Source organism: Cupressus sempervirens, chromosome 8, assembly GCF_028749045.1.
Source record: "Cupressus sempervirens isolate cs-2001-9-10 chromosome 8, ASM2874904v1, whole genome shotgun sequence".
Lineage (NCBI taxonomy): Eukaryota > Viridiplantae > Streptophyta > Pinopsida > Cupressales > Cupressaceae > Cupressus > Cupressus sempervirens.
The window spans coordinates 765,089,870-765,161,958 of record NC_143125.1 but is presented as its reverse complement, the minus strand read 5'-3'; the positions used below and the strand labels follow the sequence as shown (position 1 = coordinate 765,161,958).

At 33.6% G+C, this 72,089-nt stretch overlaps 1 protein-coding gene across 1 annotated transcript; it reads left to right on the top strand.

Annotated features, from left to right (window-relative positions):
- The first annotated feature begins 42,560 nt into the window (after window positions 1-42,560).
- On the top strand, window positions 42,561-69,945 carry LOC149544665 (uncharacterized). The gene is made up of 3 exons (XM_089796425.1): window positions 42,561-43,782; window positions 43,942-44,079; window positions 69,656-69,945. Exons 1-2 carry the CDS (start codon window positions 42,993-42,995, stop codon window positions 44,028-44,030), a joined length of 879 nt encoding a protein of 292 aa, XP_089652551.1. The 5' UTR covers window positions 42,561-42,992; the 3' UTR covers window positions 44,031-44,079; window positions 69,656-69,945.
- Window positions 69,946-72,089: the final 2,144 nt, after the last annotated feature.

The following is a 72,089-nucleotide window of genomic DNA, read 5'->3' as shown; positions in this document are numbered from 1 at the left end:
CCAAAAATAGTAGCCAAACTTCCGAGAGGCATAACTTTTGAACCGTAGCTCTTATTGACGAACCATTTACATTTTTGGAAAGCTCTCAAAGCGCTCTATAGCCCTATGGACCAGCTTTGCTCGTCCCCCATTTTTTGACCCTTTTCAAGGTCATTTAAAGCCCCAAACCTGACATTGAAGCATTCTTAGGAGGTCTCCAAAACTTGAAAAACTGTAATAACTTTCAAACCGTGGGGCCTATTGACCTGATTCTTTTTCTGGAATGCTCTAAATCATGATTACATTCATATGGCCAATTCACAACTTCTAGTTTACTGAAATGATGGCCCAAATACATGCTCCTATTTTTTTGGGATTTTCAAACACACTAATAGTGGAACTATGAGAGTTGGAACCTTTATTTGAGCCAAATGGGTATCCAAAAATGTAAAGACGTGAAATAGAAACTAAGTCTAAGTACATTTTTTGGGTGACACAGGATTGCCCTTATACCTCTAGATGCTCCTGCATCACATAACATCCCAAGTCACCAAAGAGATCATCGATATTATCACAATAGGAATGTCACTCCTAAAACATACTACATCATATGCAGAAAGAAATCTAACCATTCAAAATAAAACATAAGACAAGTAAATAACATCATCTATCATAGGCTAATCATCAATAAAAGGATATGTGTCCATCACCATAATTCAGGAATAGAATGAAGATAGATGCCAACAAGAATGCATTAGCCATGGTGTCTCAGACGGATCTCAAATGATAAGAGTGAAAAAGCACTACCACTCGACCACGAGGAACCTAAATGGTCCACTCCCACTACGCTGAGGAGATAATCTCAAGTCCCAAATAGGATATCAAATTGCATAACACAAGATAAAAAATAACATAACATAAGTACTCACTAAGTCTAGGAATCCTAAAAGTATGCTATCTCAAAGGTTCAAACACACAGATTGACATCTACACCCAGAGGCACACCAATGACATGTAGGAAACCTACTATGCAAGTGGGAAAGTGTCATCGCACGAATCACGCTAGAGTTACCCTGGCAGTCTCTCAATAGACCCCGACCCCCTAGTGATCCCTATGCGACCACTAGTATCCTCTCATATTGACGAGGCATATTATGGAATGCAAGGTCACAACCAAGCATTCTCTCTACTCCCATCCTAGTTTGTACTAGCACTCAAGGCATGGGAGAGAACATACAATTATCTTATTAGGTTCATTTAATCCCCATTTAGTGTAAATGTTTTCACTTATTAAATAACTTACAATGAGTTACCCTGGCAGCCACTTAGGGCCTCGGCCCCCATTGCAAGCCACTTCTTGAAACTACAAGTAGATAACCTACCCTAGGCTCATGGAATCATAAATCAAAAAATCACCACATTCCTATACAAGCGACTGGAAAAATAACAAAAGATAATCCACAATAATAACATCAAATATCCACAATATCAAAGATAATTCACAATATCCATCGGTCCTCATCGAGCAACTGTATAAATCTCAATATCCATATCAATGATAAATCACCATATCCATTGGTTCTCAACAAGCAACCAAAAAGACATCTCAAAGAAAATAATATTGATCAAAGACTCCAAAATGGTTGAGTCAAAACATGTCACAACATGAAAACATTAAGAAATAAATCAACACTTCAGTCCCATCATGGTGACTAGAAAGTAGTCCAAAGATAACTGATCGATGACTCAAAAATGGTTAAGTCAAGTGTCTCAAATACATACACCTCAGCTTCACACAAGAAGATTGGAAAGAAATAACAATCAGTAAATACAAACATCTCATAGAGAATGCCATCACATTACCATGGTTTGGTTTTAAAAGAATCGAGACCAAATAATATCAACATGCCATCACATTTGCATAATTCCCAAGCCTCTGGTAGACATCCTAACTGGTCAACACTCTAGGACCACCCAAACCCCAAAACACAAACAATATACATACAACAATGCAAGTTCCATGTATGAGTTTAGCTCTGAACACACAATGTCAGTTCACCACACAGTTCCAATTTCCATTTCAGTGTGACTTTTCAAATTTAAAGAGGTACATCTTATTTGATATAGTTTAACCCTTTCATTTCAACAAATAGAATACAAAATTACCCCAATCAAATTCTCAAAATAATAAAGATGCAAATATATGCTTTAGTTTTCTCTTGAAGTCACATGGTTATGCCAAGTATGAGGTTTTAGTTTTTGTTTCAAGTATATTTCAAATGTACAAGATTCTTCGTTAAACTTCCAAATCAATATAGGAAAAAAATGTTCTCAAATGATTTAGAAGATAATTGCTTACTTATCTAAATCATTAAACTAGTTCCTATTGACTTCTAATAAAATCATTTCACAAAAATCAATGTTACTAATGATTAAATAGAACTCCCTTAATATCAAGAAGCGTCTTCCATTGTTCAATTCATTAGAATAAGACTTATCAAATTTCACATAAATAATTTACAATTTCCTTAAAATGCTCTACAGATAATCATTCATCTAAAATAATCTTTATTGATTTTAAACAAGATATCTGTCATTCTCATTAAAATCAATTGCATTAATAATTCAATAATTTTATAATTCCATTAACTAATTAATCTTAATTAAAATTATATTTAATTAAGTTATTTAGCAATTATATAACTAATTCTTATCAATAACTTTACCAACTAGATTCATCATTACTAAATTTAATTAAACTAATCTTTAACTAAATTAACTAATGAATACTAACTAAATATTAATATCTCTTTTTGTTAATATTAATTAACAAAATATTACTAATTAATAATTTATATTTAACATTATTAATATAATAATAACAAAATATATCTTAACATTAACACTTAATATTAATAATTATATAGAATCTATTAAAAACTTTATAATATAACAACTTACTATATATATATATATATATATATATATATATATATATATATATATATATATATATATATATATATATATATATATATATATATATATATATATATATATATATATATATATATATATAAACATACATGGCATATCAATTAAATGTCGTTGGCTTCTTATATAACCGTGCACATATAAATAATCAGCCGTGCATATATAAACAAGATCAAGATCAAGCCAGCCTTCGCAAGGTAAGCCAAACAATCTCTTTTGAGATAGAGATGTGATACTATAAAATGGTTCTAATGAGGTTTAGGAATAATATCATTGCAATTTGATTGAAGATGAATACTTAAGGTGGATCTGGTTGCTTGGAATTTTATTATTTGATCAAGGCTAATGACCTGTATATGTCCTTGTAGTAAAACAATTATGATTTGATCCGTCTTCTTTGACTTATAAATGTTAGTATCCTGTCAAGATTTTGCAATAATAAAATCAACCAGCTCTTGTGGATTCATGCCTTAGAACCAAATAAAATAAATAGATGATAAGTAGCTCTCATAGATTAATGAGAACCAATAAAATGTACTCCCAAGAAATGAAGGATATAGGTACGAATGAGCCCTACTGCAGCTACCTTATCTTTAAAATCCAAACATTTTTTAATATATTCATGGATGAAGTCATTTGTTGCTTTCTACATAGTTTTAATTAAGCCTAATAACTCACCTCTATCTCGTGTGGAAGGTTGATTGAATTACTATTTGATAATCATTTTTTATATAATTTCCATTATTAGTGGTCCCTTCTCTATTGTCCACACTCAATTAAATCAATCACCTCTACTGCTTGTTCGTTGTACATATTGCATTTGTTAAATATTTTAATCAACTCAAATTTAATCCTTGTTGTTCCAATAAATATCACGAAGGATCTTAGTTTGGGAAAAGAGAGATGTTGTAATCACAGAAATCCTCTTTTTAATTGGAACTGAATGATAATCTTGTTGTACATTCCCTCTGTAACATTAACATTTTAAAACAAAGTTTTAAGTGATTATTAATCGCTGAAGCCCATACGGCTTGGTGTATAGCCAACCTTAACTGCACACTCCCCTACATCACAATACACTGTGATGTAACATTTATCCTTGGAGGTCAATTTGGATACTTTGAGACTAGATGTTTTGGTTATAAGTGTCTACCCTTACTCATTTATCATCTTTTCTTTCCTCTCTTATATTACTCTCTTGTTGTTATCCTTACTTCATATATCTATTAGATATCAAACCGACTCATGATTAATATCATAATGCATTCACATAATATATATTAATAATGATTAAAACTTAATAATATTTATACTTAATATATTATATAAAACAGAGGCAATTAAAGTTATGAGTGATTTAATATTGCTGGGGGTTTTAATGCAAATACTGCACCCTGCGATTTAAATCGCATACGGTTCTATGTAGATTCATATAGCAGTGTCATCTACCTGCTGACACAGGCCAGTACTACTGGCACTCGTGCCAAAACAAAAGGGGTGGGGGGTATGGGTCAAAGTTTAATTTTAATTGTTTTAATAAAATAAAACGTCTTCCCCAACAATGTTTACAGAATCATTATCATTTTTTTTTCTTTAAAACATTTTGTTCAATGATAATTTGATATAAACATTTTCAGAGAATATTTATTATTATTTTAACATCATTTTCCCAATATAACCGTGTAATCATTTTCATCTGATGATTGTTTTCTTGAGAGAATGTAAATTCTTTTATTCATAATTTGAGTTACAGATTTGCACAATCAAATTTATTCAAAAGGACTATATATATATATATATATATATATATATATATATATATATATATATATATATAGAATTTTCAGCGTTATCTATAAATTTTTTAATTGAATCCTCAAAATTAATTTGCAATTATCCTCTGAAAGACAAATTACTAGCAACTATATAAATTTCACCTTTTGTAATATCCTTTTAAATTATTTGACAAGAAAGTATGAATGACATTTTAATTCCTAGATGAAATTCTCCTTTCAAATCTCAGACCCTTCCCATTTTAAATTCTAATTTCTTCCATCTATGGAACGAGGGTTTACTTCTTGAGTTTTCTATTTGATTTCTTCATACATAGATAGCATTAATATGCATACCCAAATTCCAATTACAAGATTGAAGATTCATTCACAAAGAATTATTTAGAAACACATAATAGACACAATGAAGATAGGAGGGAAAAATGAGTGGAAATAGTGTATGTGAAAATCATAAGTGTCTACCTGGACACTGATGCTAATTTTCTTCTCCTCAGAATCTGTTGAGTAAATCCCCTTCCTTCCCCAACATTTGCAATTTCTCCATGAACTGAACCCCCAAGTGACTAGAAGTGCTTGTAGAAGCATATGAGGATGTTCATACATACTGGGAGAGCCTCTATATAAAGGCCTCTAAGATGAACCTAGAATGTGTCTAGAAAGAACCAAGAGATAAGCATGACAACCAAGCACATAACTTCCACAATAAGAAGATAAACATGATGAGGTGTCTAGAATGTTGTAGACACCATGTGCTTAATAATGCACTAACTCCTAAGTGTAGACAACACATGCATAATTAGAGTGCAAACTCTTGTGTTGTCAACATGATAACTCCCAAGAGTTCGCATACTCCTATGTGAATAAATATTAAAATAATGCACCTTACTTTCACTTTATTTATTTTTATTAATTTATTAATTTGAAATCTCATGCACTCGTCATGTGGTCATTAAATTTTAATAAATTAATTTATTTTCCATTTATAAATTTATTTTTTGAAACTTAATTGATAAAATATTTATTATAATATTATTTAGCATTTATTTTTAAAATGAACTCTAAATATATTATTATTATTATTAAATTAAATAAATATTATCACATTCCAAATTTATCTTATAAATTTTATCTCTAAATTAATCCTTTTATTTAATTAATTTTTCAATTAATTAAATAAAATAAATATTAAAATATCATATTAATTTTCCATTAAATTAAACCATTAATTAAATCTTTTAATTAGGCTTAATTAATAGAAAATTCATCGAGAAAGAGTTTGGCAATAATAACAAAAATGTGAGCTAGGGGTAGGCACTACATCTCCCATGCTTAGGTTGAAGAATCCATACATTCAACCACTCATATCAACTGTGCAATAGTTTGTCATCCCTAACCAAGTAGCTAGGACTTGCGGAGAGCATCACTGCTGATGCAGGAGCATCCAGAGGTATAAGGGCAATCCTGTGTCACCCAAAAAAAGTACTTAGACTTAGTTCCTGTTTCATGTCTTTACATTTTTGGATACCCATTTGGATCAAATAAAGGTTCCAACTCTCATAGTTCAACTATCAGTGCGTTTGAAAATCTCAAAAAAATAGGAGCATGTATTTGGGCCATCATTTCGGTAAACTAGAAGGTGTGAATTGGCTAGATGAATGTAATCATGATTTAGAGCATTCTAGAAAAAGAATCAGGTCAATAGGCCCCACAGTTTGAAAGTTATTGTAGTTTTTCGAGTTTTGGAAACCTCCTAAGAATGCTTCAAAGTCAGGTTTGGGGCATTAAATGACTTCGAAAAGGGTCAAAAAATGAGGGACGAGCAAAGCTCGTCCATAGGGCTATAGAGCGCTTCGAGAGCTTTTCAAAAATGTAAATGGTTCGTCAATAGGAGCTACAGTTCAAAAGTTATGCCTCCCGAAAGTTCGGCTACCATTTCTAGATTCTTCTAGAATCTGTACACATCCTCCACTCTCCATCCATCTTTGGTGCAAGTACTGCAGGTACTACACATGGACTCAGGCTCTCTCGAATCAAGCCCTTCCTCAACAGCTCCTAAACCTGTCTATTTAGCTCCTCTGTTTCAGTAGGAGTCATCCTGTGAGCAGCCTTGTTAGGCAAACTAGCTCCTGGAATCAGATCTATCTGATGACTGATTTACCTTACTGGTGGCAATCCATCTGGAACATTATCAGAAATAATATCTCCAAATTCCCCTAGTAAATTTGAAACTTCAAATGGTATTTCACTACTACCTTCTTTATCTTTCCTAGGAATCAAAGCATAGCACATACATTGATGTTTCATGCCATCTAAAAACTTCCTTCCATCAACAAGAGAAATCCTAGCACTGCTACATACCTTTTCACCTTCCTTTTTCATGGGCTTCAATTTGTGGCGAACTCCATCCTTTGTTAGAGAGTATGTGTTTGCATGTCCATCATGTATTGCATGTCTATCAAACTGCCATGGTCTACCCAACAATAGATGGCAAACATCCATCGAAATAACATCACAGAGAACTTCATCATGGTAACTCCCAATTTTGAATTTTACTAAACATTGTTCACTTACCAAGACCTTATGATCATCTTTTACCCAAGAAATCCGATAGGGCTGGGGATGTTTCTCCCTCTTGAGCTTCAGCTTAGAGACCATCTCTTCTGATACCAAGTTATCAGTGCTACCACCATCAATGATCACATCACAACATTTATCCTCACACTTGCATCTAGTATGGAACAAACTCCTCCGTTGTCCTGGTTCATTCTCACCACTTAGTAGGACTCTTTCATTTACCAAGGTCTCTCCTCTTTCTGCATCCTCTGAATGTGATGATTGTGCATCCTCATCCACATGAGCAACCCTAGCTTGGCCCTCAACTCTCCTATCTTTCCTTCCTTTTCGTTGAGGGCATTCAAAGGCACGATGACCTTCTTCATTGCAATGGAAACAGGTACCACGGAAGCCTCCTCTTCCTTGTCCACGTCCTCTACCTCTTCCTCTTTGATTTCCAAAGTCTTGATCATGGGAGCGGTTGAAACCCTCATTCCTCTGGTTCCTACTAGTACCCTCATCTTCATTTTTCTTTTGAGTTTCATTGCGGCCTCCAGATGATCTACCACTTCCCCTTCCTCCTTGACCGCGTCCTCTTTGTCTTCCTTTAAACCTTTTACTTAGCTTCTCTTCAACTCATAGGGTAAATAGGTATGCTTCTTCAACGCTGGTCATTCTTACCAGACTTAATTCCTCCTGGATGCTAGGTCGCAACCCACTGATATAACGAGCAACCTTCTCCTTATTTGCTTCTACATGCCCCACTCTAATTAGGAGTCGGTAAAACTCCTCTGTATATTCTTGGACTGATCTTCCTGCTTGCTTTAACTCATGCATCTTCTTAAACAGATCAAGCTCGTAGTCCACAGGAATGAACTGCTTCTTCAATTTGTCCACCATGCGATCCCATCTTGTGATCTTCTCCTTTCCTCTTCTAAGTCTTTCCAGTTGAATCTCTTGCCACCAGATTTTGGCATGGCCTTTCAGTTTGGCCTTTGCAAACTTAACCCTATCTGGGTCCCTTATATCCTCATACTCAAAGTATTCTTCCAGTTCATTGATCCAATCGATCAACTCATCTGGGTTCAAATTTCTCAAAAATATACCCACTTCAATTGTAGGTCTTTTCCCAAACTTAGTAAAGGCCCTAAAAAGCTTTTCCTCTACAGGATTCAGAACTTCCCCGTCAACTTCCATTACTTCCTCTTCATTGTCATCCTCACTATTGTCATCTGTGGCAACATTTTCTCCTCTACGAAGCTCCTCTTGCAATGCTTGTACCTGTCTCTCGAGGGCTCTAACCTCCTCAGGATCAATAGCTCTAGCCCTTCCGCCATGCTCTCTTCATGGAGGCATCTTCTAACTCAAACCCACAACCACACAGTCCTAGTGCAAATTGCCTCACAGTCGACGTTCTGTCTACACACTCAGGAAAACTCGCTCTGATACCACTTGATGGGCACATAACCCAACAACAGAATGGACACAATAGAAAAGGGAAATTATATTAACTGAGAAGATAAGCTAGTACAAATAGTGTAGAGAAAATAAACTTCAAAACATGCCCTACAGGCTTACATTAGCATAAATTTGGAGAATATTTCTCCTTTTAGCACCTCCTCTCAAGCTCTAATCCGAACTGCCTTTTACAATGCCAGAAATCTCCTTAAATAGACCCCGAAGGGTTAAGGACTAGGAGTACATTCTAGAAAGTGCTAGTAGGCATCCACCGACAAAATAGAAGGTTCCAGAAGCTGCATTAGAAGTCGGTGCAAATCTAGAAGAATCCAGAAACGGTAGCCAAACTTCCGAGAAGCATAACTTTTGAACCGTAGCTCCGATTGACGAACCGTTTACATTTTTGGAAAGCTCTCAAAGCACTCTATATGGACAAGCTTTGTTCATCCTCCATATTTCTCTAAGAATGGCACATTTCATTCCATGCCACAAAACTCATGATGTAGTCCATATTGCAGACTTGTTTTACAACGAGGTGGTAAGACTACATGGTCTTCCAAGGAGTATAGTTTCTGACCGAGATACTAAATTTGTGGGGTATTTTTGGAGGACATTGTGGAAGAAGTTGAGAACAGACTTGAAATTCAGTTCCACGCATCACCCACAAACTGATGGCCAGACAGAAGTGGTAAATAGAAGTCTGGGCAATTTACTGAGATGTTAGTTGGAGATAAGCCCAAGGGATGGGATTTGATTCTACCACAGGCAGAGTTTGCTTATAATAACTCTGTAAATAGGAGTACTGGAAAATCACCATTTCAAATTGTATATGGGAATAGCCCAAGGACTGCACCAGAATTGAGGAAGATAGAACAAGGGGAGAGGACAAGTGCTGAAGCTGAGGAATTTGTTGAACACATCAAGCATCTACATGAGGAGGTTCAAGCACACATTATCAAGATGAATCAAGAGTATAAAGCTAGGGCTGATCAAAGGAGAAGACATAAGGAATTCCAAGTAGAGAATCTAGTCATGGTGCACTTACGAAAAGAAAGATTTCCAGTTGGTACTTACAACAAGCTGAAAATGAAGAAATTTGGCCCCTACAAAGTTTTGAAGAAACATAACTTAGGAAATGCATATGAGGTGGAGCTGCCAGATGGTATTCACATTTCTACCATTTTCAACATTGCAGATTTAACAGAGTATCATGATGATGGTGCAGATGAGGAGCTGGTTTTAGAGCCATGTCCAATTCCTGCTTCTAAGAAGGAGGAGATAGAAGACATTCTAGATCATCGTGTGGGTAGGAGTACCAGAAACATGCAGTATGAAGAGTATTTGGTCAAATGGAAAGGACGGCCGATCGAGGACTCAACTTGGATTTCAGCAGCTGATGTTTCCCATTTGGGATTTCCTCTACCATCCATAAAGTGACAGGGTCACTTTTCAATCTACCCTGGGTGTCTGATGCAGGAGCATCCAGAGGTATAAGGGCAATCTTGTGTCACCCAAAAAACTGTACTTAGACTTAGTTCCTATTTCATGTCTTTACATTTTTGGATACCCATTTGGCTCAAATAAAGGTTCCAACTCTCATAGTTCAACTATCAGTGCGTTTGAAAATCTCAAAAAAATAGGAGCATGTATTTGGGATATCATTTCGGTAAACTAGAAGGTGTGAATTGGCCAGATGAATGTAATCATGATTTAGAGCATTCCAGAAAAAGAATCAGGTCAATAGGCCCCACGGTTTGAAAGTTATTGCAGTTTTTTGAGTTTTGGAGACCTCCTAAGAATGCTTCAAAGTCTGGTTTTGGGCATTAAATGACCTCAAAAAGGGTCAAAAAATGGAGGATGAGCAAAGCTCATCCATAGGGCTATAGAGCGCTTCGAGAGCTTTTCAAAAATGTAAACAGTTCGTCAATCGGAGCTACGGTTCAAAAGTTATGCCTCCCGAAAGTTCGGCTACCATTTTTGGATTCTTCTAGATTTGCACCGACTTCTAACGCAGCTTCTGGAACCTTCTATTTTTTCGGTGGATGCCTACTAGCACTTTCTAGAATGTACTCCTAGTCCTTAACCCTCCGGGGTCTATTTAAGGATATTTTTGGCATTGTAAAAGGCAGTTCGGATTGGAGCTTGAGAGGAGGTGCTAAAAGGAGAAATATTCTCCAGATTTATGCTAATGTAAGCCTGTAGGGCATGTTTTGAAGTTTATTTTCTCTGCACTGTTTTTACTAGCTTATCTTCTCAGTTAATATAATTTCCCTTTTCTATTGTGTCCATTCTGTTGTTGGGTTGTGTGCCCATCAACTGCAATAATAGCTCTTCAACATTCTAGGGCCCCATCTCTTTTGTATAGAATGTACATGGATTCATGTTCCAAATCCCAAGAGATTGTACTATACCTATGGTATGAAATGGCACTATGACTCCATTTGTGCATACAGTTTGTCTTAGGACAATAGACTGATGGAAAACAAAGCAATTATTCTAAACACACCAAAATCTATAAAATAACAAACCAAATATGTACACAACCTTAAATCAATTACTACTATCATTTCCAACACAAAAAAGTACTTAAACTAATCCATACACATGCCAAGAACACTCAAAACACAAAATTGTTATTTCAATCATGCTTTCTCAGTCTGTACAATATCAAAACCACTTGTTATTTCAACCCCTTGGATAGGTTGAGAATGGACTTATAAAGGCTTCCCAAGAGTGCTCCCAATGATTTCACACAATTAAAAATTTCTAACCAAATAATTGCTCCATTGCAAGAAAAATTGTGAAAAAGTTGTCAATGACAAATTTTGCAAGTTTGAGCATTTGTAGTGCCTGCTCTCATTTACATTTTTTTTCTAGTTACATTGTTTCTATCATGGACGAACTCTATTAGACTAGTTTTGTGTTGATAGTTAGTAGCATTATTTTGAGACTATCAGATATTGTGTTATGGATTCAGTTGATATGTGATGAGATTACTTAGACTCTACATTTCATAAATGCATGATGATTATTACATTATTTCTAGTTATTGATGATGATTAGTTAGATGGTTTATTATCACATGTGTTTTCTTATGGATACTTACCCCATACTTGCATGTGTATGGTGTGTGTGTTTGTTCTCTTATTGTATGGCATTTCTGATGTGGTTAAGGAAGGGAGTTGTAGTCACCTGCTAGTTAGGATCTACACGATGCACCACTTCCTACCATTGCATGTTTAGCTTAGCATATATATATTGTATGTACATGCATGGATCTTATGCAGGTTGCAGGTACCGGGTATCGACTTCCCTGAATTGCCAAGATGAGTGTACCTTGTCGCACTGTCTCAATGGTAAGAGAGGGGAGATAAATTCTCAAGTCCAAATCCTAAACCCCTAAACCATTTGTCCTAGAAAGGTAGGACAAGTATCTGAGATATTTTACCTTCCAAATGTGTTGGATGACATAATTCGTGATTTTAACTCTCTTGACTGATTTTGTATGGATTGTCCTATGATGGGTTTTCATATTTTATCTTGGAGGTCTATGGTGAATTTTCTATTAATTAAGTCTAAAATTAAAAGATTTAATTAATAATTAAATTATTTTGGAAGAATTAATATAATGTCATGATATTTTGATATTTTGATTTTAATTAATTAATTGGAGAATTAATTAAGAAAAAGAATTAAATAAAAGAAATTAAAATTAATAATAATAATAATAATAATAACAAAATAATAAATAAATAATAATAATAGAAATAATAAAAGAATTAAAATAAAAGTTATAAGTCTACCTAGGAGTAAATGCACCTCTTGATTTCACATATGTCAACAACATAGGAGTTAGCGCACAAATTAAGCACATGGTGTCTACAACCTTGTGACTCATCTAGAAGGTTGGAAAAGACTCGTGCTTAGTTGTCAACACCTTCTGGTTGTTTCTACAGACATTCTAGGTGCTTTCTGAGAGTTCTTTATATTCAAGCACTCCTAGAAGCTCAAAGAGCATGTTTGGAGGACTCGGGAATGTTGGAGAAGGAAGGAGCTTGCTTTCTAGATTTTGAGGAGAAGTGATTTAGCATCAGTGTCCAGCTAGACACTCATGATTTTTGCATATGTTATTTTCACTTCTTGCACTTCCTGTCTTCTTCGTGTCTTGTGAATGCTTTCTGAGGATTTTCATATCTTGGTTGTATGCATTTTGTCATGGGTAGTTAAATTCTATATAAGAAATTTTCATATGCATAGATCTGAGGAAATTATGGGGCTAGGGTTTTCAGATGCATATGGACAAACCTATTTTAAAAAATTAATGGGTAAATTTAGAGAACAATTACTTTTAGGAGAAATTCCTAATTCATCAAATTGGAAAGCCCTTTTTGTTTAAAGCTAGGTATATGTTCTCTTTTAATATATATAAAATTTGCATATATATATATAAATTAGGCATGACTGCATTATTTAATAAACATATATATATATATATATATATATATATATATATATATATATATATATATATATATATATATATATATATATATACGTATACACACACACACATATATATACATATATACATATATATATACATATGTTTATTTAAAAACACTACTTATAATATTCGGATATATATTAAAAAAATTCGGATTGCATATGATAGAAATGTTTTATAAAAAATGTTATTTGAAATCATATTAAAAAAAATTATATAAATATATGAGAGGGGTGAATTACACCCCCCCCCCCCCCCCCCCCCAATACCCCAGTGCCTTTAATAGTCGCAGGGTACCTGTGACAGAGCATTGTTTAATGCATAAGTACCCTGTGTATGCAAAGTACCCGCGATGGAATGTCACATTGTAACAGTCACATAAATCAACAACGAAGTCCTTTTTAATTTGATGACATTTTTTTTATAAAAACGTTTATGTTATATATGTGTGTGTGTGTGTTATCGACTTTTAATATATCCATTATCATAAATAATAATATTAATATTAATATTATATATTATGTATATATATATTATATTAATAATTGTTAATTATTATATTAATAATAAATGAAATTTTATTATTAGTTTTCCTTTCAATGAAATTAATTATTTTATAATATTTTAGTTTATTAACATAAATTTAATCCAAATGTAATTTGGAGGAAATTTGTCATTGCTTTTATTGAGTTTTCAATTGATCTATTAAATTTTCTATGTGTTCTATTGGAACACGATGGAGATCTTTTTCAAATATTGTATATATAATATACTCTTAGAAACATCTTAAAATATTGATTTAATGGGTTATGGGGAAAGTAATTTTATCTATCAAATGAATACTAGGTTAGGTAAAATGCACAAATTTCTCCACTCAATATCTAAATTTGAAAACGAAAATTAAGACCTCCACACTTTATTCAACTATGTAATTTTAGCAAACCAAAACATGTACTTGCATTTGTGTTTTCTCTAAGCTATCTATTTTGGGTTTTTGGGTTGACTAGTTTGCTGACCAGTTATACGACGTCTACCAAAGGCTTAGGGGTTATGATTGTGATGTCATCTTTTGATCTTCATCTTTTAAACTCAACCATGGTGATGTGATGGCATGCTGATTGATATTGTCTTCAATCTTCATTGTGTAAGCTGTGATATATGTAACCTTTTTATGAGTTATCAATCAAGTTGTATTTGGATTGCTTTCCAGTTACTTTGATGCAATTGAATTTTTTATCTGATCTTGTTGATGTCATGTCGTGACATTTTTTGACTCGACCATTTTGGAGTCTTCGATCAGTATTCCTTTGAGATACTTTTTGGTTTCTTGTTGAGGACCAATGAATATTGTGATTATCAGTGATACCTTCAATTACCAATAGAGAATTGTTGTGGTCATGATTATCTATGGATGCTTTTTAGTTGCTCATGGAAATTTGATGCTCTTATTGTGGATTATCTTTTGGTACTTTTTTGGTTGCTTGTATAGGACTGTGGTGATTTCGTGATTTATGATTCCATGAGCCTAGGGTAGGTAATCTACTTGTAGTGTCAAGAAGTGGCTTGCAATGGGGGTCAGGACTCTAAGAGGCTGCCAGGGTAACTCATTGTAAGTTGTTTTAATAAGTGAAAATAGTACACCTAATACTGACTTAATGAACCTAATAAGATAATTGTTTGTTCTTTCCCGTGCCTCGAGTGCTAGTACAGACTAGGATGGGAGTAGAGAGAATTCTTGGTTGCGACCTTGCATTTCGTAGTATGCCTTGTCAGTATGAGAGGATACTAGTGGCCGCATAGGGATCACTAGGGGGCCAGGGTCTATTGGGAGACTACTAGGGTAACTCTAGCGTGATCTGTGCGATGACACTTTCTTGCTTCCATAGTAGGTTTCCTACATGTCTTTGTTGTGCCTCTAGGATTAGATATTGATTTGTGATTGGAACCTTTGAGTTAGTATACTTTTAGGATTCTTGGACTTAGAGAGTATTTGTGCTATGTGATTTGATAACCTGTTTGGGACTTGAGATTATCTCCTCAGCATGGTGGTAGTGAGCCATATAGGTTCCATGCAGTTGGGTGGTAGTGTTTTTTCACTCTTACCATTTGAGATCTATCTGAGACACTGTGGCTAATGCATTCTTGATTATGATGGTGGACACATATCCCTATATTGATGATTAGCATATGATAGATGATGTTTATTTATTTATATTATGCTCTACTTTACATGATTAGATTTCTTATGCATATGTTGTAGCATGTTAGATTTCTTTCTGCATATGATGTAGTATATTTTAGGAGTGACATTCCTACTATGATAATATTGATGATCTCTTCGGTGATTTTGAATGTTATGCACAGAGGGATGGCTAGGGCCCACGATGGTCTAATGATGTTATTTATGGTTGGGAGAAACTGTGCACTTAGTTAGTTATGTTTGTGTTATATGGATATCTTTTATGATAGATGTTTTTATCTTCAATGATGATGTATCATGTATGGTATTTGGTTTCATTTACTTTACAGCATTTGTAACATGGATTAGTATAGGATGATGATGTACTCTATTTACACATATGTATATTCTTGTAAGCCTTCCATACCCTGTGTCATGTACAATGGATGATTGAGCATTCTGAAATGTAAGTTATTAAGGGACACTTGGAACAAAGTATATTATTTTAAGAATGTTGGATTTATCATTATTATTTCATGTGGATGTAGTACTAGATGGTATTAATATTAGTTAATTTAAACGTGATTCAACGTTAAGGGATCCTTGAAGAATGTAACCTGATATGTATGTTTATGTTTACTTTCAGTTGAATGATGTTATTGCTTTCACTACTATGTTGTGAATGGTTTACTTTCATGTTTCAAAAAAATAAAAATGCTACCAAACTTAGAGAAACTTTAGGTTAATTCTTTGGATCCCTTGGCGGGGCATTACATTTGGTATCAGAGCCCAAGTTTCTACATTGGGAGCTCTAGGTATTTTGGAACAAACTAGGATTTTGAACCATTATGTGTATCTCTTCAAACTTGAAAACTAGGTGAATTGAAACAGAATCTAAAACTGTTACTTGCACATGTTTCACACTTCAACACTTAGCTTTCAAAACTGAAAATCCTACTTAAACCTAAACATAGGCAAAACTAGATTTGAACTGAGTCTTTTTGCAAGCATGTGCCTTTTATGTTATACAGTAGCATGCCTTATGGTTGTAATAGTACTTTCTATCTTGGAAATGTTTGTAGGATGGTATTTGGGACAGGGTCCAATCGGACCCGCACAGTGAGTTCTTAGCTTTACTTTTCTTGTAGGCTTCCAGGAGTAAGCCTAAGTCTAGGGGGGGTGGATGTAGTCCCTGCCATTGTTTACATTTTTTTCTAGTTACATTGTTGCTATCATGAATGAACTTTGTTATACTAGTTTTGTGTTGATAGTTAGTAGCATTTTTTTGAGGCTATCAGATATTGTGCTATGGATTTAGTTGATATGTGATGAGATTACTTAGACTCTGCATTTCATATATGCATGATGATTATTACATTATTTTCAGTTATTGATGATGATTAGTTAGATGGTTTATTATCACATGTGTTTTCTTATGGATACTTACCCCATACTTGCATGTGTATGGTGTGCATTTTTTTTCTCTTATTGTATGGCATTTCTGATGTGGTTAAGGAAGGGAGTCGTAGTCACTTGCTAGTCAAGATCTACACGATGCACCACTTCCTGCCATTGTTTGTTTAGCTTAGCATACATATATATATAGTATGTACATGCATGGATTTTATGTAGGTTGTAGGTACCAAGTATCGACTTCCCTGAATTGCCAGGATGAGCGTACCCTATCGCACTGTCTCAATGGTAAGGGAGGGGAGATAAATTCTAATGTCCAAATCCTAAACCCTTAAACCATTTTTCCTAGAAAGGTAGGACAATTATCCAAGATATTTTACCTTCTGAATATGTTGGATGACATAATTCATGATTTTAACTCTTTTGACTAATTTTGTATGGATTGTCCTATGATGGGTTTTCATATTTTATCTTGGAGGTCTATGGTGAATTTTCTATTAATTAAGTCTAAAATTAAAAGATTTAATTAATAATTAAATTATTTTGGAAGAATTAATATAATGTCATGATATTTTGATATTTTGATTTTAATTACTTAAATGGGGAATTAATTGAGAAAAAGAATTAAATAAAAGAAATTAAAATTAATAATAATAATAATAATAACAAAATAATAAATAAATAATAATAGAAATAATAAAAGAATTAAAATAAAAGTTATAAGTCTACCTAGGAGTAAATGCACCTCTTGATTTCACATATGTCAATAACATAGGAGTTAGTGCACAAATTAAGCACATGGTGTCTACAACCTTGTGACTCATCTAGAAGGTTGGAAAAGACTCATGCTTAGTTGTCAACACCTTCTGGTTGTTTCTAGAGACATTCTAGGTGCTTCCTAAGAGTTTTTTATATTCAGGCACTCCTAGAAGCTTGAAGAGTGTGTTTGGAGGACCCGAGAACGTTGGAGAAAGAAGGAGCTTGCTTTGCAGATTTTGAGGAGAAGTGATTTAGCATTAGTATCCAGGTCGACACGTGATTTTTGCATATGTTATTTTCACTTCTTGCACTTCCTATCTTCTTCATGTCTTTTGAATGCTTTCTAAGGATTTTCATATCTTGGTTGTATGCATTTTGTCATGGGTAGTAAAATTCTATATAAGAAATTTTCATATGCATAGATCTGAGGAAATTATGGGGCTAGGGTTTTTAGATGCATATGGGAAAACCTATTTAAAAGAATTAATGGGTAAATTTAGAGAACAATTACTTTGAGGAGAAATTCCTAATTCATCGAATTGGAAAGCCCTTTCAGTGATACCTTCAGTTGCCAGTAGAGAACTGTTGTGGTCATGATTATCTATGGATGCTTTTCAATTGCTCATGGAGATTTGATGCTCTTATTGTGGATTATCTTTTGGTACCTTTCCAGTCGCTTGGATAGGACTGTGGTGATTTTGTGATTTATGATTCCATGAGCCTAGGGTAGGTAATCTACTTGTAGTGTTGGGAAGTGGCTTGCAATGGGGGCTGGGGCCCTAAGATGTTGCCAGGGTAACTCATTGTAAGTTGTTTTAATAAGTGAAAACATTACACCTAATACTGACTTAATGAACCTAATAAGATAATTGTTTGTTCTCACCCATGCCTCGAGTGCTAGTACATATTAGGATGGGAGTAGAGAGAACACTTGGTTGCGATCTTGCATTCTGTAGTATGCCTCATTTGTATGAGAGGATACTAGTGGTTGCATAGGGATCACTAGGGGGGCAGGGTCTATTGGGAGACTACCAGGGTAACTGTAGCATGATTTGTGCGATGACACTTTCTCGCTTGCATAGTAGGTTTCCTACATGTCTTTTTTGTGCCTCTAGGATTAGATGTCGGTTTGTGATTGGAACCTTTGAGTTAATATACTTTTAGGATTCCTAGACTTAGAGATTCTTTGTGCTATGTGATTTGATAACTTGTTTGGGACTTGAGATTATCTCCTCAGTACAATGGGAGTGAGCCATATAGGTTCCACACGATCGGGTGGTAGTGTTTTTTCACTCTTACCATTTGAGATCCATCTGAGACACTGTGGCTGATGCATTCTTGATTATGATGGTGGACATGTATCCTTATATTGATGATTGCATATGATAGATGATTTTTTTAAATTTATCTTATGCTCTACTTTACATAATTAGATTTCTTATGCATATGTTGTAGCATGTTAGATTTCTTTCTGCATATGATGTAGTATATTTTAGGAGTGACATTCCTACTATGATAATACTGATGATCTCTTTGGTGATTTGGAATGTTACACATGGAGGGATGGTTAGAGCCCATGATGGTCTAATGATGCTATTTACGGTTGGGAGGAACTGTGCACTTAGTTAGTTATGTTTGTGTTATATGAATATCTTTTATGATAGTTGTTTTTATCTTCAATGACGATGTATCATGTATGGTATTTGGTTTCATTTACTTTATAGCATTTTTAACATGGATTAGTATAGGATGATGATGTACTCTATTTACACATATGTATATTCTTTTAAGCCTTTCATACCCTGTGGCGTGTACAGTGGATGATTAAGCATTCTAAAATGTAATTTATTAAGGGACACTTGGAACAAAGTATATTATTTTAAGAATGTTGGATTTATCATTATTATTTCATGTAGATGTAGTACTAGATGGTATTAATATTAGTTAATTTAAACGTGATTCAACATTAAGGGATTCTTGAAGAATGTAACTTGATATGTATGTTTATGTTTACTTTCAGTTGAATGATCTTATTGCTTTTGCTACTATGTTGTGAATGGTTTACTTTCATGTTTCAAAAAAAAAAATGCTACCAAACTTAGAGAAACTTTAGGTTAATTCTTTGGATCCCTTTGGCAGGGCATTACAACATTTTTGCAATTTTGAGCATCCTCTTCTTAAACTTTCTCCAACTAATACCAAACCAAGCCAAAGGCATTAAATGGTTAATAAACGCCTAATAAATCCATTCAAACACTTACTTGACCTTTTTAGCCCTGAAAACCCAAAAATGCTTCATATAGCCATATTGAGCAACATTTAGCAACTAAGAACAATCTAGCCTAACCACCCTCACTTAAGGACTAGAATAACTCTATTATTCACCTAGTGGTGTAAATAGCACCATTACAAGCCTAAACCTCTAAGGTAACCCTAGGTTTTCCTTAGCCTACCTAGGTCCCCTTGCACCATACCCCCCTAGAGAGAAAAAGTCATGTCACTCCTCTGGACAATATGTCTTTACTAATGCCCAGTCTCTTAAAGTCTTCCTCAATAATCCATGTGGCTTTAGAATTTAGTCTGGTCCTCTACTTGAGAAGGTGCTTCATGTACACTCTATTTCTAGTAGTCTTCTTGACTCTAGAATATAGCACCATGTCAACCTCTAACTTGGTAGTTGAAGGAACTACTGTAGGGTCTAAATCATGTTGAACTCATTAACTACTAGTAGCATTAGTAGGCAAGCCTCCTCTAAACTACAAAAAATCTTGCACATTAAATACTAGAGATATGCCCAAATCTAATGGAAAATCTACCTTGTATGCATTTTATCCAAACTTTTCTAAGATCTTGCAATGTCCCCCTCTCTTCATCTGGAACTTAGTAGGTAGAACTTTATGCAATATTGCCTTTTTTAAGTGCACCATGACATAATATCCAATGTAAAAGTATATGTCCTTTCTCGTTTCATCTACTTTGGCTTTTAGCTTTTGGGTATTGCCTTGAATAGTCTTCTTGAAATGTTCATGTATCTCTTTCATGGTTTGGGAAAAATCTTCATCATATCCACTTCTATGATCCATTCCTCCAGGTTCTCTCAACTCACATACACCACGAGGATGCATTCCATAGAAAATTTCAAAGGTACTTTTACCTATTGTTCTATCCCTACTATCATTGTAGGCATACTCTCCTTGTGGAGTGATGACATCCCAAGTTTGTCCATTCTTCTTAGTTAGACATATTAAGAGATTACCTAGGACTCTATTGACCACCTCAGTCTAACCATCAGTTTGAGGATTATATGTTGATTCAAATGAAAAATTTGTGCCAACTCTACCCCATAAAGTCTTCCAAAAATTACTCATAAATTTTACATCCCCATCTAAAACTATGCTTAATGGAAGGCCATGAATCCTTACCACTTCATTGAAGAACAAATAAGCAATGTGGCTTGCATCATTCGTTGTTTCATATGGGATGAAATATCCCATCTTGTTGAACCTATCAACAACCACATAGATACTATCATAGCCGTGTTTTGTCTTGGGAAATCCTACTATGAAATCCATGGTCACACATTCCCATGGTCTATTAGGGATTGGTAAGGACTAGTAGAGGCTTGCATTTAGTTTTCATGCACACCATGCACTATTCCACATACTCAGTCACATCTTTAACTAGTTTAGGCCAATAATAAAACCTTTGGACTAGTTCTAATGTCTTGCTAACCCCAAAGTGTCCACCTAGACTAAAATTGCATTTCTCTTGGATAAGGTTCTCTCTTATGGATTCCCTTGGTACATGCAACTAGTTATCTTTAAAGAGAAATCCATTTTGTAAGGTAAATTCATAATATTTTCTATGAAAATGATTCTCAAAATTAGAACATACCTTGTATGCTTCCCCAACGTCTTCATCTTCCTTTTAGAGACTCTTAGAACTTTCTATTCCAATGCTACGCAACTATACCTCTTGCACTATCAACACTCTCCTACTTAATGCATTTGCCACTTTATTCATTTTCCCTTTCTTGTGCTTAATTGTGAAAGTGGGAGCCTGCAAATACTCCATCCACTTCAAGTATCTATTGCTCAACTTTCCTCATGTGATGATGTAGCATTGGGCTTGATTATCAGTGAACACCATAAATTATTTGGGCAATTGATGGTGCCTCTACTTCCTAAGGGATAAATTTCAAGGTCATAAGAGGAATATTTCTTTTTGACCTCATTAAGTTTTTCACTAAAGAAGACTACTAGCCCACTTTCTTTGCTCAACACTCCCCCTACTACTAGGCCATTAACATCACATTCTAAGGTGAATATTTTTTCAAAACTAGGTAATTACAAAACTGGTTGGGTAGCTACTTGCTTCTTGAGCATTTCAAATTATTTTTCAGCTTCTAACATCCATCTAAAGTTGGACTTGACCCCACCCTTTATGATCTCTAACAAAGGTGCACATATACCACTAAAGTTTCTAATAAAGTTCCTTTAGAATTGAGCAAGACCATTAAAAATTCTCTCCTCAATTGAAGTAGTAGGTGGTGACCAGTTGAGGATTGCAGTAACGTTCTCTTGATCCATTTGCAATGTTCTTTGGGACACCATAAAGCATCGATACACAAGCTCTTGCTTGAAGAAGTCTCACTTCTCAAGATTGATGGCAAGCTTCTCTTCATGTAACCTTTACAACATTGCTTCCACATCTTTGAATTACTCCTCCTTAGTCTTGTTGAAGATGAGTATATCATCTAGATATACATCTAAAGATCTACCTATGAAGTCTTTAAGAACTTCATTCATGAGCCTCATGAATGTTCTAGGAGCATTGGAGAGACCAAATCGCATCAATAGACACTCATACAATCCATCTGTAATCTTAAAGGTTGTCTTCCATTCATCTCCCTTCTTAATCCTGATTTGGTGGTATCTACTCTTCAAATATAACTTTTTGAAGTACTTAGCTCCTCCAAGACAATCCATCAAATCCTCAATCCTAGGTATGGGAAACCAATACCTGATTTTGATCCTATTTATGGCTCTTGAGTATGTACATAATCTCCATTTCCCTCCTTTTTTGAATGTTAATACCATAGGGATTGCACATAGGCTTATGCTCTTTATTATTAGGCCTTGGTCCATTAATTCTTGTGTTGGAAATATACATGATAGACTAAGTTACTAAGAGGGGAGGGGTGAATCAGTAACTAATAAAACTTAATCTTTTTTTACTAATTAATCCTTCATGTGATTTTTGATCATGCATAAGAAACTAAAAGCAATAAAACATTCATAACACTTTGACAAACAATATGGTGACCTAGAAACCTTCCAAATAGAAATTATTGGTCCATTAATTCTTGTGTTGGAAATATACATGATAGACTAAGTTACTAAGAGGGGAGGGGTGAATCAGTAACTAATAAAACTTAATCTTTTTTTACTAATTAATCCTTCATGTGATTTTTGATCATGCATAAGAAACTAAAAGCAATAAAACATTCATAACACTTTGACAAACAATATGGTGACCTAGAAACCTTCCAAATAGAAATTATTGGTCCATTAATTCTTGTGTTGGAAATATACATGATAGACTAAGTTACTAAGAGGGGAGGGGTGAATCAGTAACTAATAAAACTTAATCTTTTTTTACTAATTAATCCTTCATGTGATTTTTGATCATGCATAAGAAACTAAAAGCAATAAAACATTCATAACACTTTGACAAACAATATGGTGACCTAGAAACCTTCCAAATAGAAATTAAAATTGGGTTAGGGATGATACCCACAAGCTTTAGTATTACAATATAAAATTGGCCTGTTAAGGATTAAAATGATCACTTCTAATAATCTGCCCTATTAGAAGCAATAAGGACTATTAGGTACATCTTGCAAAAAGATTTACAAACATACAATGAAGTATGCACTCAGTAAAGAGATTTCCAAAAGAATGTTAGGTCTACCTTGTGAAATGATTTGACTGATCCACCTATTAGGATGAAATAGTGGTTGATCTATAATCTTCAACTTGGTTTGTTGAATGAGATTCCTTTGAGTGTAATCACTTGGTTAACAATGAGTGGCTCTAATAAGATTTATGCTTCTGGGTAAGATTGTGTGAGAGTTTTTTTGCATCAACGTTTCAGATCATACTCAATGATCCATCATCGGGATGAGAGTGCTAAGAATGAGTGGCTCGATCAACACTAGATTCACATCATTGTAACTGCGAACTCAGTAAGCACTACACAACTCATTTTGCACTGAGGAACTTGATAAACACTAAGAGACTCAGTTTACACTACTGATCACCTTCATGGTAGAAATTTCTCAACGCAAATTGAATATTGTTCTTTGAACTCGGTAGCAACTGTAGAACTCAGTAAAGCTTGACATGCTTGGTTAACTCTATTAACTGTACAATAAGCTTGGTAGATACTACCTGTCTAAATAAGTCTGTGTCAAACATGATTGTAATGTCAACATATTGTACTTGTCTTGCCACTTCCAAGTTTTGATCTAGAGTAAGCTTGTATGTTGCTTCATTAGGAAAGGATGCAGTTGGAAAAAAGTAAATTTGGTCACTTATAACCCTTCTAGGAGGTAGTATAGTAGGAGCCCCATCACTTACTATGTCTTTATATTTCTCAAACAATTCTTGCACTTCTTTAGGTAATAGTTCTTTGACTGCATTTTCTTCTCCTTTAGACTTCAACACTACTACATAACTCTAACTTTCCTCATCCTTGAGATCCTTAACAAATTCTTTTCCACTACAAAACAATACACTAGGTACCTTGGTTTGTGGCTCTTCACCATCTAACAAAGATTGGATTTTGAATGTCCTAATTTCCTTCTTAAATGTGATGAAGTTTTCCTTCCTATCATATACTACTTCCCTATGAAATTTCCAAGGTTTGCCTAACAACAAATGACAAGCATCCCTAGCCAGATGTCACACAATAATCTATCCTTATAATCTACAATAGAAAAATCCACCCCATGCCTACTCATTTACTAGTATACTGTGTCCTTTATTGAGCCAAGCTACCTTGTAGGGATTCACATGTGGCACTTTAGATAGTTTAAGATTTTCTATTGCCTCCTCTAATGGTATATTATCAATAGATCTAGAGTCTACTACTACTTTGCATTATTTTCCTAGGATCTTACATTTGATCCTAAATAGATCTCTTCTATGTTTAGGCTCATCAAGAGCAGGTTGTTTAATCAACACCCTTCTAAACATGAGATTATCTCCCTTTTCAAACTCAATATGATCCACTTTAGAGTCCTCGCTAGAGTTTCCCTCTTGAACATATGTTATCCTCTTATCTTCATTAGAAGAAGAGGGTTTTTTAGGTGAACTATAGTCAAGATGACCTGGTTCACCACAATTATAATATTTCATGGTGGAAAAGTAAGAGAAAGTAAGAGCTATTTTGGCTTGATCCTCTACCTCTACTTGAGCCTCCTTGGTTACCTCTACCTCTACCAAAATCTCCCCTAGAAGTTTCTTCATTGGTTTGCTTAGTGAGCGTTTTCTCACCTTGATTCTTCTGTTGATTACCTCTACCTTGGTAACCTCCTCTTTGTCCTCTCTGATTTTTTCCCTTGCTCCTATCTTTGAAGTTGGATTTCCCTTTCTTCTTGTTCTTTTCTTCCACCTTCAAAGCTAGTTGATGACACCTTTGGACTATGATAGGTGCCCACAAACTAAGTTCCTCCTATATGTTCTACTTCAAACCACTTAAATATATAGCCACCTTGATTGGCTCCTATTCTTTCTTTTTAGATCTCATACATAGCTATTGCAATTCCTTAGTATAAGAGGTCACATTTAAATCTTTTTGCTTCAGTCCTTGTCTTCTTTTGTGGAGTTGGATCTCAAAGTCCTCTGGTAGAAAGTTCTCCTTTAAAATGTCTAATTCTATTTCACCATCAATATTATCTAACTCCAATGCAATTTCTAATTCTATTTCGCCATCAATATTATCTCTCATGACTCTATCAAGTAAGATAAGAAGCTTAGTGATAAAGTAATTAAGAATAAAAAGATATTTTTTAATTTCATCTTCTTTTTTTTCTTATTTTATGATTATTCTAGTTTATTTTTAAGATGTGATTTAAAAATTCAAATCAAGAAGAAAAACATCTAAATAATAAAACTCGTGTAATAAAGAAAATCATATCTAAAAAATGTACAATTAGTAATAGAAAAAAATGTAATTGTAGTTAATCACAATAATGAAGTAAGGAACATGAAAAAAAAAAAATTGTAAATGGATATTTAAAAAGATAAAGTACTAAAATAGTTTTATGAGTGAAAGGATTGAACAAGATTAAGTTAAACTATACGCTATAACTCTAGATAGAGTGATTATTGATTATGACATTTTAAATCAATAAGGTCTTTTGTATGAACTCAAGCAAACACAAAAGTCATGATACATTAACATAAGCTTGGTCTTTATGGAATGATTTTAGTAATATCAACAATAAATCTATAGAATAAAAATGAACATGTAGATACTTAATTTTATTAATGATAACAAATTTCTACAATCTACAACAATTATTTTGAGATTTATTTATGTGAACTTTATTTCTACTTTGAAGAAATTTCAAGATAAAATATAATTTTACTAGTTTCTTTACATATAAATTCTTTTATTTTTTTATGAGAAATGATAATTCATTGAATAAAACAGCCACATCGAGAATAAAGAAAGAATTTGAGATAAAGTTTTAATTTTATAAATTATATTTGTAAAAATTTAAATGAATTTTTTAAAAATGAAATTGTTTGATATCAAATGAACATTATAAGAATTAATATCTTAGATGAATTGGTAATATATTACTAAAAATTGTAAAAAATGATAAGGTCAGTTGATCTCAATAAATTGATTTATTAGCTTTAGCTCCTTGTTTGGAAACTAGTCGCAAAAAATTTTCTCATTTTTTCTTGGTTTTCCTCTTCAGATGAGCTACATTCATACAAAAATGTATGTTATTGCATGAGTGGTAAAAATACTAGTAACATGGTTTATTTTTCCTTGACTAAAACTACACCAACGAGTCTGCCTTTTTTCAAAAATTGCAAACTTGAGGACTAGAAATGTCGAGAGAATTTTCAAGGAAGGCTTTGTCAGTCTCTCATTCAAAAAGGTACCATATCTTGCACACCGTCATCTATATTTATATACAACAAGCTTCAAGTATTTCCCATACATAAATCACAAGGATGCTCCTCGTCCACAAACTCAGGAGGTGCCTCTTTGACTGTTTCATCAAGAAAGAAGTAAAAGTATGACAATGACACGTGTTGGGATTTATAAATTATCCACATCAATTTTGGATTGTGGAAAATTCATATTTATGTTATTAAATTCTATAGATTTATATTTCATTTCTTAATTCTAATAATAAATCCTAGGATATGGGATAAAAATAGGAAAACAATTCATATGAACTAGAAAAATAATTCCTCTACCCAAGCTAGAACCATTAGTAATGAAAATTAGATTGTGAAAGGTACTATATTAGCAATGAAAGAAACCCACATACCAAATTTTAGGGTTTTGTTGAGGCCACATGTCTTGGGAATTTTTTTTTATTATGTTGAGATCGAGGTTGCCATTGATAGGGAGAATCTTTAGGAAATAGTGTGTAAGCATTGAGGGAATGTACCTAAATTCTCCTTCATACGAGAACTGGTGGCTTCTAAAACCCATATGAGATAAATTAAGGGCATGGAAAAAGTGAGTAGAGGGATCACAAATAACACCAAACTAGCTGCATAATGGCTAAAGGGAAGATCAATCAGCCAAAGAAGTGTCCTTGATGGAAATGATGACCTTGTATAAGGAAGGATCAAGTTAAAGTGCAATGCTTAGATCATAGCCAAAAACTATCATAAGGCCATAGGGAATAACTCAAAATTTCTTGGATGTATACAAACAATAAATAAAATTATGAACAATTGAAATTAAATTTTGAAGATCATTTAAAGATTAATGTTACTCATACCTTCAATCTAGGATCATTTTAAATAAGTGCCGAGAGTTGTGAAATAAGGAATGATCACAAAGTTGATAGAAAACAAACCAAAGAATGCATCCTCTTCACAAGATAATGAATGGTGACTCTTAATTTCATAACATGAATTGGCCCCAATCTTAGGCAGTTAGAGACACATTTGAAAGGCATTTTTATCTATCATGACCTATTTGCCAAGTAGAATTTGTATTTTCCAAGTGGACATTGCTATGCATTACCTGTTGGAAATGTAGATGGAGTAACTGCGAAGGGGGTGAATCAGTTATCACAAAATTATTTCCACAAATTCCTTAGATGTATGATAAAACTAATTACTGTTGTCACTTGGTAATCATACTAAAAAATGTTGTAACTCAGTAAATGTAGAGTATGTCTTACTTTAGCAGATCTAACATCAATAGTAATAACTTGCAAACATGAGAGAAAAGAAATGAACACAAGAGACACTAGATTTAATGTGGAAACCCAATATGGGAAAAACCACCAATGTAACTAGTTTCTATTTTTCACTCTTCTAAAGTGAGCCCTGTTAGGAGCCAACCTAGTTAAAGGTTACAAAGCACACTATTAGGTGTGACCTTATTAGAGGATTTGATCACCTTGTAAGGAGTGGCCTTGTAAGAGGTCTTTAAAAAAATTCAATGGAACTATCACCCTGTTAGAGGATTTACAAATAGCTATTAAACCAACCTTGTTAAAAAAATTTGAATCACTACTATGATGTTTGGAGAGTAACAATGAAATGACTTGAATATGATGCAACTAAATTGTAGATTACAAATCTTTGTTCTGCTTCACACTAGATCCTTCCTAATCGAATATTACTTTGCTGCTCCACAAGGATATCTAACCATCCTTCAAGTTCACTCACACTCTTCCCTTCTCAATTAGTTAATACACTTGCATACATCTAAAAATCACAACTTGACCTTATATTTATATAGTTTAGATTGTCAAGTCAGCTCAATACAAATTACAATGACCAATAATCATCACCATAGTTGGATGGAATCAATACTTAAAATAATTAAACTTCATATCCCAAATCAACAAAATCCTTCATTAGTTGACCTAGCTTGGTAAACACTAGTTATGAAATGATTACTTGTGTTAACCAACAGAGGCTCAATTAACACTATGAACTTGCAAAATCCTTTGGCAACTGAGTGAACTCGGTTAACACTAACTCTTACCAACTTCCCTCTATTAACCATGAGAACTTGGTTAACACTATTTCCTCTTAGAATTTCCTTTGACACCTGAGTGAGCTCGATAGACATAGTCTTTGCAGAGTAATCTCTAGGAATGCTCCGTAGACAATAAAAATTGTCTTGATGACCAAGTGAGCTTGGTAAGAACTAACTAACAACTAATATGACATTTGTGTAACATCAAAGACAACACACAATTAGACAATTGTTTCCAAAAATCTCCCTCTTTGGCATTGATGGAAACACAACATGTCATAACAAAATGAAATTTGAGAACAAGACTTTCTTTGTCAGAAAGTTTCTCCCTCTTTGATTTTATACAACAAGCTTCTCTTATATGTAGTAATCTCCCTCTGTGAAGGAATTATAGCTTCTCTCTTCAAACAAATTTCATAAAGATATGACAATAAACTCTCCCTCTTTGAAAACACATGCCGAAGACAACACATACCAAATGAGTATCAATGCACTTTGAGTACTAATTCATATGCAATATTCTCTTGATTATGCTACATCAACTAATAGATCTTCAACTAGATTCCTATTGATGCATCACTAAAACTTTATCTAGTGAGCTTTAGATAGGAGAATAACCCCTAACTTACCTCTTAGATACAAGAATGCATCTTTAGATAATGGCTTGATAAATGTGTCTGCAATCTATTCTTTTGTATGGACATATTCCAATCTGATTTCTTTGTCCTACACTAGTTTTCTAACAATTTTATAGCAATATGCTTGGTTTGGAATGCATCACTATATTCTTTGATATGTTGATTGCGCTTGTGTTATCACAAAACATGACAATTGGTTCCTTGATTTCAACCTTTATACCTTGTAACAACTATTTAAACCAAACAATATTAGAACAATTCACTGCTACTATAGCATATTATGCTTCTGCTATGGATTGGGATGTGCAATTTTTTATTTTGCTTGTCCAAGATACCAACCTTTTACCAAGAAAGAATTCTTCACCACTTGTGCTCTTTTTGTCATCAAGATTTCCTACCCAGTCAACAACATTAAACACTTATAACTTCATATTTCCTCCAAGTTTATACCATGAACCATAGTCTTCAGTACCTTTCAAATATCTCAATATTTTTTTGATTTCCATCATATGATTTTCTCTAGGTTTTGCCAAGAATCTTGCCACTATACCAACTGCTGAAGCAATATTAGGCCTTGTATAACCTACATACTTTAATTTTCCAATCATTGATCTATATAAGGTCTAATCTACCTCTTTAGAATCATCATCTTTGCTAAGCTTTAGTTCAATACACATAGGGGTTCCAACTGGTTTAGAATCTTCCATTCCAAATTTCTTGAGTAACTCTTTTATATACTTAGATTAAGTGATGTAAATACCATTCCTGCTTTGCTATATTTGCAATCCACCAAAGAACTTAATCTCACCAAACATAGACATTTCAAATTCTTTATTCATTTGCTCTGAAAATTCTTTGCATAGATCATGATTCCCTGTAAATAGAGTGTCATCCACAAATATCTCTACTAATATAATCTTGTTATCTGGTCCTTCTTTTATGTACAAACTACTATTATCATTAGTTCTCTGGAAACCAATTTGTATAAGATAGTTGTGCAACCTCTCATACCATACTATAGGAGCTTGGTTTAGACCATTTAAAGCTCTATGCAGCTTACAAACCATGTCCCTCTTATTTGGATCAATGAAACCTTCTAGTTGTTCAATATAGACTTCTTCATCAAGAATACCATTGAGAAATGTGGATTTAACATCCATCTGATATACCTTAAATCCTTTATGTGCTGCATATGCAAGTAAGGTCCTAACACCTTCTAATCTTGCAATAGGAGAAAAAGTTTCACCATAATCAATTCCTTCTTCTTGAGAATATCCTTTACACACTAGTCTTGCTTTGTTTTTTGATAATTGTCAATCTTCATTTAACTTATTTCTGAATACCCATTTTGTTCCAATCACATTTTTATCCTTGGGCCTAGGTACAAGAGTCTGGGTTTTTTTCTTTTCTATCTATTCTATTTCTTCATTCATAGCCTCAATCCAAATTTCATTTTCCAATGCATCTTTAACACTTCTAGGTTTAAAATCAACAAGTAAACATGTACCTTTTAGCTTACTTCTTATTATAGTACCTTCTAATTTATCTCCAATAATCTGATTAGGTGTATGATGCCTTCTAACATACTTAGCCAATACAAGTTCTTTGCCTTTTGACTGAATTCCACTATCTTTATTTTGAATTTCATCTTTTGGCTCTAGTTTCTCAGACTCGATAGGCATTGACTTGGTAGCTTTAGAATGTGACTCAGGTCCCTATGACTCAGCTTGAACTTCTTGCAACTCAGTAACTATACTAGGCTTGGTAGATGAAATATCCTTATTGACAGATATGTCTAGCAATGTATCAAGTTTAATGTAAACAAATCTCCTATAATCTTCTAGTTCCTTTTTGCTTTCTTCTCTAGTCCTTTCTACAAAATCATCAATTCTCACACGTGCACTTTCTATGATTTTATGAGTAGACAGATTTAAACATCTATATGCCTTACTTCTACAAGAATATCCTAGGAATATAACTTCATCACCTTTTACATCCATCTTGCCTTTTCTAGATTTTTTCAAGGTATAACATTTACTTCCAAATACTTTCAGGTAACTTACATTGGGTCTGTAGCCATACAACAATTCATAGGGAGTTTTGTTTGAATCTTTCTTCAACTAAACTCAGTTCAAATTATGAATTGTAGTGCTAATAGTTTCCTTCTAGTATTTGATAGAAATGTTCTTTTCAATCATAAGAGTCCTTGCACAATCCATGATGGATATGTTTCTCCTTTCAACTATTCCATTATGTTCAGGAGTTCTAGGGGTTGATACCTATCTTTTGATTCCTCTTTCAATGCAAAAGTTATTAAATTCATTGGAGATGAATTCAACACCTCTATCTAATCTTAAGAATTCCAATCTTTTCCCTATTTCTTTCTCAACTCTTGCCAAATACCATTTGAATTTCTCAAATTCTTTTGACTTCTTTCTTAAATACATAACAGTCATCATCCTAGAGTAGTCATCAACAAAAAGAATAAGGATTTTTTTCTCCATTATAGCTTTCTATTCCAATAGGTACACACAAATCAGTATGCACAATTTTTAAGATATCTTTAGATTGATAGTTTTTTCTTTTAAAACTAGTCTTTCCCATTTTGCCAATTTGACAATTCTTGCATAAGCCAACATCTGGTTTCTTAAAACTAGGAATACCTCTTACTTTCTTGAACTTTCTTATTTTCACCATGTTATCAAAATTTACATGACATAACCTTTTGTTCCATAACCAACTTTCTCCAACTTGAGCAATAAAACATGAGCAATCACCAAGATCAAGATAAAATAGGTTACTTTTTGTTTGTTTGCCTGATCCAATTAATTTTCCTTTGTCATCCAAAAATCTTGCCTTCTTATGCATAAATTCTACCTTGAATCTAATGTTGATTAGTTGTGCCACACTCAGCGGATTATGCTTCAGTCCTTCAACCCAATAGGTGTTGTCACATACAAGTTCTTTGGTTAATGAGATTTTGCCTCTCCCTTTTATGCAATAAGGTTCATTGTTTCCAAATCTTACACTACCACCATCATAGTCTTCAAAGTGTTCAAACTTTGTCTTATCTCAAATCATATGATGTGGACATCTACTATCTATATCCATGTATCATTTTTGCTCACATGAGAGATAAGTGTCATCCTTATCTCCTTCATCATCTAATTCATCTTTTACAACAATGTAAACTATCGCATCTTCACTATTATCAAAATCCTTAGCCATAAAACAAGTTTTCTTACCTCTGTCTTTGAATGATTTTTGATTTTTGAAATCGTTCTTACCATTGTACTTGTGACTTTTCTTCTTATCCTTGTTTTCTTTGTTTGGGCACCTAGCAGCAATATGACCAATTTCTTCACATGAAAAATAGATTAGGGGAACTTTACCTTTGCATTTTCCTCTACCTCTAGAATATTTTCTTGCAAGCAATGCTTCAACAACTTCAAGATCATTATCAAAACTTTCCTCTAATTCTTCTTCATTTTTTGATTGAATGTCCCTTATTTTCTTGCCTTTATCCTTAAGTGAAAGTTTGGCATCAAATGCAGATTCAATATTCTTAGAAGCTAGAACATAATTGTCATAGTTGTCTAGCTCAAAAGTTGTCAATCCTTCCACCATGGCATCCAAAGTTATCTTATGATTTACTTCACACCTTCTTTCTTCAATAGTAGATACTCTAATTGCATATATAGGAAGTAATGTTCTAAGAACTTTATTTACAACAGTTTCATCCTTAATGTCTCTTCTAGAAGCTTTGATTGCATTGACACTGGCTTTGACTCTTTCCACATATTTGGCAATATTTTTATCTTGTCTCGGTGTCATCTGATCAAATTTTCCGCTAAGGCATAGATTTCTTTTAGCTTATTCTACATTTCAAAAGCAATTTTGCAGTCCTTAATCTCATCAAATTCTTCGTGGCTAAGAGCTGATGCAATATCTATCATCATGGTGTTATGGTTCTTTTTCTTAGCAATATCTCCAACAGATAATGTACCGGTAGGAGTTGTGTATTCTTCATCAATATATCTACATCCTAAATCAATAATGGAAGCCAAATGAAGTCTCATAAGTCCCTACCATGCTAAAAAGTTGTCTCTGTTAAGCTTTGGAATTTCTCTCTTGTAAGACATCCTGATCTTTAACTTAGGTCCTTGAAACCTTTCCTGCAAGCACCAAAAGCTCCAATACCAATTGTTGGAAATATAGATGGAGTAACTGAGAGGGGGGGTGAATCAGTTATCACAAAAATATTTTCACAGATTCCTTAGATGTCTAATAAAACTAATTACTGCTATCACTCGGTAATCATATTGAAAATTGTTGTAACTCAGTAAATGCAAAGTATGTCTTACTTTAGTAGATCTAAAATCAATAGTAATAACTTAAAAACATGAGAGAAAATAAATAAACACAAGAGACACTAGATTTAATGTGGAAACCCAATATGAGAAAAACCACCAATGCAACTAGTTATTGTTTTCACTCTTCTGAAGTGAGCCTTGTTAGGAGCCAACCTACTTAAAGGTTACAAAACACATTGTTAGGTGTGACCTTATTAGAGGATTTAATCACCCTGTAAGGAGTGGCCTTGTAAGAGTTATTTAAAATGATTTAATGGATCTGTCACCTTGTTAGAGAATTTACAAATGGCTGTTAAACCAACTCTATTAAGAGAGTTTGAATCACCTCTACAATGGTTAGAGAGTAACAATGAAATTATTTGAATATGATGAAACTAAATTTCTGATTACAAATCTCTATTCTACTTCACACTAGATCCTTCCTAATCGAATATTACTTTTCTACTCCACAAGGATATCTAGCCATCATTTAAGTTTGCTCACACTCTTCCCTTCTCAATCAGTCAATACACTTGCATACATCTAATAATCACAACTTGACCTTATATTTATATAGTTTAGATTGTCAAGTTGGCTCAATACAAATTATAATAACCAATAATCATCACCATAGTCAACTGGAATCAATAATTAAAATAATTAAACTTCATATCCCAAATCAAAAAAATCCTTGTTAGCTGACCTAGCTCGATAAACACTGGTCCTGAAATGATTCCCTATGTTAACCAATAGAGGCTCGATTAATACTGTGAACTTGCAAAATCCTTTGGCAACTGAGTGAACTCAGTTAACACTGACTCTTACCAAATTTCCTTTGTTAACCATGAGAATTTAGTTAACAATTTTTCCTATCAGAATTTCCTTCGACACTTGAGTGAGCTCAGTAGACATAATCTTCATAGAGTAATCTCCAGGAATACTCGGTAGACAATAAAAACTGTCTTGCTAACCAAGTGAGCTCGATAAGCACTAACTGACCACTGATATGACATTTATATAACATCAAAGACAACACACAATTAGAAAATTGTATCCAACATTGCCATCATACTCTTGTTTTTTTCTACCAAAACTTCCTAGAAAAAAAATAAAAATGACTATTTGAAAAACTGCCAACATTCAATAGAAACAAATTGATTTATATTTTTGAGACTAATTTAGGAATTTTTGTAGGACTATAGTTTTTGACATTTTTTTTTAGATTTTCTAATTCTCAAGGGAGAGACTAAACTAAAAACATTAGTTTAAGGTCTAATAAAACAACTTAAAACAATATTAAAAATACATTTATTTGTCTTTAACTCATAATTGCAAAAATTATTATCCATTTACAACCTAAATTACATCTCAAATAAAATTTTAGATTACAAATCAATACAAAATAATAATAACAAATCAATTTAAACTAAAACAAATTAAAACACTAATTAATTTGTCTCTAATTATTAGTTAAGAACGTTAGTATTGATTGGCAATCTAAATTACATCATCAAAAATAAAAATTTAGATCACAAATAAATAATAACCGTAAGAAATCAAATTCAAAATAAAATAAATTAAAACACTATTAAAAATGCATTGATTTGTCTCTAACCTTAAATGAAACAAGGCAACAAAAGTGATCAGCACAACTTGTAAATCTTATGGGAGAGATTACATCTATAATATTTTATGTTTATGTAATGTTTATAACTAATTTTAATGGTTAATTGTATGTTTCAAACAAGATATCTCGTAAATAGTTTTTCTCTTATACAAATGAGTAGTAGCTTATATAGCTTATCTCCTCTTACCTGTAATTGCACACTTTTGTGCTTGTAATGATAACTAGATAGGTGTTTATAAATTAAATTATAAATAATTTATAAATTAAATCAAATAATAATTTTAAATAAAACTCTTTTAAACATAATTATAAATATTATTTATTTGAATTCAATTTATCATATATGAATAAAACAATCACTTAAAAAGGCAAGAGACTATAACTTAATGCTAAATTATGAGCCTCTTAAATGAGACCTGTATTGGGTTCAACTCTACTCAAGCTTAATAAATAAAAATAATCAATCAATTTTTATTTTTATTTTGGCTTCGATCTACTACCCATAAAAAAGAATCACTTAAAAAAATCTCAAACAAAACAATCTATTATGAAAAAATAATAAGTTGTAATAGTTTGTTTAAAAAATTAATAGTTAGAGAATGACGAGTTTTCATAAGTTATATTATTTTAAGATTAAAAAACTTATAGAAAAAAGTGAATTGTAATGATGTTATTTGATATAACTTAATCAATAGTTGATTAAGATTAAAAAATTATCATGAAAATTTGAAGAAAAATAAATTTTAATATAAATATATATGTATATATATATAATTAAATAATAATTTATATATACAAGTCCTCAATCAGCGTTGGCATTTGCAATCCTCTCGCAAGACTTAGAATCTTTGATTTTCCATAGTATGGAAATCTATCATGTGGAGCCGAAGACAACTTACTTTGCTTGGTGTATTCTCTTCCAGGGGTTGCCTTTGGGCCCTCCCTCTAGCATTTCGGTGTCGCGGACCCCAGATGCCCTTTTTGTGGGCAACCCAAAAGCTTCTTGCATTATTATTTTTCTCTACAAGCGTGCCAAAAATTACTAGCACTCAATCCATGATTTTTTTTTAACTTTTCACCCAAAAGCCTTTTCTTGGCAAATGGTTGTTCTCGGAAATTCGACCAAGCTCCCTTTTAGATATTCCTAGATCTGGCATGTTTTTAGAATGAAGATTTTGTTTACTATATAGAAGGATTGGAATGTAGTTTTATTCCCTTATAACTTTCTTGATATACATGTTGCTATGTACGCTAAAACATGTATTTTTAATAATGTCATGATGTAGATTCAAGTACAAACAGAAAAAGTGACACTAAAAATGGCCCACCTACAAGAACGTCTGGCTCATTGGCGCAATGCCCCTTACATGGTTGCTAGGGTGATGTTGGATGCTTTAGTCAGTGATTGTACATCTCCTCATGGTCATTGGAGAGGTTGTAGCAACTCTGCTTGTTGTTCGCATACTCTTAGGTCACAACCTTCACATTCCTCTCCTAGTGGTGGTCTTTGTCACTCAACCTCACCTCCGCAGAGGTCAGGTATGGGGTGGTCCCTAGTGGCTCCTCCAACTACTCCTTATGCAGGGTGACCTTCTATCCGTAGGGACCTTAAATGGGCATTCCCCCAGCTAGATTTGGCTATCTCTCCTTTGAGGCCAAAGGAAGAAAAAGAAAAAGATGATGTTGTTGACAGGTGGGCTCCCCTTGAGCCATCCACCAACCCCGCTGATGTTTTGGGTTCTAATGACAAAGATCCCCCATTGGTTGGCATTTCTCTTACAGGTTGAGGGCTTTCTTCTTGTTTTGTTTTCTGTTGCTCAGTCTTCAACATTTGGGCTTTTATGTTTTTTTGGTGAATAATTGATGTTTCTAGCCACATGTCATTTGAACTTGTGGGGTGATCTCATATCACTCGACCCTTTTTTGTGAATATGTAACTTTAATATTTTATTAATAGAGAATGGACTATTCATCAAAAATAAAAATAAAATAATAAAAAACATAATTGTGTTGAAGACATACATGGACAAGCTAATTTTGTCCATCAATGGTTGAAAGTGTTTAAAAACCCTCGACGACCATTCGTTACATCATGGGCATCCATTGCATCATGAACAATCATTTAGTTGTCTCATTGTTATTTTGGCCCCTCCTTGCATTGTCAATAGCCATTCACTTGCCTAATTTGGATTGTCTTGGTGGTGGTTGAGGAAAGCCACCTCATTAGAGGTTGAGGCACTGTCACTAAAGGCGAGGGTGGAGAGACAGTGGATCGATCGATGGTGGGAGACATTGGGTGAGCATTTGTATTATATTTTGCCCCTAATTTGCAACATTCTGAATAATGTTTATGGTGTGAGCAATGTTTCTGGATTAGATTGTGTGAGTTTTTTTAGCATCAACGTTTCGGATCATACTACATGATCCATCATTAGGATGAGAGAGCATCAGAATATGAAATGTAGTATGATCCTCTCTCATTTCATATTCTGATGCTCTCTCATCCTGATGATGGATCATGTAGTATAATCTGAAACGTTGATGCTAAAAAAACTCACACAATCTAATCTAGAAACATTGCTCACATTATTAATGGATTGTGGAAATCTGATTATGTTAATGTTTATGGTTGCAACTATGGGAATTGCCCTTCAAATATATGTTAGATAGATCTTAAATTGATCATCTTGAAAGGCGTTGATGGCTCCTGAGTAGGGAAAAAACCACAAATTTTTTATTCCCTGGCCAAATTGTAAGGTTCCTATGTTTTTAAAACTCATTTGCCCTTCTTTTAGTGAATACAGGTAGCAGTTTTTTCCCTCTCGAGCGTCAGTCATATTTGAACTAAGGGCAATGGAGGTACATAGAGTCATGGAAGGGGTAGATTAGAGAGGATAAGACAAAATTATCTAAAATAGAATGCTACTTGTCCCAAAAATATTGGTCACCACACTATAAATATATTTCATTATTTATAAATATATTATATATAATCCTCATTTTAGATTATCAAATAATTAATATCAATTTTTATAGTAATTTCATTATTTAATTTTTATTATTTTTGTTGTATTCTCATTGAAATATTTACCTAATATTATAGTATAATTGTTATAGAAGAAAACATTTAATTTTAAGAAAAACATATTAATATTATATTGTCTAGAAATATATAAAAAGGGAAGGGTAGATACAAAGAAACTATATATTTTATAGTGTGATATTCATAGGTAATAATTTTTTTGGAGGGTGCAACATTTAGTTTGAGATTTCTTCTACTGCTAGAGCTTTTGTTGCTATTTAAAAAAATTTATTGAATATTTTTACAATTTTTATTATTATTTCAACTTACAACAAATACAAGTCATTGTGTAAGAATATTATGCTAATTCTTATGTTTATAATAATTTAATGGAAAAAATAATTTGTAATTTAAATGTATACTTACTACTTATATTATAATAAATGTAAATATTAAGAAAAAAATGTAATAAAAACACTCCAAACGATATTTAAAAGATACTATAGATAAAAAAATGGTATCTAGCAAGATTATTTACACATAAATTTAAATGATTTGAATTTTTTTTAAAAAAAAATTTAAATATACAATTGTTTGATATTTTATACTTACATTAAGAAAAGTAGATGTTGATTTGAGATATAGATGGAAAGAGAGAGAAATAGAGGGAGATGGGTAGAGAGAGAGAGAGAGAGATAACAAAGAAGGATATGGTTTGGGGGAGGGGGAATGGAGATAGAGGGAGGTATGGGGATGGAGATTGAGAAGAAGAGGGATATGGAGATGAGAAGAAGAGATAAAGGGATGTAGTCAGGATAAACTATATAAAGAAGAGAAAATGAGATAGGAAGAAATAATAAAGATCAAGATGGACATAGAAAGGGATATATATATATATATATATATATATATATATATATATATATATATATATATATATATATATATATATATATATATATATATAGGTAGAGAGGGAGATATATAGGGATAGAGAGGGACAAATAGATAGAGGGGGAGATGGAAAAAAGAAATGGATATATACATGAGGAGAAGAAAAGGGATTTGTGATGAGAGAAGAAAAAGGGTAAATAGAGATGGTAATGACATATATAAATAGAGGAGACATATGGAAAAAATGTGTGTGTGGGTGTGTGAGAGAGAGAGAGTGAGGGAGAAGGGGCAGGGGGGGAGGGAGATTATGGAGATGAAAGATATAAATATATGAAGAGGAGAGCATGTGTGATATATAGATAAAGATATAGGTGTAAATAGATATATAGAGAGAGGTAGTGAGGGGGAGATATATAAGGGATATGAAAAAAATAAGATAGAGATTGAGATTGAAGGAAAGATGAGGAAGAAAAATAAAGATGAATATACTCAAAGGTATTGAAAGGGTGTGATGGATGAATAAAGGGAGGGAGATGTGTCTATATATGGAGAGGAGAGAGATGAGAGTGATAACTTGTTAGAGAAGCATGACAAGAATATTTATATTCTATGATGACATAAATGGGTAGATATATAAGAGATGAAGACATAAAAAGTGATAGAAAGAGGTGGAGCAAGATAGAGAGAGAGATGTAGCTAGAGCTAGAGGGATAGATATATAGAGAGAGGTAAATAGCTATAGAGAGAGGGATATAGAAAGATTAGAGAGAGGGACATAGAGATTCCCAAAGAGTAATGCTAGAGAGAGGTGAGTAGTTAAAGAGAAGAAGATAGATTATTAGAAAGAGTTGGATAGGCAGAGACATAAAGTTATTCACAAAGTGTAATTTCATTTTTCCTACCCTCTCCTCTTTATACGTTTTTTAGTCGATAGGCTATATGTGGGAACTTTGTTCCCCTAAAATTATTTTTTTGGCCAGAATATTGTCAGTCTTTGACTGAAAAACTATCAGCCCTTGTCGTTAATTATTTTCAAACCATTTTTTTATCTCACTCCATCTTTAACTTTTTTATTTAATTAGCTATTATCTAAATTGTTAACTCTAATTTTTTCTTATTTATTTATTTATCTCTATTTTTAACTCTTGTATTTAATTTATAAATTAATTTATCTATAACTTTAACTTTTTTTTTTTCCTATTTACCTAGAAAATTAATTCGTTGTTATCTCCATTTTAATTCATGATTTTCTTTCTTTTTATTTAATTTTGATTTTTAAAATTGATTGAAGTTTTAGTTTTTAAATTATTTTAATTAGTTTATTTTTTTTGCTTTAAATATTAATTTCTCATATTAATTTTATACATTAATTTTTTAAAGATTTTTAAAAATAAATATTTTATTCATATATTTAAACCAAGACTTTAAATTAGTTAAGCTTTTAGTTTTAATACTTTAAAAAAAAAAAAAAGTTTAAAATTAATTTTTTTAATTAGTGATTAATGTATCTGTATGATTGAAGTTTTAGTTTTTAAATTGTTTTAATTTTTTTTTTAAATTAGTATAGTTTCTCATTTAAATATTGACTTTTAGTGGAAGTTGCTATTTTAAATATTTTAAATATTTTTTTCATATTAAATTTTCATAATAGTTTTTTTGTTAAAGGAGATTGTGATATTGTTATGAAGGTTTAATTATGTAGTTTTTGACTCAAACTCATTGACTCGTGTTTAATGAGTAGTGATTTACAAGAATTCATCTCTTGTGATATTAAAGAGAATATTTAGTAGTTATTGGATCTAGATGATGTTCACAAAGGTGAACCATCGAGACTTGCCTTAGTTTAGTTTTTAGTTTTTATAATTATTTTAGTTTATATTTTTTGCTCTACTTTATACATGTTATTTTTCATATTATTTTCTTATAATTTATTCATAATAGATTTTTATGAGAATATTTTTTAGATGATAATTTATTAGTATATAATAAATTAAATAAATAAATATTATTTATTTGATTTATTACAAAATTAAATTTTATTTAGTCGATAGGTTATTTGTGGGAACTTTGTTCTCGAAAATTAATTTTTTGATGAAAAATTTGCAAGTTGGCCAGGGAAGTTTTGAGTTTGGCCAGAAAATTTAAAGTTCTCCCCATTAATTATTTACTGGCCAATTTTTATCTTTCTCCACTTTTAACTCTTGTTTTGATATTTATTAGTTGTTATCTCCACTTTTAACTATTCTTTTTCTTTTTCTATTTATTAGTTAATCTATTCATTTAACTATTGATTTTTAAAATTAATTTAGATCTTAGTTTTTATATTATTTTAATTTATCTAATTTATATTATTTTAATTTTTTTCTAAATATTTTTTTTATAGTTTTTATAATTTATTTAGTTAATAGAATATTTGTTAGACATATTTTTTTTTGTATTTCTCTTATTAATTTTTCATAATAGATTTTTTGATGGGTTTTTTTATATGGTTAATTTTTTCATATTTGATAAATTTAATTTAAATAAATAATATTTATTAATCTATTTAAAAGATTTTAGTAAATATTATGTTATTTAAATTAAAAATTATTAATAATTTAATTTGTTCACATAAGATTATATTTTAAATATCCACTTTTAACTATTGTTTTTCTTTTCTTATTTATTTAAAAAATAATTATGTGATCTCTACATTAAATTATTAAATTATGTTGTGATATCTATTTATTAAACTTTTATTTTTTAAATTGATTTAGATTTTTTTTTAAAATTACTTTTTAAAAAAAAAATATTAGTTTAATTTTTCTTTAAATATTGCTTTTTCGGTTTCTATAATTTATTTAGTCAATAGAATATTTGTTAGAGATGTCACTATTTTTCATATTATTTTTTCATATTTCTGTTATTAATTTTTGTAACAAATTTTTTGATGATTTTTTTTTTAAATGATTATTTTTTTCACATTTGATAAATTGAATTTAGTTGTAAAATCTTAAAATTATTGAACACGTTTCTTAAACAATATTCAAATTTTTTAAATATTATAAATTTTATATCTATGTTTTAATCTTCAAATTTTTTATTTTTATATTCTCATTTTTTTAAAATATTACGGCTAGTTTTAGCTAAATTGAGCACCTTGCAAGCACAATAGTTTGCCACTCCTAGTTTTTAATAGTTTGCAATTGCTGTTTATGGCCAACAAAACTTTGACTTCCACAATTTCAGTCGGGTTCCACTGGTGTTAACTGAACAGAAATCTCACAGAAAGCTTAAGCCGTCATGAGACGAATGATGGGCACGCATGATACAGCCCGATATGACCAATGGCGGACAAAGCTTCCACAAAAGCTCAACTAAAGCGAAACCATAAATTGGGTGGTTTCAAATATGAACTCCAGCAGGCCTCCAGATTCTGTGCATCTGCCTGCAAACCCTATAACTCAGCAGGACTTCCCCAGAGGGATCTTAATTCTTTCTATCTAGAGAGAGTTAGCATCCCCTCAAAGCTCTTCTGTAGCACATCAGCGAGAGAACTTTTTTTTTCAGGGAGAGCTAATTTACAACAATGTCTCAATTTTATCGTCATCTACAAGGGGAAGATGATATAGTGGTGAATGCTCGTAAGCTCATTGACCATATTTTGGTTTTTGAGGCCATGACCTCAAACGGGCAACAGAGAACTCGCAAGTCGCTGAGCTTATTTGTTGGAGCCCTACTCCTTCCAACACTTGCGGTCCTAATAATCGCAGCAATCACGGTAATCGGAAATTCCTATTTCGTGCCCATCGCTATTGTTTATCTTGCAGCAATAGCTGTTACAGAAGAGCAAAACAGAATTCGTAGATTGCTGAGCTTTTTCGTTGTAGCCCTATTCCTTTCAGTGCTTGCAGTTCATGCAACCGCGACAATCACCATTGCAACCCTTGTAGTTCATGCAATCGCGACAATCGCTATTGCAGCATATTTTGCGCCTCTCACGACCATCTCAGTTGCAAAAGAATTTGCGATCGTAGCTGCAACTTCTGTGACAATAGCTGCATATTGTGTGCCCCTTATGACCACCGGACTTGCTATCAAGATAATCGCTTGCTTGGCCTATATTGTGCCTATCATGGAAATTTCTATCATGGTCTTTATGGAATATGCGCTCGACGTTTTGAGGCAACATTCTATCGAAAAGCTTCGTGTCTTAGATAAAGCAGTGCAGATGGCAGATAACCCTAGTCTATCCAACGCATATAGGAGAGTAAATCCTGAAGCAGAGCAACACCTTAGGAGAGAAAATCCTGAAGGAGGGAAACACCTAAGGTTATGGAATTTTTCAAGGGCTAAGCAGATTCTGCTAGCGTTAACAGGTATTTCTTACTTATTCTTTTTATTCTTCAGGAAATATCTCCTCGTTGAAATAGGTGTGGTGTTTCAGTTAGGACACTCTTGTTCTTTTGTTGTCTTGTAAATCTCTCAATTGTAAAATAGTCAGTTAGGTTTAATAGAAGTTTCCTGATGTGCTGCAGAAGAGCTGATGAGCTGGAGAAGAGGCACCGCGGAAGTACCATCGTATTTTGAACTTCTCAAACAACATATATCTGGGAGTAATTCCTAAAGTACGTCAGAGCCATGCAGGGCTAAGCTGATTCTGTTTGTGTTATCAGGTATTTTTCACTTATTCTTTCTGTTCTTAAGGAAAAGTCTCTTTGGTGAAATGGGTGGTATGTTTCCATTGGGGTACCTTGTTCTTTTCTAGTCTTGTATGACATTTCTTTGGACAGATGACGATAAAATGATTAAAAGATTATTAATAGTTCTTGTGTAATAATGATTCTTTGTTTAATCACTATAATTAATACTTGGACATGTTTAAAGGGTGTAAGATTTATGCCTAATATATATTACATGATGTCGTTGTTTGTTATACACTAAAACTTTTGGCTAATCATATTATGATGCTTTGCACTTTTAAAGAATATGTCTATGCCACTTATTAGTAAATGAATTTCAATGGCTACATCACACAGGCAATTTAATTTTACCTGAATATGTCTCCACCACTTCTTTGTAAATCAAGACCTCAATGGCGACATCACAGCACCATCTGAATTTTGGTTCTTAGTAGTGAGAATGTTTTGATTCTAACTCTAAGCAATGAATTGGCTTTCTTTCTATCTTCAAGTGTGTGAGAGGTGAGAGGACTATATAGAGCAGGTATTAGTGATGGCATTCTCAACAACATATTTACAATTTCAGCTCCTGCATGTCAGCACAGTGCCAGTAAAATATATATTAAAAACTGAATTCTCCTTGGTATTGGGTGAGGAAGTACCTGATCTAAGGAGGCTGATAAGTAGAGTTACAAGGGGGCCTTACTAATTGCAACTATGCCCTCAAATTGTCTTGGAAGGAGGGCAAGAACAGAGATAACTTCAACTATAAGACCCTAGCATTCAGCTGTTAGAAGATTAACCAGTAAAGGAACCGCCCCAACTGTTATTACTTGTAAATCATTTCCATGAAATGCTGATAGACAAAGAAAATCATTGGTTGCATCGGTTTTACCTCTTGAAGTTGCATCCGGATGAAGATCTATCAAGGTTAGAATGGCTTCCAGAGTCTCTCCTATTAGTTTCTTATAATTATATACAGAGGAAATACTAGAGTATTGCAGCTGAATTTTCCTGAACTCCCATGCTACATCCACTTGGTATAACACGACTGATTGGATGCAATGCACCAGCCTTAATTATTCTAGTTTTGTATCTCTCATACAATAACAAATTTAAAAATATAGTTACAACATGTTCTTGAGCTTTCGGATCTTTTGAAGAAAGGAGGGGCACAAGTAATGGTATGGACACTGCTTCTGCAATGCAAGCTCTATTGTCCATAGCACATTTGCAACTTGCAAGCAATCTTAGTTCATAAGCAACTTGATTTTTCATTTGAAATGATCTTGTAGAAACCTTTTCCACAATTTTTTTTGTCGTCCATGTGACAGATTTTTCCTATTTCTCTAGACCTCCACCTTAAAATAAATGCTATAACCTACTCTATTTATTATTTATTATATTATATTATTTTATTTTTGTTCTTGGTCACATTGATGTATTGTTTTAGTCTCTAGTGATAAAAATTCCTAGATCATAAAACCCCTCATAAAAACCCCAATAAGGCAAGCAGACAAGAATAAAAACCTTAGGTTTTCTATTTCCTGTTTGCGCATATTCGTTGGATCATGAAGTCCAGAGCAAATGCAGAATGGGAGTGTGGGGACAACTAAAGCAATATATTCAATGACCATATGAGTAAAAGAAAAAGAAAAAGAAATGATGCTTTGTTCATCAGATTGAGATCAAGTGGTGGGTTATATGGGTTTCCTTAATAGCCCTATTCTTCCCCCTTTAGACGACTAAAGCAATATATTCAATGACCATGTGAGTAAAGAAAAAGGAAAAGAAATGCTGTTTTGTTCATCAGATTGAGATCAAGTGGTGGGTTATATGGGTTTCCCTTAGAGCCTATCGCTCCCCCTTCAGTCCCAAATCGAAATGTGGGCAATACTATCTTGAGTTAGGCTAGGATAGCTAAGAGAAAATTAGTTCTTTTCTCTAGGGAGGTAGGCTTCTCATTTATGTATTACCCTCACCATAGATTCAATCCTCACTAGCCCAAGTTACTCTAGTCACAACCGCTTGATAAAACACCATTCTTCTCCATGAAATCCCCAACTATACAGGTGTCCCGTAGGAAACTTGAATATATTACTACATACATTTGCTAGCATCTCAATGGTGATTTTTAAGTAACATGGATCGTTTTCTGCAAATGTACTAACATGACCATTGTAATTGATATGTTCCAAATGTAGATTTGGATCTCATCTCAATATGAGAGGAGGAGAGATGTCTCATGAAGAGACATGTCTCTATGGTGTAATCATCACTTAATAATATTATATTAACATAAATAAAAAATTCCTGGATCATAAAACTCCTCATAAAAACCCCAATAAGGTAAGCAGACAAGAATAAAAACCTTAAGTTTTCTATTTCCTATTCGGGCATATTTGTCGGATAATGAAGTCTAGAGCAAATGCAGAATGGGATTGTGGGGACAACTAAAGCAATATATTCAACCAACATATGAGTAAAAGAAAAAGAAAAAGAAATGATGCTTTGTTCATCAGATTGAGATCAAGTGGTGGGTTATATGGGTTTCCCTTATAGCCCTATTTTTCCCCCTTTAGACGACTAAAGCAATATATTCAACCACCATGTGAGTAAAAGAAAAAGGAAAAGAAATGATGTTTTGTTCATCAGATTGAGATCAAGTGGTGGGTTATATGGGTTTCCCTTATAGCCCCATTTCTCCCCCTTCAGTCCCAAATCGAAATGTGGACAATACTATCTTGAGTTAGGCTAGGATAGCTAAGAGAAAATTAGTTCTTTTCTCTAGGGAGGTAGGCTCCTCATTTACGTATTACCCCCACCACAGATTCCATCCTCATTGGCCCAAGTTACTCTAGTCATAGCCGCCTAATAAAACAGCGTTCTTCTGCATGAAATCCCCAACTATATAGGGTTCCCTCAAAAAATGTTAGTAAATTACTACATACATTTGCCAGCATCTCAATGGTGATTGTTAAGTAACATGGATCGTTTTCTGCAAATGTACTAACATGACCATTGTAATTGATATGTTCCAAATGCAGATTTGGATCTCATCTCAATATGAGAGGAGGAGACATGTGTCATAAAGAGACATGTTTCTATGGTGTAATCATCACTTAATAATATTATATTAACATAAATAAAAAATTCCTAGATCATAAAACCCCTCATAAAAACGCCAATAAGGTAAGTAGACAAGAATAAAAACCTTAAGTTTTCTATTTTCTGTTTGGGCATATCTGTCGAATGATGAAGTCCAGAGCACATGTAGAATGAGAGTGTGGGGATAACTAAAGCAATATATTCAATGACCATATGAGTAAAAGAAAAAGAAAAAGAAATGATGCTTTGTTCATCAGATTGAGATCAAGTGGTGGGTTATATGGGTTTCCCTTATAGCCCTATTTTTCCCCCTTCAGATGACTAGAGCAATATATTCAACGACCATGTGAGTAAAAGAAAAAGGAAAAGAAATGATGTTTTGTTCATCAGATTGAGATCAAGTGGTGGGTTATATGGGTTTCCCTTATAGCCCTATTTTCCCCCCTTCAGACGACTAAAGCAATATATTCAACGACCATGTGAGTAAAAGAAAAAAGAAAAGAAATGATGTTTTGTTCATCAGATTGAGATCAAGTGGTGGGTTATATGGGTTTCCCTTATAGCCCTATCGCTCCCTCTTTAGTCCCAAATCAAAATGTGGACATTACTATCTTGAGTTAGGCTAGGATAGCTAAGAGAAAATTAGTTCTTTTCTCTAGGGAGGTAGGCTCCTCATTTATGTATTACCCCCACCACAGATTCCATCCTCACTGGCCCAAGTTACTCTAGTCACATCCACTTGATAGAACAAACACCATTCTTCTCCACGAAATCCACAACTATACAGGGTTCCCGCAGGAAATGTGAGTATATTACTACATACATTTGCCGGCATCTCAATGGTGATTGTTAAGTAACATGAATCATTTTCTGCAAATGTACTAACATGGCCATTGTAATTGATATGTTCCAAATGCAGATTTGGATCTCATCTCAATATGAGAGGAGGAGACATGTCTCATGAAGAGACATGTCTCTATGGTGTAATCATCACTTAATAATATTATATTAACATAAATAATAATATGTATAACAATATATATATATATATATATATATATATATATGTATATATACATGTATATATATGTGTATATATATATGTATGTATTATATACTATAATATATATATGTATTATATACAATAATATATATTATTTAACATAGATAAGTATATATAGGAAATGATGAATTACTAATAACAATAATGTATATCAAATTGGATCAATTCGACTGAAGCTACAACTTTAACACTCCTTCTTAGCTAGGGAGGATTTGTAGAACACATTATGCTCTCAAATATATGAAGAGATATCATCTCTATATGATATTCAATTATGATGCTAAATTTCTCACCTTTCATAACACACAATTGAAACAATTTCCATAATTTTAATATAAGCTTAAACACCACCTTAAGTGTGGTCTATAATAGTAACTATGTCATGGTGTCCCGCGAGATCTGGCCCAAAGAACCATAATAAGTTGGTTATCATGGTGCACAACGAAATTTGGCCCAAAGAACCATGTTGAGTTGGTTATCATGGTGCCTAGCAAAATCCGACCTAAAGAACCATGATAACACTTGCTCCTAGACATCCAACACATTTAGGTGCTACAAGTTAATGTAGTGTATCTAGGAGATAGCTCAAACTATTGATAAGGCTATCACCTTACAATAGTGGCCTTACACACATGAAAGATCGTCACCTTTCATCACATATCATATGCGAAATAGCAACCACCATGAACCAAGTTAGAGGGTGGTACAAAGGCTTTCACCTCAATTTTCTATCACAAAGAAGAATGCATTACAAGGAATTTCACTTAGAACTTCTCCTCATAGAGAAGGTATCATTTACAAAGGATTGCACCTCAAAATTCTCCCTCTAAATAATGATCCTGGGAAGTCAGGTCCTCTAGTTACTACATTAGAAGCTCTCTTCTACTACGGATGCCTTTTGAACTCCCTCTAAATCCAATATTAGTCTTTCAATTTTCTGGTGATAAGTTATTACTTCCTCATGGTATACATAGGAGTAGGCCCATCAAAATCATGTAGTCACACATATGTATTTCTAGACTCCCTTTGAGTATCAATCTTCTAAGCTCTTGCGTTGCCTTAGAAGAAGTGTCATACTCCTCTTAATGTAGAAGGATCTCATAAGTTCAATCATCAAAGATATTTGCTTGAAGAGCCTCACTTTATCCATCTTGATCATCAACATCTTTGGAGCTACTATCATTAGATTGAGTTTGCACAGTATCTGGTAGCATGTATAAAGTACCAACCTTCTTTTTGAGTACTTATCTGCCCATGAGGGCCATGGAACATTTCTTTTTTAAAAATGGTTCAAGTGGGAATGAAACATTGGTTATTATTCCGCCCACAATGTAAAATTCGCACTCTTATATTTTTGAACACTTTTGCATCACATTAAATATGACATCTTCTTTCTAAGTTCCACCTTGCTCTTTTCAGGCATTAAGGGTGTTGGTGTTTTAAAACGTAAAATACATCGGGGGGCAGCTACTTCCTATCTACAACATACCCATTCGGACACCAGCTTCAACTATAAGGCTAATACCCTTCTACTTTAGGCTCTGCGAAACCTAGGCAGGTGTAGCTCAGATTCATTCATGTGGTACCAATGTTAAAGCATACACTTGAATCTAACAAAACAGATAATACCCTTAATCTTCTAACACTTATATAGACAACATAGATGTGAAATAGCTAGAATCATGACATGAATTAGACAAACTGAGTAAGGGTAACACTTTTCAACTCTTCAACAAAAAGGGAAAAGGATTTTGACTATAAAATTGGTTTCAGCATAACCAAGACATGAACAACACAACACTTCAATCTTGTAGCTAATCAGTGCCTTATCTATTGGGCAATTCCATAAACCCCTAACATACATCCTTGGAAATCGTTGAGACATTTCATGTATCATGACTTCCTGATCTATCCATTCACCTTGTGAATCAGACTTTTGCATCATTTCTGACTCTCATACTCAACCTATCCCTTCATGAAATCTGCAATCCTGCGATGATAGACTAAGCATATATGTGACTCCTTGAATCACAAGCAAACAATATCAACGCAAACAACCAAGAATAGATTGCAACTGAGTTTTATGCTCTTTGTTCACAAAACACAAAAGATCACAAACAACATGAACAAGAGACACGATTCAGATTGAAGGTGAAACTTATAGCTGCACTTTATTCATTTCCTTGAAACAAATACAATAAGATGCATGAAAACAATTTATAAAACTGCTGAATAAACTAGAACTATTAGTAATTCATTAACTTGTTGTTCATTAGAAGAGAAATGCTGAAGAAATGGTGGAAACCCAGTTGAGCTTGCTCAGAGAAATTGGCAACCAACCTAGGTGGTATCACAGCTATGAAGATTTTTCAAAAAATTGGAACCAACCCTAAAGAAAGAGAAGAGAAGGGAATATAAAGACAAGAGAATTCCCAGATCAAATCAGATGCTGCCATTTGTCCACTTGAAACTTCTCCACTTGCAGATGCAGAATTCTATCTCTCCCTTCTTTGTGTAACTAAAAATCGGATCCTTTTCCTTACTACTGAAGAAAACTTGAAAATATCTTCAGAATGATAAAGACATGTAATTGATTTGATTTGATGTTAAACTAGGGCCAAAAACACCTGCTGAATGACCATTAGAGGCAAAAAGAAGGCTCTCAGAATCATTTTCCTTCAAATCTGGAGCCAACAAACCTCATTGCTTGCTTTCCAATTAATTTTGAAACTTAATCATGAAAACTGCTCCTTCTGCTGACAATACCCCCCATTTTACAAATCTGCTTGCATCTCACACCAGTAAATATCTGTGCATTTTTTGATTCCATATCTGGATAGCTCATCTTTTCTCGGTTCCGATGGTATTCTGCACTACATATTTCTGATGAAAAATGCCCCTCTGGTGCTCATTCGAGGTTTTAGGCCCCAACTCAAGATCATAACACTAAAATGAAAAATTTAAAATAGTCTATAGTTTAAACTATAGAAAAATCTTAAAAACATTGAAAATTTTAAAGCTTTGGCCTGAGTTTTAAGAAACAATGATAAAAAATGATATTTTCTTGAATTTGATATTTTCCCTTTTTTCTATCTGGGTCAACCCTCTTGGTTGATCGCCACGTGTCAACACGTGATTGGTTGACTCTTGTTGCATCATTGCCACCTATTAACCATCACTATGTGTCGCAATTTCGTGAGCTTGCAGGTCTTAACCTTAACCTTACCTTAACTCCTACAGCCATGCGCCTGACCTCATATTGCGGCTTCGCGACTTTATTTGGTTAAACGCGATTAAGGCTTGTGATGCTACGAAATAAGCATTTTCACATGGTCGTATCAAATTTTCAACTTAACATTTAATGCTGGTGACATTGCGATTGATGGTTAATTGGCGGTTTCGCGCCATCGCTCAGTAAGGCCTAACCGCGCAGTTTTTGCCGTGGTGCTGCGATTGAGTGCCACTTGTCCATCGTGACATCATTTCCTCTGGTTTGGGCATTTGTGGTTTTATTCAAAATAACCAATTTTCGTGCCAGTTGGCATGGCCATCCACAATACGTTGTTTCAGGTAAAGTTTTGGAACAATGTGCATGTACATCCTAATGTCAAGCTCATTACGTTGAGTAATTAAATGGCTTTGCAGAAGCTCCACTAGCCATCATGCTGTAGGGCCAATTCCTTAGTGAGTTATTTGAATCCCTTATATGCCAAAATGACTTGGATCCTCGGCTGATGGTATAGGCCTACCGCAAGGTACAGTCACTTCATCCCTCCAACCCACGTTTCAAACACAGCTTGAGCGCATGATGGGAAAGCCGAGCAAACTGGCTGCTGCGTAGCGGTCAGGCAAGTGGAGTTACCACCACTAACACCCACGCAGTTATGCCAAATTGGAGACAATCTTGAATATTATGAAGTTGTTAAAACCGACAATAACTAGGCTTTAAATTCATTGCTCCACCCTTTGGCTTTTCCTCCAATACTGCTCATGCCTTTAGGTTTTTCCAATCACATGTTACTAATCTCCTGCATGGAGCACACTCAAACCTGCAATTTAGTCTTCTACAAACTAAAACAAAGCCGTGCTCATGCCTCCCTTTTCTCTCACAACTGGCAGCATTTGGCCCTCCCATCCTCCACCGTCTCCTTTCTCCCTATTAGTGGCAGCAAAATACAAGTGAGCAAAAGGGGACGTTGTGGGCAGCTATTTGTATATGGTCTTTTTCCAGAAAATGACGTTAAAAAGAGGCCCATCTTATCACAAACAAATGCCCATAATACTGTCTTCCTTAAGTATTTGAAATCATTTTAGTTTTGCTTCTAGTGCTAAGAGGATAATATAAAACTAAGATGGAGGAATGTGCATCAATGTCTCCGTTCTGACCATTAATTGATGGAATTTCAATTATATGCCGCTTCACATATATGATGTAAAATGCGTCCTCTTAATGACATTAGAAACTCAATTTCAATCAAGCTCTCTTACAAATCCATTAATGTGAAGGCATTTTGAATCAATGATTAACTTGTATTCGGTTTTATCACAAAGATTTGACTATCTCTAATTCAAAATCTTTACGACTCATCATGAGTAAATCCCACTCATCAATTTGATCTCAAAAATGATATGCTTTATTCCTTGCCATGGATACATGGAACATATTTATTTCCCTCATCATATTTATCAAACATCATACTCGGAAGCCTAGTTTACATTTGAATATCTCACATTGCTCAAAATGAAACTTCACATTTGAATAACCTTCTACTTGAATATACATCATAAAGTAAAAATCCCTGTTTCTGACAAACATTTGAATGCATAGCTTGTCTTTGTTTGTTGCACGTTTGACAACTTGTGGAGAGGTGAAACATTGTCAGGTGCTTAAGCACCCAACTTTGGACCATAACTTATCCCCACACAATCTCTGACGAGAAAGGCCCTTCCTACCCGGAATATACATGGAACATCTTGTCATCCACTAAGCATGACAGCAAGAGAATACAATAAATATGATCATGCATGAAATGATATTATTCTAGATTTAATGTATCATTTTTGACGTTTATTTCTATGTCATTGCAGACTCCATCTCACCTCTTCACCATTTTTATGGCTATACAGTTGATGAATCCTAGGTGCTCGGATCTTAGAGCAATCGGCTCTGTCTATTGATTTCCAACTAATTCATGAATAATATATATATTCTAGCTATGATTTGAAAAATATATTCTTAAAGATTGCCAAATTTATTGTTTAATTAATTAATTTAATCATATCTGATTTCTCTTCTACGTTCTTGCAAATTCATTTTTCCTCTTCACCCTATGTGGCTATAGAGTCGGTGAATTCTACGTGTTTGGAAAATTTTGAGCAATTTGCTCTTTGCATAGATTCTAAAAGGATTCATTGATTAGTATATCTTATCACGAACTGTGACTAAAAGAAATATGTTCTTGAGACTAGTTGAAATATTATTGTATTCTATTTTCCATATAGTATAATTCATCCAAGTTTTATTGCACTTAGAAAGCTCTCTCTTAAGAGATACTATTCAACTTTTTGTATGATGATTCTGGATGTTATGAAAGTTAAGAAGAAAAATCAATAACAATGTCATGGAATATTCAATAAGCTTATAACTTATTCTTGGAAATGAAAGAAGTCTCTAAGCCTAGCCAGCTGCTATGGAAGGTCGATTTTAAAACATTGGAATATCACAATCTGAAATGATTAACACATGACCTGGCATAAATTTTGGATTTTTTTGAAGTTGGTAAATCGATTTGAATCAGCTTCCCTCTAGTTGCTTGAAACGTCACTTCAATGCACATGATCTCTGATTCTCAGCTAGAACACTTACAACAAGGTGCACAAAATGTATTGATTGAACAAGGCTTTTAAAATGATAATTTTGTCACAAAAGAAATATGAAATTGGGAATGATAAAGGTGAAAGAAGATCCTGGTAAGATGTAAGTCGCTGCATATAGGAGTTCAGTTGTGAATATATGTTATTCTACTAAACACATGACAAATATAAGGAGAGTGATCAGGACTTCTTGGCTTCCGCAACCTTAAAGATTATTGTCAATTTACTACGCCGAGTGTTTAATTGGTTATAAACAAGGGAAGAATAAAGATGGAAAAAGAGTTGGAAGGTTATAATTCAAATATTATTATAATTCGAATGTTATTATATTTTGAATATTATTATAATTTTATATTTATATTTGTACATGTAAATATATTAATGGGGTGACATCACTTTAGTAAATTTTTATAATATAATGGTGCCATTTCATTTTTTTATATCTATATGTATGTATATAGATATATTTATTATAATATTAAGGTGAAAGATCATATTAAATCCTTTGAGGTATGTTTTATAATTCAATTAAATTATTTTATGTTTTAAATTATTTATTTAATAGCTCATGCGGTTTCATTGATTGTATCCTGATGTTCAAGTCACTAGGTCTTCAATCCATTTGCCCAGTAATGGTGATGCTCTTGTACATAATTCTTTTTTGACAATGTTTCCACCCCGTCAACATGCTTCCTACAAGGAAATTCTTTGCAATTAAATCATATTACCATAACAAGTTATTTAATCATAAATAATCATAACGGCTCACCACCTATTCAATTCCATGAATTCGTGATAAATAATTATAATGACTATCTTACCATTTCACAGCATTATAACAAATTTTACATGTCAACTGATTTCATGTGAACCTCAATGGCTATATTTTAAATTAGGTCAAAAATTGGGATGTAATACTATCAACCATTTAATCTCTCCTTTGCATGTCATGATCATGACAATTCTTTGTAGTTGATAATCTATTGCGACATCTGATAGCTATATTTATTGAAATTTTCATTCACGATTTCCTTGATTTATTGGAATAAGTGCCTGGAATAGATTCCTTTCTAAACAAACTTTGCAGGATTTCCTTGATTTGAATAACCTATTGATATTCATGATAAGGATCGATCTTTATTTCCATGATCCAAAGTGAAAACGGATGAGAGATCACAGAAAGCAACTATAATAGATGGAAATAAACTTTGAAATCTAAGGCTCAAATATGAGTAACAAGAATATTTTGTCTGCAGTATTTTCTCAGGCCTGACTTCAAAGAACTCACTCCAGTGCCTTTTTGTGGCTTTATGATTATTCAACTCTATATGTTGACTCTCTATCTTTCATTGCAAGTGTGTGTCATGTCTTTGATTGCTTTCTCAAAGTTCAGAAATAGTGTCTCCGTATTAGTCTCCACGTTTTCCCAATAGATGCAATGAAGATCTTTTAAATTATAGTTTGAAAGCACCTCGTATCCAAACCCACTTTTAGGTGGCCCACGAAAAACTAGTCAGTATGGGATGCAGTTTAATTGAATGACAGAATGCTACGAGCCATGGTGATTTTGCAATCGTTCACCATAGCGTATAGTTGCCCATACAAATGTATATGTTCTCAAGTCATAACAGTTTGTTTGCCAAAGAGAGATCAATAGGTTTTCCTCAATGTGTCTTCTATCCAAGCATGCATCATTAGCCTTCTGGTGCTGCTTGCCCCAAAGCCTTGATCTGACATCTCAGTGCTTATTAGCGCCACATCAAACTTAATATAATGTTGACTGCACCTTCTTTTCTTCTCTCTTGATTTGATGAAAGATACGCTAGTATGCATAAGATATGCTCAATTGATTTTCCAATACTAGATAATGCTTGTTACATAAAAGAAGTTTGTTCAATCTCCTTTTATTCAATGTATTTTCTTTCAACCTCTGCAGTGAATGAAACAACTGATTCCCTAAAGTAGCATCTCCACATTAATCAATGAGTTTAATAGATTGAAAGTCTATCCCATATATTGACTCCAGCAGAATGACCCATATAGGTTGTGATATGGTATTGATATTCACACCCATAATTTCCATCCTGCTCCCATTTTCAACTCAATGGGATGGAAGCTATCTTATTTATGGTGTTTATGTGTCTGTGATTTGATTTTCCACCACGATCAAATCAGTCCCCGTTCCCTGCATCTGCTGATGACTGTACTAGCCTGCCAGCCTTCTCACACATGCAGAAATGTCAGTGCCTTTTTTACAAAGCATCCATATGACTGTGTTGAAGAGTTGGTGATACTTTGTCTGCGAACCACTTTTTTTTTGGGTGTGGTGGGGGAGGAGGGGGGCAACTTCAACAAAATGAATGATGACCAAAGGTGATCTGTTAAACTGAACTAGGGTTGCACAATTACCTGCATGCAATGAGATAAACACATCTTCTCTTGTATAAATAGGGAATTTATCCTCTACACTAGATGATAAAAGGAATTAGGAAATGCTGAAAATATTGTGGTTTTAGTATTGTATATAATGGAGAATTTGGTAGTAAATTTGGCTCCTTCAGGAGAACTTCAAAGTTATATTTCTTAATGTTCTTTTCAATGTTTATTTTCCAATAGATTGATTAACAAATATGGTCACATATATAATTTAGAAGACAAATAAGCATGCCACTTATTGACACTTATCTAATGAAATTGTAAAAGTTAAATAATGTGTTTATTATTAACCGTGGAGTTGATTTGTCCTCATCTAGCTATAAAGTTCAGCTTCAAAAAAAGACAAAATATGTAAAACTCTTTGATCTCTGATAGAAAGCACAATCTAATCACTATTTTAAAAAGTTTTTTAAAATGGTAATAATAACTTGAACTTGAACCAATGGAACAGAGTTGAAAGAATTTGCCAATTTAATTCCAAAAAACATCCCAAAAATGACCAAAGCTCTTCTTCATAACAAAACTGTGTGGTTAGCCAATCTTCCATATGATCTCAAATCTGAAGAGAACATTTTTTAAAAAATGCATTTCTTATGGTGAAATGTAATTGAAACCATCAAATAAGATTTTTTTCAGTAATTTATGACTGCATATAAAGCAGAATTGGATAACAATTTCAAAAAGAACATTTCTTATCACATGATGCATTTCTTGAATCACAATGTTGAAAGGAACATTTCTTATCACAAATTGCATTTCTTGACTATAATCCCACGATATAATAAATCTTTAACAAGTGTTAATGTCCTAAACCAAATTGAACCTGCATTTCGAAGAAAGTATGTAAACTAACTCTTTTTGCCTTGCCACAATATCCGGTATGCTTGAAACCTCAGGATCGGGGATAATTCCATACTGTTGCATCAAATTAGCCTCTCTGAACTCGCTCAGAGGAATTAGGGCTGCCACAAAGCAAACAAAAGTTCCAAATCTTTGCATCTCACACACAAATTTTCAAACAAAATTTTACAAAAATGCAACACTTACTTGACCCTTAATCTTCCCATGACCCTTAATCTTCCCAAAGTTTCTTCTGCAGGGGATCAGATATATCATTATAAACATGTATAATCACAATATGATCCTCTTGTAGCAGGTGCTCTCTGCAGACAGAACCTCCTTGTCGACACTCTCAAGGGAAAATCTTCGAGACGGCATGATTTCTTCTGTCTTCACGAAGAAAAACATTCTTCAACTGGAGTCACGTATATAGCTAGCGGAAGTTGCATGCATGCAACCTACACACGAACGTGGACAATAGGAATGCATATAGACTGAGGTCATGATCCACATAGGAACATGACCCTACAACATCATATATAACATGATCGCTGATGGGTTGGTAAATCAATCACAAAGGCAATATATCTTCTCCTTCAGCGATCGGTGAAAGCAGCAGTAACATTATTTGATAACTGTCATCAATACATACAGCCGTAACATTAAAGTCGTATTTATCAGAATATTTAATTGAAGTTGGTAAGTATTTATAGATTACTGTTTGAAGGAAATAATCAGTATACTATATCAGATTATTGCCATAGCAAATCTGAATTATTGATAAATAACTCTGTTCTACTGATCTCTATCAGAGATCCTATTAACATTTACAGGAGCAAGCCTATGGGCTTAATTACTATTAGAATATTTCTCTCAAAAAATTCTTGGCATGATATTATTTGTTGTTATTGGAAGAATGTTATAGAGCCAAGAAAATGCCTGTTTGAGGTGGCTTCTCCAAAGATTTCCTTACCAAATTTATGAATAAAGAGGTTGATATTTGCAAAATCTGTAGAGTTCCAAATTTTGTTAAACATATCTCCTTTGACTGTTTAACGGAAATGAAATCTGATATAATATTTTTGTTCTACTCTTATTGAATGGAGTCTGGCAATGATCAGCAACATGCCTAAAATGTTAAATCACTTCTTTTTAAATAAAGGAGGGCTGAAAATTTATTCAAGCTGAAAGAGAAACAAATACAAATAGAGAAAGGCCATCAGATAGCCCTGTCAAGATCAACCAAGTGATCAAGGTGATGGGACAAGCCCATTGGACTCAACAATGTTCCAATTACACATATGGTCAGAAGCCGACTTCGCCAAACAATCAACAACACTATTCCATTCCCTGGGAATATGAGTGAAAGTAATAGACTGTAAAGAAGTAGATAAATTATGAATCTTGTCCGCAATCAAAGCTAACTTCCAACTAAAAACTTCAGAATGTTGCTGATTCAATAGATGTATCACCACTTGTGAATCATATTCACAGATAAGCCTTCTCCAAACAAGGTCACAAGCATTCTTCACATCATACAAAATAGCTATGGCCTCCATCAGGTTGTTAGTCTGAAGACCTTTATAAATAGAAAACACAAATTGGATATCTCCCTTACTATGTCTAACAACACCACTAATGCCAGCAGGGCCAGGATTTCCCTTGGAAGACCCATCTGTGTTGATTTTAAGAATACCCTGTGGAGAGGCAGGGGGGGGGGGGGGGGGGGGGCGCACTCCACTTCCTGACCCGATTTATCTTTTGCAAGGGATGTCTACACATCTTTCTTAGCAGATTTCCATGTGAGGGGGGGTATATTTAGACGAGCTTTGAAAATATCCTCCCCTAGTTCCATGGCCTTAGCAGTGTCACATTTTGCAGAAATAGTTTCCTGCAAACAATGGAGAATTTTCCACCATAAGCGAAAAACCTCTAAAAACTCATCCTTAAAGATATGACGATTCTTTTCCAACCAGATATGCCAAATAATAAAGGAGGGTGCAAGAGTCTAGGCAACTTGAAGAAAGAAAGTCTTGACAGGAGCCTTACCCCAGTGAGCAAAGAATTTTGCCAGTGAGGAAATGTGCCAACATGATTGGGTCGACACATTCCACCAAAAGTGCCAAATATGTCTACTGAAAGAGAAACGGAAAAAGAGATGAGAGATATTTTCTTCACTATTCTGGCATAGAACACACATGGAGGGTCCTTGGAAGCCACGCTTACATAAATTATTTCATGTAAGACATCGGCTATGGACCACCAACCACATAAAAAATTACATTTGGACCAAGAAAACTTGTACTAGACTTGCTTCCACCAACGCATTTGAATGTCCCCCAACGTCTGCCGAAGAAGCTCAATGTATCCTGCAGACATTGAAATTTTTCCAGACAAATCTTTGCTGTCCCAAGCAAGAACATCATTACCAACCAAAGTAGTACACTCACGAGACTGCAACATCTGAAACAACTCCTTCCTATCCTCCTCATATCCTCCTGGAGGCCATTCAGAAGGGTGTTTCCAACGAAATGAAGGAACCAAACCTCTAACATACCCTATCGTATAAAAATTAACTCTGTCCCAACCAGCAGCACTAAAATTTTGATAGAGGGCATGTAGCTGAGGATGAGTGGTAAGAATAGGAGGGTGCCCATCCCAAGAGTCAAGCCAAAATAAAGCTTGGAATCCGGAATGACAAATCCAAAAGAGACCATCCTTAACCAACTGAGCTCCAAACTTTAGCGTATTCCAAATCATGGATCCTCTCCCTTCCAGAGGAAAGCAGTGAACTTCAACCACATCAATATCCGGAAAATGTTTATGGGTGAGAATACGAGCCCAAAGTTGATGTTGGTTAGGACACCAACGCCAATAAAATTTTGCAGCGAGAACTTGTCCATTTAAAATAGCTGATCGTAAGCTAAGACCACCCAACTTCTGAGGTCTACACACTGTTTCCCATTTTACCAGAGTCCATTTTGAAGTTGAAAGGTTCCAACTCTAAAGGAATTGACAGGATAGAGCACCAAATTCTTGAAGAAAATACATTGGAGCAGCCTGAACAAAACACCTGTAAATAGGAAAGGCTTGAATAACTGATTTTAATAGAGTTAGGCGAGCAATAGTTGATAGCCATCGATGAGTCCAATGATTAACCTTTTGCCACAGTTTATCAAGCAAAACTTGCTAGGAAGATCTAGGATATCTACCAATAGTAAGAGGAATACCTAAAGAAACAAAGGGAAGAGACCCAATCTGAAACCTCAAAATAGCAACAATACGCCTCTGAATAGCCTGGGGAGTATTGAAAAAAATTTGGAGGATTTGTTCTCATTAACTTTCTGTCTTGAAGTTGCAAGATACACATCCAAAGCATACCTAAAAGAAGTAGCTTCCTGAAGAGGGGCCTGTCCCATAAATGAAGTATCATCCACAAACTGAAGATGTAAAATACGAGGCAAGTGAGCACCCCATTTCCACGCATGAATCAAACCCTGGTGAACATGAAGCTTAAGAAAGCAGTTGAAACCCTCAGCTAGAATGATAAAGAGATAAGGTGAAATAGGATCCCCTTGACGAAGTTCTCTAGAGGCAGCAAAGGGCTCTAAAGGAACACCATTCATTAGAACAGAAAAAGAAGCTGAAGTAACACAACTCATAATCCAATTCACCCACTGTTGGTAGAAACCAAAGGCCATGAGGATTTTTTGAAGAAAACTCCATTTGACTCTATCATAAGCCTTAGCCATATCCAACTTAATGAACATAGCTCGCTTGTTTGATATATGCATAGAGTAAATAACTTCAGAAACAATAACAATTCCATTAAGAATTTGCTTACCAGCCACAAGACCGCCTTGTTCCTCTGAAATCACAACCGGAAGGCATATCTTGAGTCTATCAACAATCAATTTGGTGATAATTTTGTACACAACATTACAAAGAGCAATGGGATGACAGGAGTCAAGATTGTCAACACCTTCTTTCTTATGGATAAGAGTCAATAAAGTATAGTTCAATGTACGAAGCATTTGTCTATTCTGAAGGGATTTTCCTTAACCACTTCCAAAAGATCCATATTAATAATTTCCCAAAATTCTTGAAAGAATTCCACAGGGAAGCCATCTAGGCCTGGAGCTTTACCTTTATTCATCCCAAACATAACCTCTTCAAGTTCAACTATCAAAATTGCATGAAGAAGAGAACAATTCATAGCATTGGTGATAAGAGAAGGAATGCACGAAAGAATTAAGTTATCCTCCTCAGCTGTAGGTTGAGAATCTTCAATAAAAAAGTTTAGAATAAAAGTGAAGGGCTTCCTTGGTCATAGTAGACTGAGAAGAAATCTTAAGCCCTTCATAGTAACAAGAGAAGAAATATACCTTTTATAATGACGAGCCTGAACATAATGATGAAAGAAAGCAGTATTTCTATCCCCTTCCTGCAACCAATCGATGTGAGCCTTTTACTTCCAGTAAATCTCTTCCTGAAGTTCCTATTCTTCCACATCTCGCATAGCCTCAGATTCTGCCTTGCCAAAAGCCTCTGTAAGCCCTGAGTCCCTGATTTGGCGAGTAATCACTGCAAGATGATCTAGAGCATTCCTCTTTCTAGATTGAAGGTTTCCAAAGCAAGAAGTATTCCATCTCTTAAGATGATATTTGATATATTTTAGTTTCGTCTCAAAGACAAACACAGCCGTGCCATAAGTTGGGCCACCCTCTCTCCACTACTTAGCCACTAGATCATAAAGGGACGAGTCTCAAACCCACATAAGCTGGAGTCTAAAAGAAGGCTTCCTAGGGAGTGCAATAGGAGAAGAAGAGAACTTAATTGACCAATGATTAGAACCTCTCCAATCAAGAATTTCATTACTCGTAATTAGGCCACTACTAACCCAATAACTAGAAACAAGAAACCTATCCAAACATTCTGAAATAGCTTCTTGATTACTCCGTCTATTATTCCAAGTGAAAACCCCATTTGAAGGCTTAACATCAATAATAGAAAGAACATCCACCTGGGCTTGAAAAACGTTAGAAGCAGGGCCAAGCCTAGCCCAACCTCCTCTTTTCTTCGCAAGACTTAAAATAGAATTAAAATCACCTCCTAAAATCCAAGGAAAATAAGGAGCACAAGAACACACATACCTAATGTGATCCCAAAGATGAATCTTCCCACAAATGTCAATAGGGGCATAAACATTTGTTACAAGAATAGTCTCACTAGAGTCCAAGGCAATAGCCACCATAGAGATTGAGTAATGACTAAAAATCCACCGAAGGGGAGAAATCTTACGAGAGTCGTAGAACAGAGCCAAACCTCCAGAATTCCCTTGGGAACCAATACTTTGATAGTGGCTAGCATACCAAATGCACGGAGCAAGCTGATGCATAACCTCAACAGAAACCTTAGTCTCTTGAACACAAAGACATCTGGAGAATGAATTGCAATCAAATCATGAATAGCTTTTTGACGATAGGTGCTATTCAAACCCCTCAGATTCCAAGAGAGAATGATCATTGAGGGGTTTGAGAAAAGTGAGCATCAATAGGTTTAACAAACCCATATTCCACCAACAGATCTCCAGAACCCAGATTCCACCAATAGATCTCCAGTCATTTTTATTTTTTCAAGGTCTGTCTTCCGTCCTTTTGAGGAGCTATCAGTGGGACTTTTCTTAAGGGATTGTTGTTGCACTCCCAATCTATGAGATGAACCCTTATTATTTTGAGATGAAACCGAAACTTCTCTAGCTAAATCAACCAATATGATGTCATCCCCTATGGAATTATTTAAAGTCGCCTGAGCCAATTGTTGTTCCTGAATAGCTTGAACTGGTTCTAGTTCAAGAGCTGGTACAACCTCCATATTGACCTCAACACAATTAGAAGTGACCACATGTGGGACCCCTTCTTCCAAAGCTAAATTCTCTAGCACCCCAAAACTTGTTAAAGCTTCCATTTGTTTGTCTATCCTTGAATGGCCTCTTTTGACTGCATCCTTTAGCCTTAGTTTTAACAGGTACAAATCCTTCCTTGTCCTTTCCCTGAGGTTCAGCCATCATGGGAGCTTTCACTTTGTCCTCTTTACCTAGAGGAGGAGGTGCCGAAGAAGGGGAATCAACATCCTTATGAACTTTAGGGCAATGTCGCAGGAGATGACCATATTCATGACAAAACCGACATCGAAAAGGTAGAGATTCATAATCCAATTGCTAAATCCATGATGAAGATCCCAAACAAATTTCCATCGAATTCGAAAGGGGATTATTGAGATCTATCTCAACACAAATTTGGCCAAAAGAAATCATTTTTTTATCAAGGGTTTGTGTAGCAACTACTGCAGGCTTTCCCAGGAGACTAGGAATTTTATGTAAAATGTCTTCTCGCCAAAACTTCAGGGGGAGGTGAGGTAGACAGACCCAAAGAGGAACTTGAGAAGGCAGCGCTTCAGCTGAATTAAAACCTGCATGTGATGGCTTAATAAATAATCCAACTTGATTATAAAAATACGGGCCACCTTCCAAAACTCTATTGTGATCTGCAATATTCGAGAAAATAACCATAAAATAGCTATTTGCTGCAAGCATAATGTCCATATCTCCTTCAATCTGCCAGGGACGCCAAATCCAAGCCTCATGAGTGGAAAAAGGAATACGAATACCAATAAATTTATAGATTAGAGCATGCCTACTCCAATATGAGACATCTTCTTTGATCAAATCAGGAGGAATGACCAAAACTAGGCAATCCTGGGCTCTAGGAAGACACCCATTAATCTTCTTCATATTAGGGCCAACACTCGTATAAAATGTATCCGCTTGTTGAGCATGCATGCTTGAAGAGGACCCATTATGAGCCTTGTCCATGCGAGAAAGATCGACAATTGATGCCACAGAGATCTCTGCCATGCAAAGATTAAAACCAAGAAAAGAATGCCAAACAAAAACAACACCCACTATAAGCTGAAACGCTTCCATAGAACCCATGTATGCAAACATGCAACCAAGCTAGGGCACCTCCATCTCTCCTTGTTTCATCCCGAAAATCTTCACTTCTATCTTCTATCTTTGCTTCTAGATTATTTTTGGCGTGTCATGTTAAATTACTTCTGATTATTGTTATATATTGAGATTTTAATGGGGACTTTGGATTTTCAATTTCAAGGTAAGTTTGTAAAGAAACTTATTGCTTTTTGTAAAGAAACTTATTGGTTCAACTATTGCCTCATTACTTATGTATATATTCAAGAGGCAACAAGAGGGATTGGTGATGGTGAACTCCTCTGAGATCCTATACAAGTAAACATAGGGTAACAATAGAGATGAGAATCAGCTATTCCTCTAAGGACTTATAAAATTTGTGAATTATTATGGTTGGGGAGATGCAGTTGCTACAATTGTGTGTATTCTAAATTGGAGTCATACAAGTGTACGTGGCAAGATGACTCCATATGAAACATGGTTAGAGGAAACCATTGTTGATTGTTCCCCTTTTTACATTTCTTCTGGTTAATCGTTCCCCTTTGTATTTTCTCTCCTTTTTTATTTCTTTTCTACATGTTTTTCCCTTTTGTATGTTTATATAAATGTTTTCTTCTCATGATTTCCTTATGCCTTTGCTTTCTCTTTTGTATTTGTTGGTAAACAAATTGTCCTTTTATAAATTCTCGAATGCCCAAACTCGCAAGAGACAATCATCTTCCAACAGTTCGATAATCCATCATCAGGTTGATAGATTTCCTCTGAATTGAAAGGTACAACTCCCTTATGAATGCTATTTAATGAATTTGTTTAGTTCCTAAACTAATTGGGCATGTTCTTGACCGGAGAACGGAAGAGGAAAACCAAGCCAGCCCTAGATAGAACTAAGTAAGGCAGGGAGTTTTAGATCTTGAACCTTGCCAATCCCAAAAATTCAAACATCCTATGACTCCCCGGCTTTGGTAATGCAATAAAGTTTGAGATGCAAAATGAAATGATCAAATTTAAAATGCAAATGAATCGAACCTTAAACACCACACAAAGATATCTCCCTCAACCCCAAGCAATACTCTGATTGCCTTCAGTTCATTGTATTAAAATAAAGAAACGAAACTATGTTTGTTCATTGATCTTAATCTAACGTCAAAGAGATTCAAATTCACACATGCAATGGCACAGTAAATTATTGGTATAAAACACATTCAATCTTGTCTCTGCAACATGAAGTACTTCACACCAAAAATTAGCTGACCTTTTAATTGATTTTCAAAAGAATACATATAGAAATCAGGGATGGAGCATTACAAAAAACAGCTGAACTGATTCATCTTCTTTACTAGAATGACCCACAGCAAGAAGCCATTTATGGGTTACAAAAGGCAGCAGCAATAATTGGGCTGAACTCTATGTGTCTGTTAATATTGACCTTTGTGTATCTAATAAGCTATCAGAAAAGACTCTGGCAACATTCTTGGCTGTATCTATCCATTACTACAGCTCTTCGACACCTCAAGATGTCATTCGTTGGGCTCTGCTACCCTTTTATAATTAATAGCAGTTCATCTTTGAGCTCAAATGCTGAACACCAATCTTGTACAATGTTGCAGCAAATCTTGGGGGATCGCGGAGGGTCTTCATATTCTTGCTCGAAAACTCCCGAAATGAAAATAGTGTCTTATTGGTTTATCGCTATAACACATAACGATGTCTCATTTTCATCGCTCATTGCCGCAATGCCTTACTTTTGAATCCGGCCTCCGACAGGATCATTGCTATAGGATATAGTGATACCCTCTCTTTTGCATAGCGTGAGCTTGATCTCCACATCGCTATGACCTATGCCGATAACTTTATTGTCCATCGATATAACTAAGTTTTGCTCATTCAACATGCTGATGATCGCTGAAGGTTGTGGCGATGGACATTTCTCATCGCTCATCACTGTAACAAAGTTTCATCTCCTACGCTTAGTGATAAGCCTGATCGCTATGACCTATGGCGATAACTTCATCGATTGTCCATTTCTCATCGCTCATCGCTGTAACAAAGTTTCATCTCCTGCGCTTAGCGATAAGCCTAATCATTATGACCTATGGCGATATTTATTTCGCATCATAAATAGCTTCAACCTTCATCACTGTAGGTATAGCGACGAGAAGGAAAACTTAAGGTCATTAATCATTGACTAGTTTCCAGAGTTGCCAGGTATATTTGCAGCTTAGCGGACATTGCTTGACGCAGGAAACTATAATATGACAACAGTATTATATATATTTTTTTCTATTTCCATTATTTCTTCATATATTTTTATTTTCTTCATTTTTTTGGTATGTTTAGTTTATTTTGGCATCATTATGTATGTTTGAGTGAGTGAGACTGTGTGTGTGTGAGAGAGAGAGAGAGATTTGATTCCTTCCTCATCTAATTTCGACAAGTCCATTTGGAGGTGGAGGATAAGCTCGTGCTGCTGTTTAAACCGTGATACTCAGCATTTAACCTAGCCATTGAATCTTTTGATAAGATTCTTTTATGGCTAAGACTTCCAAATTTACCTTTTCAATTCTGGTTTAAATATTGTTTTGAAGATATTGTGAATGCTTTGGACAAATTTATAGGGGTTAATGTGGGTTCAGAAGATTTTTATTATTCTGCATATGCCCGCAATCTAGTTGAGATGGATTTTAGTGAAATTGGCCAATGGGGAGTGGCTTCAGTCAGTGGACTACAAAGGTATTTCTTTTAGATGTAGACGATATTAGTTGTATTTAATCCAGTCATTGAGCAGCTGGATTGATAAATGATTGTTGTTACTATATTTGAAAGCACAGTTGGTGGATTGCTAAATGTTTGTTGGTAATACATTTGAAGCACAATTCCATGCATGTAAGGGCAACATCTATCTATCAGCAGTATTAAAGTACCCGGTGTTTATTATTGACAGTCAATTCATGGACTAACACAATCAATTTTTTTCTTTGAATATTATAAAATTCTCAAAAAAAAAAGCTACTTATAGTTTTGCTATTGGGAGAAGCTCACACGGTTCATACAGCAAAATGAATTAGTCTTAGAATCTAAATCTATCAGAACTGAATAGAAAGATTAGACTTTTAGCAACACCACCAAATGATGTTTCCAAGATGCAATTGGTTGGTGTCTTCCACCACATTAAATTCATATTTGTGGCATTCTCAATCTTACATGATGCTCAAGGATCTTTGCAATGATGGTATGGAAAAATCAATTGTGTTTGACCACTCGGTATAGATTGAGAGGCATAGACTGTTTACTACTTATACAGACTGTTTATGTTTACCACTTATGCAAACTGTTTTGCAAAAGGAGCTGGAAATCATCAAGTTGGAGGATACAAAACACAGGAACAAAAATGAAAGTTTCTACTGGAAGGAATGACTTGCAAAAGGAGCTAGAATTTATCAGATATGAGAAAGGCTGCAAAATGAAAATGAGATCAATGGAGAGCACGTCAAAGTTATCACTAAAAAAGGTTGGCAACCTGCAAAAGGAGTACAAAAGCTACAAGAGCATGTCACTTGTCCTTTGGCTGTGTTATGAACAAGCTGCAAGTTTGGCCTGAAGCAATGTGAGGTTGCAGAATAAAACATATGGAGGCAATAAATGTGAAGGCACTACAGATTCTGAAGGAGGAGATCAATAAAGCTGAATGCATATTGGAAGAAAAAGAAGATATGGTCTAGGAACTACTTTCAAAATATACGAATTGCAAAGTGTGGTCTGTGTGATAGGGAACTGGGGTTAGATGCCATCAAAGCCAAAAACACAAAACTGAAACAAAAATGAGGAGAAGAATGTTGAAACTACAGGGTAGGCTAAAGAAAAATTCTAATCTGAATATAATTCACACATAGAGCAATTGTAAAGGGAGGTATATGTTTTTGTGACAGAGAACACCAAAGTGAGGGATGAAACAGAGGTTAATATTCAACAGTTGCAAGCTTTAAAGAGGATATCTCTAAGTTGCAATAGCATAATAGAAAGCTCTGTACCCAGGGTAAGAATGCTGAGATCACATTGCAAGCAAAACAAATATTAGTAATGGAATAGAACCTGAGAATTAAGGAATTACAAAATGATTTCTATAGAATTTTGAAGAAAACAGAGTACAAGAACTTTAACTGCTTGAGAGATGAACAAAAAATGAGTGTGATCTTGGAGCTTGGTATTTTTCTTTCAGAACTTTTCATCCTGATAATGGATCAGAGAGTGTGATCTGAAATGTTAATGCAAGAAAGGAAAACACAGTCATCCCCCGAAACAACATACTAAATAATGAATGGAAAACTACTACTTCCAACTTGGGCATTACCAACTTAGAAATATGCAGTGCTTATTTATACTAATACATGTAGTGGATATTGCTTCGCTTCAATATCTAGACTTTGACAAAAATAGAAAACTGCAATGTTCAAGTGGCTATAGAGTACACAAGCACCTGACTAACAATGTGGTATGCAATCAATTCTATTGAATTGAGAAATTCAATCACTTTGCAATAAAAGATTTCTACACTTCAGATCATATCACAAATCATCCTATAGCAAGACCAAAGGAATTTGAAAAATTTGCTTGCTCTGTTTTCAAACTGTAAATTAGACCTCTTAACTTGAAGTCTTTAATAGCTTTTTCTTTTGCTTGTTTGTTTGATAGCATAGATATGTTTCCAACCACCAATTCTCTCTCAAGGGTTTGCAACCTTGAATGGAAGGCCCTTACGAATATCAGACAGTGCAGTCAAGTAGCATGCATGAAATTGATGTACAAAAATAGACATAATTCTGCAACTTTAGAATAGACTATCCATTATATAACATGATTTTTTTGAGTTCTTTGGAAGACCATGGTAAATATGATTGATGTTTATATATCAGAGAATGTAAGATATCATTTACAGGATAACTTATGGCATTCTAACTGAAGCTCATTAATTACATTCTACATGTTGAAGGCCTATGTATTGGTAAATGCATCATAGCTTTCTCCTCAAAACATTATAGATATGCATCAAATATTAACATTGCTTCAAATGTGACACAGAACATTGATGTTATTTCATTTGAGCAATTTCCCATTTTCTGCAATGAAGATGTTTTGCCACATTCTCAACAGTGATGCCTTTGTTGCTAATCTGTCCTGCTTTTCTGAGCTGATAATTACAAAATCCAAAACAAAACTGAAATAGATTATCTTTTGTACACTTACATATTTGTTTTGTGTGCCAGAAAGAAGTTTGCAGGTGCAAAAAAGACGTTTCATTCCGTATTTTTCCTATTTAAAAATGTGGGACATGTATGCCATCAAAAGGTTGTTTGGCAAGTCCAAAATACAAGTCTGTCAACTAATTAACGTACTTCTAAATATGATTTTATTTCTTGTAGAATATGAGTTAACTGATAAGCTCAGCCTTTGTATTGATCCTTTGTCAAGGGACACATGAATAAGTTCTAAAATTAATTTTAGACAAAGTCAACGGGCTTTATGTCTCTGAGAAATTTACTTACTTTTACTTTTTGTTTTGGTTTTAAGATTTTTATTTGCTCGCCATTTTGTAAGATTTTTATTTGTTCCACATTTTAAATTTTATATTAATGCATTATCGAGTTGTGTTTTTAAAATATATTATTATTTTTTATTCTATATTAAAATTTGTTATTTTAAAATATTTGATATAGATTTTCAATTATTTATATTTTCTTGAATTTAATAATTTTAATAGAGAATTTTTAATGTTAATAATATTAATGGATTTGTAAAAGTTAAGTATATTTATAAATATCATTAAATTTATAATAATTAAATATATTATTTAGTATAATAGTGAATTTCAATGAAACATTTTTTATTTATTTGTAAACATCGATTCACATAAATATTTTTAGGCTTTGATTGATGATTTCTTTTAATATGAATTATATTTAGCACAAGTATTTCTATATTTGTTTTTGTCATTATTGTTAAATATATGGTTTTTAAAATGAATTTTAAAATATTAGCTTATTTAGAGTCATTTTATAATACATTTTAATTGTTTTACCTTTTTTGACATACTAAAAAATATATTTTAAAGTTTATTATTATTAAATATAAATCTGTATTTTAAAAAAAATATTTGAAAAGTAAATGTAATATTTAATTAAATTTTGATAGAAATAGTTTAATACTAATATTAACTTTGCACAATTTATATATGTGAAAATTATAGTATTTTTTTTGTAAGTTTAAGTTCTTTTATGAAATTTAAATAGATGTTAGAGTAACTTTACAACTTATTAGTGATAAATTAGTGTTTATCATCCAAATAAATATTATTATATGTTCACAACATTGTAACATTTATATATATCTATCATTTAATTTTTATTATTTCTTAACAATTTTTAATTTACATGATAGATTTCATAATATTTCCTTCATAAGTTTGATTATTATTTTATGTTATATTTATTATAACTTCGATTAGTATTTCTTTCATATGAAATTAACCCAATCAAAATTTTGACATAGATATTAACAAATGTAATTGGTAAGAAAACTGACTATTTAATGGCTATTTATATATCATTTCAAAAAATTCTTGTTACATACCACTAATGATCTACGTTTGGCATTGTACACAACCAATCACTTTTTAGAAAATCAATATGGCGGCTTATCGTTGCACATACAAAAGTATCAATTGCTATTGAGTGATCCATCATCGGGATGAGAAGACCTAGAGGAGATATATTTTTGTATTAATTGATTGATTGCGTTTTCAAGAAATGAGTTACAATAGTGAACAATTTGATTATCTCTTGGCTATATCACAAGACAAATAAACCTATCAATTGCACACTTTTGTTCTTAACGATAAATCGTCATGTGTTCAATAATAAAATCATTTTTTACATATGATTTAATTTGATAAAATTATATTATAATTAATTTTTAATTTAAGTAAACTGAAATTTAAAATATATTTTGAATACATTATATATATATATATATATATATCTTCTGTGTTGTGATTAATTATTATTATTTGTTAAGCTCGAGAAGCTTTCAACTTGACACCTACAATTTTATTATTTAATTTATTATGTATAGATAAAATCATCAATTTTTTTTTCATATATTCATATATATAAGAGGGTGAAGCCAAGACTAATTATTATTCTGGGTTGTGATTAATTATTATTATTTGTTAAGCTTGAGAAGCTTTGAACCCAATCGTACAATTCTGTTAGGTTATAGGCTCTTTCTATTTATATTTAATTTATTATGTATAGATGAAATCATCTAAAAAATCTTCACATAAAAAATCTATTATAGAAAAATAAAGGAAAAAAATAATATAATAAAAATTAGAAGAAGAAAATAAACTAAAATAATCATTAAAAAAAAAATTTAATTAATTTAATTATAATAATTATAAAATCTCAAAAACTAAATCAATTTTTTAAAAGTCAAACTAAAATTTAATTTTTTAGAAAGAAAACTTAGATTAACTAACACGGTTGCAATTTGAAAATTGGAATATCTTGAGCTATAATTTATGATGAGTGAAAACAAAAAATAGACTTCCACAAGTTTAGTGTCATTCAACTAGGGTTAATTGAGCAAAAATACAAGGAAGCTTGAGTTGTCATGAGATGAATGATGAGCACACATGATATA

What these genes read in the sequence shown, in the direction of transcription:
- LOC149544665 (XM_089796425.1), top strand. Translation starts at nt 42,993, where the DNA reads ATGTCTCAATTTTATCGTCATCTACAAGGGGAAGATGATATAGTGGTG. An exon ending in GATTCTGCTAGCGTTAACAG is followed by an intron (nt 43,783 to 43,941) that starts GTATTTCTTACT and finishes GATGTGCTGCAG; the next exon opens with AAGAGCTGATGAGCTGGAGA.